The 72089-nt window shown below is 36.9% G+C and overlaps 2 pseudogenes; one reads left to right on the top strand and one right to left on the bottom strand.

Annotated features, from left to right (window-relative positions):
- Positions 1 to 17958: 17958 nt before the first annotated feature.
- LOC149250159 (uncharacterized) lies at positions 17959 to 19324 on the bottom strand (annotated as a pseudogene).
- Positions 19325 to 39023: 19699 nt separating this feature from the next.
- On the top strand, positions 39024 to 47467 carry LOC149250158 (ATP-dependent Clp protease adapter protein CLPS1, chloroplastic-like; annotated as a pseudogene).
- Positions 47468 to 72089: the final 24622 nt, after the last annotated feature.

The raw sequence follows: 72089 nt of genomic DNA, 5'->3' as shown, positions 1-72089 counted from the left end.
AAGATATGACAAGGATGGCTCATAATTTTAAAGGCTATATCCATCACCAACTACAAGATAGGAGTTAATGAGATCAGAAAAAGTTTGTCTTGATATAACATGTAAATCTCGTATTACTTATAACCCATGCATATTGTATCTTCTTGTGCATATGTTAATTTTATAACTTCAATCTCGGTAATATTTTACATTTAAATTGTCAAATATGTAGAAGTTACGTTACAGTAGCTTAAATCTGCACACAAATAAAATATCAGAAATATGGCAGGGGAATGTAGTGTTGAATAGGTGTTACAAGGTATCTCTATAACACTATTTATCTACATGATTCTAATTCCATGAGATGGTGTCTCAATAACACTATTGTCCAGTGACAGGTGCTATATGTAGATAGATTTCTCATATCATATAGATAAATTGTATCATTATATTTCTATGAAATACCGGAATGCATTCAAAATTTGTCTCAGGTAAAGAAATATGTATGTACTCTTGAATTTATATATGTTGTAATAAGATCAAGAATAAAATTGTCATTGAAAATAATTGGGATCTACCATGTAAGTTTTCTTTACTACATGAAATTCTTAATTTGTTAGATCCCAACTAGTTAGGGTTGAATTTATTTTTGTTGTAATGAGATTAAGAATAAAGTTGTCATTTTAATCACTGAAATCTACCATGTACGATTTATTCACTACATGAATTTTTTTATTTGTTAGAGCCCAAATTATTAGGATTATGAAGAGTCCTCTTTCATGACAATATTTATGAACGCTTTATTCTTGCTCAAAGAATTACATATTACGGAAAGGTGGAAAATAAATGAGATGCAACTAAATGGTTTTTGTTTTAAAATGTGTGGAGGGAATATAAAATAATTTTCAGTTGCATTCAAATACTTTGGAGCACCCACTAAAGTGCTTCATTTTCCTCCTATTTAATTCCATTTCTTGGAGCACCCACTAAAGTGCTTCATTTTCCTCCCTGTTAATTCCATTTCTACTATCCCAATGCTTTTAGAAGTCCTTCTCCAAAGTGATCTCTTAACCATCTTCGAGGGAAATTGATTACTTGATTGGAACCCACAGATTACAATTTGATTAGGAGCAAGGGATGAGAAAGCTTCATATTCTTCAATGTATTCTGCAAGTTAAAAGCATATCAAACGATAACTTTTTTGTTTAATTGATACAACAATCACCTGAGAATTTGTTAGGATTTTGAGACCTTTTTCAATGATTTTTTTTTCTTCTGAAATTTATGTTCTCAATTAAATAAATTAAAGAAAAGGTGAAAATGATGCAATGGAAGGATTTTATGTTTTAGTGGCTAAGAATGCCTTGCTAATGTGAAGGGCTTGGTATTTTCTTGGCTCAAGATTAGTCACATTTGACTTCCTAGTATTTCTTTTAATTTCATTTTTGTTGTGTTTATATTGCTATCCTTGAAGTTGGTGATCTATCATGTGTTTAAGAGGAAGTATTAAATACTAAGCACTCTCAAGGTGGTATTGATGGATGACTAACATTAAATGTCCCTTTGACACTTTAGTATTACATGATCATGCAAAGAAATTATTAATCAATATTAAAGGGAAGATGATTAACGTGCAACATTTCTTGGCTTATTGTATAATTACTGCATTTTGGCCCCCAATAATATATTTGAGGCTACTTTCTGGTTGTTACTTGTGGAGCTTCCCTTTGGCTCAGAAAAACATCGAGGATAAATTTCCATTGCATTGGAATTGGACATCGTCAAAGAGGAATTCACTAAAAGCTGTAGAGGACATGGGAGAAATTAGTACAATGAGAAGATAACGCTAGAGAAACACCGAGGAACCATAATTTGTTATGTATTTAGATTCATTCAAAATTAACTAGTCATAAAAGTACCTTTTTTCCGAATATTTTCATGTATACATAAATACTTAAAACACAGTTTCAGACTAATTATTCAAACTAATAATTAATTGATAGTCATAATTTATAATTAAATAGTATAATATGATTAATATTATAAGACACAACTATAGGGTCTGATTGTGAGGGGAATTATGACAATATATGTGCAATTCTCATTATATCAGACAATCATATCTCATAGTGTGATATACATCTAACGAAATGTACTTCCATAGGCCATTGTGGGATTGAAATTTTTTCTTTCAGTGGACAAGTGGTGATATATTTTCTTAGGCCTTAGTTTTCTGCTTCCCTAAGGTTTTGACACTACTCACAGCTAGCACCTTCATTCAACCTAGTGATGTACTCGTCTTGAAAAGTTGATTCATTTTGTCTCCACAATTCAATATGATGTTGGATCAATCACTAGTAGAAAATGGCTATTTAGCTACTAAAAAAATGACTAAAATTTGCATATAAATGACTATTTTTCGGTCGATGACTAGTAGTAGCTAATTTACAGTATCTTATAACGCAACCAACTTTTAGTCATTTTTAGCTTAGTCATTAATTGGTTGTCTCAATTTTATCATCTAGTAGTATATTTAGTCATAAATTTGGTCATTGATTTAGTCATTAATTGTTATAATTAAAGTCCAAATATACAATAAAATATATTACTATATGATCACCCAGGAAAACCAATTAATGACCAAAGAAATATGACCAAAATGTTAGTTGTGTTATAATATACTATAAATTAGCTACTAATAGTCATATATATACAAATTTTAGTCATAGTTTGAAATCAATTAATGACCAAAGAAATATGACTAAATTTTGGTCGTGTTATAAGATACTCTAAATTAGCTACTAATAGTCGTATATATGCAAAATTCAGTCATCATTTGTAATCATAAATTTATCATTTTCAATAGTCATTTATCTTTTTTTGGTAGTTTCATATTCATTATATAAACGACTAATTTAGTAGTTTTAGATTGATTTTATATATTCATTATTAATCAACATAAGTTAATTAGTATGATTTTGCGACTAAATTAACAAAAAAGAAAATCATATAATGTGCATATTCATCTAATATGAAAACGTAAAGTTGCATATGTTAATTACAATACTAAACAATATCAAGTGCAACTATAAATAATTTCAACCTCAAATTATATTATATGAAATGTTAAGTATTACAATATGAGTTTCCAACTTAATATTGGTTGGACTACAATTTACACATGAAATATTGTTTCATCACTTCAAAACATTATCATTGTGTTGCCAAAGCATTGCAAGTGAATTCAACAACTCTGAAGACTTGACCATCAATTTCTATGTGTGTGTCTTATGCGGGTTAATGGCTCTAAAGGTATCACTAGACCGAGTCTCTTCTCTCTCTCTCTTTTCATTTGTCGCTCAAACATTATTGTTCTCCTCTTTCTTCAATTCCTGCTTCTTACCATCAATATTGAGTTCCTTTTCTAAAAACAAAAGAAGATACAATGCATAGTATAAGACATGAAAGACGATGAACACTAGAATATAAATTAAAGTAGACTATAAAAGATTTATATGACATATACCTCAACATCAACAATGTCAAAGCCATTTTTCTCCATAAAAGCAAGAAACTCGAACAAGTTTTCTTCAGTTGGGCGATAGTGGCCACTATGTGGCCAGATGACTTGTATAAACAAAGAAAATAAAACATCACCATAGAAAATAACACTTTAGTAACTTAGTATTCAACCTTCAGGGAAAGCTTAGGTACAATCATGCCAACGAAGTTACATTTTAAAAAACTCAAGTTGCAGATAACTTGTGAAAACAAATAATCTGAGGTATGATGTCTAATCCTTGTCATTTTACTTGCAACAACATTTCATTCTCTAACGCATGAACTTGGTCAAATATATAAACAAAATGTGCTCAAATAACAACATGAAAGTAAATTTTTTTAATAGTCATGAAAATATTTTAACACAAAACAACTAAAAGGATTTCAATCAATATCGTGTAATACTAATTTCATCTTCAAACTTTGGTTGTTGTTTAAATGGAAATGATACTAAATATTTTCAATTTCATAGTTAAAAGACAACAAAATCAAAATAAACGTTCAAAATACAATCAAACAATAAAGAGAAGATATCATGGAATGGACATTGCAATTATAAAAAAATTGTTTGCATGTCCACCGATGTCTTGTCTGGCATTCCTAAAACATATGCTTGCCCAAAATAAACATGAGGTGAAAGAATCACAACATTAAAAACCATAGGAATCCCTACTAGAAACATTTCCAAAGTCGATGGCTCAAGTGCTCGAAGGATCTCCAACAACAAATGATTCATATCTAAGACATGCTCTGCATTGTCTCCCCATCCTTTTTCCAATCCCATTTCTTGTAACCTTCTGACACTAGAGTCAAGTGACAATCAAACGAAGGCATTGACATTTGTTTTTATCTTTATATCTATAAACTTTGAATATGATTTGTTTCAATAACATATTAATTCATATTTAAAGTCTTCCTATCATGAGAAAGTATCAATCAAGTAGGATATCAAAAAAATCGATCGCAATGACGTCCTCAAACAATTTCTACAATATCAATATTTTTCTTGTCGTGATATCTTGGGTAGAAAAAAGAACATATCTGCAAAAGAAAAAGCCATATATTACTTATGTTCAAACTCTATATATGGTGTATTCTTAGGAAGTTTTTTAAGATGTTCCTCTACCTTTACCAAAGAGGATTGTAGCTTGGTTAAACTATGTATCATTTCATTCAACATCAATTTCTGCAAGATAAATGTCACACATTTTCTTTCCCATTTCTCAACATGCTACAAATGATAAATTGAAAGTCACATAAGACCAAGAGAAAACCCTTTTCTAACCAAAACAAACAAATAAATAATGCCTCTAATAAAATTTCACACCTCAGAAATCACTTTGCCACATCCTTAAGCTAAAGGTGAGATTATTTGAATCATCTTTAAGTCATATTTAATGGGATATTCGTATGTTTATTGTGATGTCAATTTGGTGCTAAAAGCAATATATAAATCCAGGTTATTATCAGTGAAATTCAAGTATAATTCAGAAAACAATAACATCATTGCAAGGTAGTGGAGAGAGAAACATATTCATAATTAGGCTTCTCTATTTTAGTTTTATTTGAGTTTGTATTTGAATATATAGTTTTCTCTAAAGAAGTAAAATCAAAAGATAAGAATGAAAATAGCCTTGTAAAATTTTCATCAATTCATATTATATATCTTTAAAACAAGGAAAACACCCTTCTCTACTACTTCATAGATATTTATTGTACATAGAAGAGTAATGAATTAACTATCAAACACAATGATACAATATATTAATCAAGGAAAGAAGAATGACATGGTTGTGGTATTTGAGTGCTCGAAGGAAATCCAACAATGGTTGCATGTTTTCTTATCATGAAACAGCCTTGAAAACAAATGTCGATTCAAAAATTGAATTCCATTACCAATGGAAGATGGTCATGTTGGGCAAGCAAATGATGCATTGAAGGGCTCAAGGCTAGCTCCAATACATAGTTATCCTTGTCACTACAAAATACAAAGTTGTCATCATTTGCTTATCCAAGTAAAAGGAAGAGTGAGTTTGTATTTGTGAACCTGTGATAATATATGGAAAAGAGAGCACTAATGTACCTTATAGCACCATATCTCTCTCCTCCACAAATACTAGTGTACCCTCAACACTACTGTACAGACCACTGAAGGATGGCACTGTTTATTATACTTAACACTATTGTACAATGTTCTAACTACTACCCTCCTAAAGGAAGAGCACTGTGGTTGGAACACTATTCAAACCACATGAATAAAATAACTCTAAAGACATGGAAAAAACAACAACTTGAAAAGCCATGAATTTTTCTTAAGAGACATGAATAACACCATTTTGAGAAGCAATTTACCAAAGAAATCATTGTCCATAACCTTCTTCTTACTTCCCATAATCATCCTTTCTAAAAATGAACTAAATCCTACACCTAATGCTCTAAAACATAATTAAATTAGTTGTCATGGTTTTGGTAGCTCTTGTTGTGAAGAAAAATGAGTGATAGGAAGAGGTTTCTTACGGATAAATGTATATATAAAAAAAACAACAACAAAAAATGTTGATGTTAGTGATAGATTCAATTCAATTCATTTCTAGATGAATGATTGAACAACATAAAGGCATTTTAACCTTAGATTTATTAAACTTGGAGAGAGACAAAAAAACCAAAATACAATTTTTTTAATACTTAATAGATCTCGATATATATATATATATATATTTGTTTATTTTTGTGGGAGTATTGGCTTCAATTTTTTATTTTTTTTATAAGCTTTACCCAGCAACATATCTCAGCTATATTGGCCATAGCATGTACCTAGCCTCTTTAAATTCAATTATAGAACCCTCACCTAGTTACATCTTTCATCCATATTGAGCTGTAAAGAGGACCTGGCTACTCTAGGTGAAATTATAGATCCTTCATCAGACATAACTAGCATTTGACCATTTGACAAGGGAAAATGTTAAAATTGGAAACTACGACCAAATTCCACCTTAGGACAACTCATTTGATGGAGATGATGTTTGCATTAAATTCCTCTTTTCGAGATGACCAAAATTGATCTAAAAATCATCTCATTCAGACAAGAAGAAGTGTGATTTTGAATCTATGACCACACATGTGCAAATTGATCAGGTCGGCTTCATCATTATGTAGGCTCAAGAAGCCCAATGGATGTGTCTCTTCACCCACAATGAAGTGTATAAATACAAGAGACCTCACACCTCATTTGGACATCCATCACTCACACATTCTTCTCTCTCTTCATCAGATTCGTTCGTATAGCTTGGGCAACCTCTCTCTCTCACTCTCTCACTTAGGAGGGAAAAATTTCTAGGCAGAAATTATAGGCTGAATTTCAGACTTTTGGGACAATTTCACCACCGTTGACCGAGGAGATTTTGACAGTTTTGACTGTGGTTTTTGGGGCAGAATTTCAATTTTCTTAGGCCACATTGACTGGCACAAAAATAGAGGTTTTTTGGACTGTTTGACCTGTGTTGATCACAGGCATGTTTGACCGTAGGTTGACAGAGTTTGAAAAAAACATTTGTGGTTGTTTTGGGTTGAATTTGACCACTGTTGGAGGTCAATTTTGATTGCTTTTGACTAAGCTTCAAAGGAGGTGTTTGACTGTTGTTTTGACCAATGTTGACTTTCTGAATAGGGTTGAAGTTTCACTGCATAATTTGACAGGGTTGCTAAAGGAAAATTGAAGTAAATTGTGCTAAGCATAGAACATACCATTTTTATCTAAAATTAACATGGTATCAAAGCCCAGGTGAAAACAAATCCCAAGAAAGAGTGAGAAAATCAATCACTAAGGAAAGTTGTTGGACAAGAATTTTGAGCTAGCTTCAATGTCGACTACATCATACTTCAAATCCAAGGACAAGCTCAAGGAAAAATCTGACTATCATGCATGGAAGATGTCTCTAGATTTGACTTTGGAAGAGAATGATGCTATGGACTATGTAAAGGGAAGAGTGGTGGAGCCTCCTTCAAATGTACCTGCTGCTGCAAAAACAAAGTACAAGAAATGTGAGGTCAAAGCTAAGAAAATTATTGTAGATTCCATTCACAAGCCTTTGGTTTCCTATATTTCTGATTTGGAAACATCTAAGGATATGTATGACAACTTGGTTGGGATGTTCAAAGTAAACAATGAAAATCAAGTCCTCTTTCTCAAGAACAAGTTCAAAGACATCATGATGGATAGAGGAGAGTCCATTCAATCCTACTTCATGAGGATTACTGAAATTAAGAATGATATCCTATCTATTGGAGAAGTTGTTGGTGACAGGGAGCTCACTCTTATTGCATTTGGAGGTCTTACAAAAGAATGGGATGTGTTTAACACCACCATCCTCAACAATGACAGGATTCTAGGTTTTGATGAATTATTAGCTAGATGCACTCAAGAAGAAATAAGGATGATGGAAAGAGATAAGCCCTCAAATGGAAATAATCCTACTGCTTTCTCTACTCATGCTAAAAAGAAGAACAATGTTGGTCCAAGAAGACAAGGTCAAGGATTTAAGTCGAGATTCAAAGAAGGAAGAAAAGGAAGATGCTTCAATTGTAACAGGTTTGGCCACTATGCTAGAGAGTGTCCTCACAAGAAGGACACTCCAAGGGATAATGACAACAAAAATCACTACAAAGGCAATGGAAATCAAAGTAACAAGTTAAACAACAAAGGAAAGGGGAACTATCCTATTGCTCGATATGGAAATGGTTAACCTCCCAAAAGGTCAAGAAATTCCAGGTATGAGGAAATTAATGTTGTAGATAAGCAAAAAGAATTTTATCTTATTTCTACCCTCACCACTGACTCTCCTCCAGACATTTTGGATAATTGGTTGATTGAAAGTGGTGCCTCAAGGCACTTCATTGGGTATAAGGATTCCCTCTCAAATTTGTAGATCATACATGGGGACAATGCCACCTACACCATGAAAGGGATTGGGACTGTCACTCTTCACTTGAGTCAAGGTAAAATCCTTCATCTACAAGAAGTATTGTATGTACCTGATTTGAAAAAGAACATGGTATCTATTTCTGTGATGGAAAATAAAGGCTTCAAGGTAACATTTGTTGATGGGAAGGTATGTTTTTGGAAAAGGAACTCGAAAGATGCATTTACACTTTCATTTAGGGTTGAAGGTCTCTATCAGGTTGAAGGAAGTCCATTGGGAGCTATGACTTGTGATACTTCTCTTCAATCCAAATTATGGCACTGAATATTTTCTCACCTTCATTACAAAGCCTTACCTTATGTAAGGAAGATGGTCACAGGTATGCTCAAATTCAACATAGATCATGAAGGAGTTTGTCAAGGTTGTGCAATTGGAAAACATACAAGGGGACCATTCCCTTCAAGTGAAAGTCAAACTACCAACATTCTTTAATTGGTCCATTCTGATCTATCTGGTATGTTTCTTGTAACATCTTTGGGAGGATACTTGTACTATGCAATTTTTTGTGGATGACTTCTCTCACAAAACATGAATCTATTTCTTGAAGAAGAAGGATGAAGTGTTCAAATTTTCCACTCTTTCAAAGCCTTGGTCGAAAATCAAACAGGGAAGAAGATCAAAATATTGAGGACTGATAATGGAACCAAATATGAGTCGAATGAATTCAATGACTATTGTAGAGAAGTTAGAATTAAGAGGGAGACCACTACTGCATATACTCCTAAGAAAAATGGAGTTTCCGAAAGGAAGAATCAAACAATCATAGAAGCTAATCATGTTATGCTTCATGACCAAGACCTACTGAAGTTCTTATGGGGAGAAGCTTCCAAAACTGTTGTATATGTTCAAAATAGGTGTCTGCATCAAACATTGGACTTCAAGACACTTGAAGAAGTTTTCACCAGTAAGAAACTTGATTATGAGAATATTTTTCGGCGTAAATCACATTATGATCATAAACCTGATATGGATCATAGAAGCCTCAATTCAACAAAAGAAACTTGATGTTTCACATTTTAGAATATTTGGTTGTCCCATGTATTTTCATGTGCCAAAAGAGAAAAGAAACAAGCTAGAAGCATCTAGGAAGAAAGGAACATTTGTGGGCTATAGTGAAACTTCGAAGGCATATAGAATCTATGTGCCTGGTCAAAGATAAGTAGAGATAAGCCATGATGTCACCTTTGATGAAGATTCTTCCCTTGGGAAAGTTAGAGATCTTCCTATCCCAAGGACAATGATGATGATGCAGGAAAGAAGGATGAATCTCTGACATATGAACCAATTCCTGATATTGAAGGTCTAAGGGATCCCATTAATCCACCTCCTGGTGAGCACTCTACTTCAAGGAAAAGACCTTTGTGGCTCAAAGACACTCTCGAAGATGTTGAAAATCATGTTGCACCAAGGGGGACATTTCATGAAAGCAAGAAGCCGAACATGTACCAAGGGTACTTAGCTGCTATGAGTACCATTGTTCAATCTAAGCCGTGTACATTTGAAGAAGTTGTAAAGAACCAAGTATGGAAGGATCCAATGTATGAGGAATAGGAATCAATCATGAAGAAGGATGTCTGGGATGTAGTTCCTAAACCCAAGGACAAGTTAGTGGTCACTTCAAAATGGCTTTACAAAATCAAACATGGAGATGATGGGAGTGTTGAAAAGTTCAAGGCCGAGTTCGTTGCTTGAGGCTTCTCTCAAAAGAAAGGAGTGGACTATGATGAGATATTTGCATCCGTTTCTTGATACACTACTATTTAATCCATAATTTCTCTTGTTGGCTCTCAAGGATCGAGCCTACACCAAATGGATGCCAAAATTGATTTCTTGCATGGCTCGGTTAAGAAGGAAGTCGATGTAGAACAACCTGAGGGGTTCAAGGTTCAAGATCATAAGACACATGTATGCAGGTTGAAGAAAGCCTTTTATGGGTTGAAGTAATCCCATAGGGCTTGGTATGAGAGGATTGATAGCTATCTTATGAAGTTGGGTTTTCCAAGGAGTGAAGCTGACCTGAACCTATACTTCAAGGTTGAAAATGACAGGCCTCTCATTCTAGTCCTTTATATGGATGATCTTTTTCTGATAGGTGCAGACCCTCTCATTTATCAATGTAAGAGGGATTTGGTTTCCGAATTTGAGATGAAGGACCTAGGTTTGATGCACTAATTCCTAGGCTTGGAGGTCTGGCAAAATCCAAGTGAGAATTTCCTTTCTCAAGGAAAATAAATTGTGAAGCTACTCAAGAGATGTGGGATGGTGGAATGCAAGTCTATGTTTACTATGATGAAACTCAACTTCAAGAAACTATGTGGAAGTGTTGTTGGGACTAAATTGGAAAATATTTTCGAGTATCAACAACTTGTGGGGGCCTGATGTTCTTCATAAACTATCATTCGAACATATGCTTTTGTTAAAATTGGAAAGTAGGGCGAAACTCCATGTGGGTAATATTATTTGTGGAAGCTAATATTTTTCTTGGATTCCTCTCTCCAAGAGGTGTAGGATTGATCTAAAGATCATCCAATTCTGACATGTATTTATGGACATATGAATTTATTTGTATTATTGACAATTTGTCAAGGTCGGCCAACAACCAAATTACCCCTAGCTCAACCTCAACGTCGCATTATAAATAGAGGAGGCCTCAGGTCATTTGTTACACACACTTCTCTCATGATCTCTCTCCACTCATTTGGGTTTGGTGGCAAGAGAGGTCAAGAGGGAGAAGCCCTAGCTGCAGGTGAAGAGGAGACTAAGGGAGAAGCCCTAGCCGCAGTCCTAAAGGAAGGAGATCTAGCCATGCCCTAGCAACAATCATAAAGAAGCCATAGCCATGGTCTTGAAGGTGACCTAGTTCCCTAACTATACGCCTAATCCACAACAAAAGGAGGCTTAATCAACAGTGAATAACAAGCCCTAATCCATTGTTCAAAGATGCTCCTATCCACAGCTAGTCAAAGTCAAAGGCAGGCTTCTATGCATAGTCAAAGGAGGCTCCAATCCGCTGTCAAGAAGAAGGCTCCAACTTGTTGTCAAGAGGAGCACTAACCCACAGTCAAGGAAGGCTAAAAGATGCGGATAGAGAGGCCCTAGCTGCAGTCAAAGGGAGACTCTAGCCACTACAAGGAGCCATAAGACAACAAGAGAGAAGCCCTACAAGTAGTTTGTTTTGCTATAGGTACAACATGTGAAAGAGAGGTTGTTTGAGTGTCGTTATTAGAGGGAGAAAAACCAAAATTTGAATCCTACGGTCACAACAAGAAGACGCGTGCAGCGTGGGTGAAATGGAACTGTTATAAAGCTATTCCAGGAAGACTGAAGGGCTGAGAGAAGCTTGTCTATCTTGCTAGAAGGCAGAGGATAGAGGGAGTTGTTTGAGGGCTCATAAAGGATGGAACAGTCCTCCAAAAAGGCTGCCTCAGGCCTGTTCTAAGGCCTATATGATTTCATTGTAATGAGAGGTGGGCAGAGCCATTGTTAAGGGATAGAAGTATTGTTTTGAGGATTAGTCAGCTAGCAAGGAGCAGCATAGTGGTGTAATTACCTTGGAGAACCATAGCTCTAGAAATTAATTAAAGAATGAGGACTGATAAGTATGCCCTCACCAATATTTAGAACTGCATTCATTGGTGCCATAATTGAAACTTCATTACGACAATTTCATGGTGAATATTTTTTATGACAGATCTCCTATTTTGACAAGTCAAGTATTGACTTCAAATCAGTGTACTTTGTCTCTTTCTCTCTGCTAAAATATAGAATATGAAAGAAGTTTTGATCAAGAGTTTCCCCACATTGGGGATTGTCCCTGGTTTGTGCCACATCTTGTTTCCTCTTGTTTTGGCTTGTCTTCTACTGTTTATGTTTATGTTCTATCTGCATTTTACTATCATGCTAATGTGATTGCTAAATTGGACATTGATATTGGGCTAACAAGAAAATTGAAGTAGATTTCTCTTAAGCATAGAACATACCAAAAATTAACAACTTCACTACGAATACATTGAGTCAATTTATGGTCGAGGCTCATCACATACATTGGATTGTTGCCAAGAATCTCTTGAGATATCTACATGGCACAATCAACTATGGTTTGAGATACACCGCCAGAAATTTGAGGCTACATGGATATACTGATGCTAACTGGGTTGACAGTGTGGTGGATCATAAGAGCACATCTGGATGTTGCTTCTCATTGGCGTCTGCTTCAATATCTTGGATGAGTAGGAAGAAGAAATTGGTTGCTTTAAGCACCACCGAGATTGAATAGACGGTTGCTAGTATGGTATGTTGTGAAGTTGTTTGGTTGAGGAAGCTCTTTAGTGAGCTATTTGAGCATGTGATGGATACCACCGTGATGTACTGTGACAACCAAAGAGGGATTTGCCTTTCAAAGAAGCTCATGTTCCACAACCACTCCAAGCACATTGATATTATGTAACACTTTATCTGGGCTATGGTACAGTAGGGAGAAATAAGGTTCAATCACATTAGGATGGATGAGCAGGTCACAAACATTCTCACGAAGCCATTAGGGAAGGTCAAATTCTTAGCCTTCTGTGAGAGACTTGGAGTCGCGGAAATACCCTCCTCTGAGGGTCCCACATGAGTTGGACACTGAGCTCTAGGAGCTCCTGGGGACTTGGGGTACTTCTTGGAGCTATGATAGACGACAGGGTGAGTGTTTCACCTTCCAGTAGTGGCATGCTATGTACAGGGTGAGTGGTTCACCTTCCCCTCTGATACCCCATGATGGTTGACATGTGTGTAGGGTGAGTGGTTCACCTTCCCCTTCGATTATGGACACATGTATGTAGGGTGAGTGGTTCACCTTCCCCTATGATTGACATATGCATAGGATGAGTGGTTCACCTTCTCCTATGGCATATGATCAGGATGAGTGGTTCACCATCTTCTATTGATGCCCCAACATACATCCTACCCATGTAGTCTGGGACTCATGGGAAGTACCTCTCATCTGGCCAATGAGTTGGGGAACGTGGATAGGGACCATTGCACTACCGATGGACGCATCGTGTACTTCCGTGCTCCCTATGTATAGGATGCATGGTGTTCAACAACTTGATTTGGGATAAAATGAGGACTGGCCTTTATCAGTGGAGAGAGGTAAGGTCTTTTGACTCACTCTCAATCAATTATTCTTCATTATTACTTCATGGTTTAGCAAAGCAGGATAGAGAAGAGAAGAGATTGTAGAGATGGTACATGATGATAGATGGATTGGCAGGTGGAATTCTCCCTAGTTAAGAGGTAGTGTTAAAATTGGAAACTAGGGCCAAATTCCACCTTAGGACAACTCATTTGATGGAGATGATGTTTGCATTAAATTCCTCTTTTCGAGAGGATCAAAATTGATCTAAAAATCATCTCATTTGGATAAGAAGAAGTGTGATTTTGAATTTATGACCACACATGTGCAAATTGATCAAGTCGGCTTCATCATTATGTAGGCTCAAGAATCCCAATGGATGTGTCTCTTCAACCACATCGAAGTGTATAAATACAAGAGACTTCACACCTCATTTGGACATCCATCACTCACAAATTCTTCTCTCTCTCTTCATTAGCTTGGTTCATACAAATTGGGCAGCATCTCTCTCTCTCTCACATGTGCGACTAAGAGGACATAATTTCTAGGCAGAAATTAGAGGCCGAATTTCAGACTTTAGGGACAGTTTGACCAGCATTGAGTGAGGATATTTTAACCAGTTTTCACTGCAGTTTTCATGGTAGAATTTTTATTTTCATAGAACGCATTCACTGGAACATAAATTGAGGTTTTATGGGTTGTTTTACCTATGTTGACCACATGCTTGTTTGACCACAGAGTTGATCGCAAGTTGACCAAGTTTGACCAAAATTTTTTTTACTGTTTTGGGTTGAATTTTACCACTACTGGAGGCCGCATTTGATTTACTTTGATTGAGCTTCAAAGGAGGTGTTTGATTGTTGCTTTGACCAACGATGACTTTCTGGATGGGCTGAAGTTTGACTGCAGAATTTGACAAGGTTGCTAAAGGAACATTGAAGTAAATTGTGCTAAGCATAGAACATACCATTGTTATCTAAAATTAACAGCAAAGGATAACTTGTGTAAAGGAACCTCCTGTGTCACAAATGTAGTTGTACAACTCACCATTCTGTACTATATTCTTTTGTGAACATATCCATCAGAATTGACCATTCAGGTTCTACTCTTGGATAAGTCTATGCATTTTTTGAATTTCAACAACTTCTTCTCTATCTTTGTACTTTGATGGGTCAATATCACCATCAACCACAACAAGGTTAACTAGCTCCAGCTCTAGATAAAATCATGTATGGTGGCATTTCCAGCTCCAATGGGGCTTGGAGAAGACAAGAGGAACAAGGCTAAGGTTGTGGCTTCTAACTAAGGAATCATAGGGTAGCCACTTCTTGTAATGAACAATAAATCTCTACTTTAACCTACCTTGTAGTTATCACCTCTGTCAAAATCAGTTCCATCTCGTCTACTAGGGACATAAAACCAACAAATATATTTGTATATGATGATATGTTTTCTACATTGATAACATTTCATGTCAGAAGGTTTTTTATTCTTTTGTTTATTTTTCAATCGAGTTACAACACTGTACATGTTGAATTGCATTATTGCTGAAAAGGATATGTGCATACAAACTCAAGGCAGACAGAAAAAAAATTATACATTTCAATCTTGATACTTTAAAAATATCTCATTTTCCCACATTTATAGAGAACAAAACCATGTTGCATATTCCTTGTCCAAATAAGGGTGCTACTCAGAGCAGGGACAAATCAACTTCTCAGTGTTTCAAAATGGCATCTTCATGCAAACAGGTTTCTTCAAAACTTGATGGGATAATTTTCCAAGTTGACTAACAGGTCTTTTAAATGATCTACAACTTATATTTTAGTATTTTTCTTTTTTGGCCTTATCTGAGACTATATAGTTTTGAACTATAATTTTTAGCATGATGAAAAGAAAAAATTATTTTCAAAGGTAAATGATTGTATGCAGAGATAGAAAAGAGTTTACAATGCTATACCAAATGGGACAATGAGAAATTGTAACTTTTTGAAAGAGAATAGGACTCAGTAGGAGAAAGAAATATGTAAATGTAACTTACTTTGTTTTTAATGAAAGCAAGTTGTTTATTTCTCCTAAAATAAGGCATCCATTAAGAAGCCCAGTGAACCCACCTGATGACGATAGTGAAGAGGAGAATCCAGCACCATGATTCTAATCAACAACACTTCTAGATTCATCATGCAAAAAGTTGTTGTCCTCAGCTCCTAAACAACACAATCCAATCAAATAATTAACATTTTTTTAACTCAAATGAGATGTAAGTAGTAAGAAAAATTATCATCACTAATCAAGTACCAAGGAGCATGCATTAAAAATAGCTTTTACAAGTTAATATAATACATGCAAAACTCATTGGAATAAATTAAACAATCAAATATGATGCACTAGAACTCCATATGCAATATGCTCTACAGCAGAATATGTCTTGACAAAGCCCAAAGTTAGCAGCTATCTAAAGCATATGCTTGATAGGTAAAAACCTAAAACACATGCTTGTAAGCTACACTCCCTTAACATGCATGAGTAAGAATACTTTTTCTTGTAAGCTACACTCCCTTAACATGCATGAGTAAGAATATTTTTGCTATAGACAGAAGATATGCATTCACTTGCTCAGATGGAGAGATATTGAGTAGAAAGAATGGCTTTGCATATTTGAACCTCCACTAAATTTGGTACATAAAAGGGTACAATGATGAATTGTTGATGTTGTGTGACTTATGGAATATGTGCATATCAACATTTGTTTAATCGATAAAAATGTCACCACTTTGGAAAAATGTATTGTTTCTTTTTTCATCTATTTTGTTATCAATAGAATGTCATTTTAAATTTCCATCAATTAGTAATTAAATAACTATTGGCTTGATGTCACTATTAATGTGAACAAAGTGTTGACCTCAATTTGATGAAAAGAAATATTGCTACACCAGAAGTAGCATTGTTGGACTGAAATTACCTATGTTACTCCAAAAACAACGATGCTAAAATTCTTGGAAAACATGTGTAGAAAGGAATTTGAAAGGATATAAAGTACAAAGCTAAAGATGGTAAGGACTAGTCTTGCACATCCCTAGTGGATAAAAAATGTTCCATATTTCTAGTTGGGTGCTAAAAGGAAATTGTGGAAATTAGCCATTTTGTGGCTCTTATGGAATGGATCTGCATGTAAATGTGGAAATTGCGGAACAACAAGAGCCACATAGTAATTGTGGAATGGGTTTGCATGTAACATGATATTGTCCAAATAATGGCACACTACTAGGGCTACTTCCACCTGCACAGAGGAAATGTCTTGGGATGTGGAAATTTACATAGTTAACAAATTAGAAAGTTGAAATATTTTTGTAAGAACCATCAATACCTTTCCCAAAGAGACATATTCCCCATGTTGAAGCTTAACTATCTCTTTTCATAGTCAATAATCAAAACACAACCATCAGGATGAAATATCCCTATGTCACCAGTATAGAACCATCACATTCCTCTCTTGTCCACCTTCTCCAATAGAAACTATGTAGGAGTGTAAACCATCAATACAATTATTATTATTTTGAAATACATTATGTCCTAGCCTTCAATCACCTTGTAGGACTCATTAGTTTCTCTTTGTTCTTGAAAAATCCCAGATTTACATTGGACCACCAATAACTATCTCTGCTCGTAGCATTGGTGAATTTGAGGTCAAATACCCACCTCCTTCTCAATCAATCAGCTGCAAATGTAAAACAATACTATTCAGCACAAAATCAACCTGGAATAATATACGGTTCTAAGATAATTGGAACCGTCCTAAGTCAATTTTAAGACAACTATGAGTTTCAGAAGGAAAAAGAAACAAGAAAAATAGACAGAGAAAGTTAGAGCAACCTTAAAAACTTCATAGTGTATTTTAAAGGAATTACATGAGAAATAATTACTAACATGTCCATACCTCAAGGAGGAAACATTAAAAATTATAAGGATATTAGTAATTACAATCCTTGTGAGAAAATATCTGAGAATTATCAAGGAAATGAATAGATTTATTAAAGGAAATATTTGAGAATTTATTAAGGAAATGATCATCCAATTATGAGGATGGCAGTGAAGTTGATAGCTTGCAAGAACATTGTTTACAAAAAATTCCGATCTGACATATCAATTGACAATCGATTTCATGCAATAACTCATAAGCCAAAAATAATATTACTACTAAATAGATTTCTTATCCAGATCTATGCACATCCCAACCTTCTTTAGGTTATTTTCTCTTTGAAGATATACCTAAAGTTGATCCATCATATAATTCTTTCATCTACTTCAATGAAACAAGACAATTTAAGAGATGTCATGCATCTCAGGACCTGTATTTAAATCATTAAGATTTGGTGTAGGCCATGTGCATGTGCTACTGCTCTCTATCCCAGATGCCACCATGGGGCTTATTAAGTATGGTTTCACATGTGATGATGAGAGTGGCCCTGTAGGGACTACCTGAAAGGAAACTGTAGGAAAACATCCTATTCCTAATGATTCTGGATAGGAAGGTGAGTCTCTTGAAAAACAAGCAATGTTGAGCTGAAAACTTGACCCTAAAAGAAATCCAGTAAATGGGTAGGGTTTACTAGTAGCATTTGAAAAGGAAATAATAGGACCTGAAGAGAATGATGTATGCCCTTTATATATATATCACCACTGAGCAAAGTAAGACCAGGTAATGACCTCTGATTAGACTGAGATGCAGATGTAATTGTAGTGATAACTTGATGATCTGTCTTGTCATTAAAATGCAAAGGTATTGTAAATGACGGAAAGGCATCTCTAGTAGAAAAACAAGATAATGAATTGAATAGCTCACCCTTTGCTCTCAGGTCAGCTACAGGATGGGAATATGAGCTAAAATTCTGAGGCAGCAATTCATCTCCACCATCATCAAAAGTGGGCCCATCATTCAAGTCAAAATCTCTCAGAACACATGAATCTCCAATGGACAATGCACTGGTGTCAGTCTTCAAAGTCAATCCAAAATTTTTAGCACTGGTACCAAGAGGCATTTTGATCAATTCATTCTCCCCACTATCATCAACGTGATTCAATTTTAAATATGACTTCAAAGGACTACAAGGCCTGGTAGGAGCAAACAGTTCAGCAATTGAAGATATAAAATATTTTCCGCTCATATCTCTACATCCAAAGCTTGTTGATGGTTCACATATTTGAGAAGATAAATGCACTGTTATTACCCCATCTTCAGATGTTTTCTCATAATTCACATAAATATCAATATCTAATGATGCTCTATTTCATTTTCCAATTGAATTAAATGCATCAGAATCTGAAAATGTATTTTGGAGACAGGATGTTGCAGAGCAATTATTTCTCTAGGTTCTGCTAGTCGAAAGGCACTTGTTGCTCCAAATCCTTTCCAGCCTAGTTATCCTATGATTTGAATTGGATTTATTGGGGGAATGAAATTTCCCTTTGACCTAGAAACCACTACAATTGATGTTGCTAAGCCATTCAATGATACAATAAGGGGAATAGAACCACTTGTGTGAGGCACAATTGATAAACAAGATGTTGATGTGGATAACGCTGCGTCATATTGACCTACTTCCTCCAATTCAATAGATTCATTTAAGTCAAAAGAAAGTCTTTCTATTGAATCATTGATTCCATCATACCTTGTTGGAGGGACAGTCATTGCCATAATTTGGTCAGAAGAATACAGTTCATCTGCCCATGCACTCTATATTGCTTATGTTTTCAAACATAATTCTTGATGCTCTACAAATGTTGAAGATACAACTGTAATGCTTTGTGGAACTTCATAACCAATATTAGAAGATACCTCTAAAATATCATTACGTTTGATTTGAAATTTCCTTTCAATGTTGCAAATATCAAGAACAATACAAGATCCCATCTCTGTAGTAACATTTTTCAATCACACCGATTCGTTGATTTTCTACTTCTCCAGATGCCATAGTCTTCTCTGGTTCCATGCACTCTCTTTTTTCAGTCAAGTTTCCTAATATCATCCTTATATGTGATACTCCTGGCAACAAAAAGATGCTCGTTACCTCTGTGTTCACCCTTCCCTTGGTCTTCATGTTCAAGTCCATAGGTAGAATGATGTTCCTAAGCATCACACACATCAATATTTTTATTTTTTTTATAAGAAAAAAATATATCCTTTGCATCTTTATCAGGCAACTTATTATAGCCAGACTGCTTGTCATGGCCCTCTTCTTCTGCCAACCTTGTTTTCCACTTGACATGAAATTTGCACAAAATCATTGTCAAAAAATCCTGCATGACAATTATTTGGCTCCCTAACATTAGAATTGGAGGCCCCTGTGCATGGAACACATCCCTCACTTGGATTTTCTTGTTTTTCATTTCCAAATTCTATTTCCTTTTCCAAGCAGTGTTCACTACTTCCTTGGTTGTCTCCTTGTACACTAATGCCCCTAACATGTACTTTTTCTTGTTGTAAATTAACTACATCCTATATTTAGTGTCCACCAAGTCCCTCTTGTTTTTCACAGTCTGAAGCCAATCCATATTTTCTTCTAATGTAGAGTTCTTCAACATCATAACAGAACTCATCCCTTGGTTTTTCCCCACCCTTGTTTGAATAGGAGTTCTCTTGTATTCTGTCTTCAATAATTCCCTTTATACCATCCTCTACCACAACAAAATTTCTAGTTTCCAAAGTCCTCATAGAGGAATTCAAAGCATCTTGAGTAAATTCCTCATTTTAAAATGTATCCAAGTTGGTTCTAGAAGAATCTTGATGATCCATGGAATAGTGATCATTCTTGCCTTTCTTCATATTCAACACATTTTGACCTACTACATCGTCACTCTAAGGTGAATTGAGTTTGGAGCCATAACCTGATAAACCATCCTGGCCTAAATTATCTCATGCTCTCATCAAAGTTGTTATAGAATTGCCTACAACATTTGCATTCTCATCTTTTGAGATTTCAATCACAACTATGCTTGCCAGAAAATTCATCCCACGTTCATCCATGCTTACTGTTGTTACTTGAGAATGGATAGAGAAGCCTTCACTGGGTTCAAAATATTTTCTTATTTATATATCAAAATTCCCCTCTGCCATGTCTTCCTTTCGCTCTTCCCTTTCACCAAGGTATGAAGATAAAATTAGAGTTGTATTGCACATTTCCAACATTTTTTCACTATCTTCACCATTAATGCTACACCCCTCAATAGGTATAGCACTTACGGATTTGGTTCTATTTCTCTAGCAAGCCTCTGTATTAACCTCTAGAGAGGAATTACCATAAAAGAGAATATTCCATTATTTTATCTTCCCATAGTGCACATCCTATTTTTCTTTCTTTCCAGGAGAAAGCCCATGGTTCCCAGGAATTGTTTTATTTGCATTCGATCCACAATTTACACTTCTAGTAGATGGGATGGGTTAGGAAGTCTTACTATCAAGTATCAACCTCTGAATTTTATCCCCCCGAGCAATATTTTTTCCCTTGTCAGATAATTTTCCAGAGTGTGTCTTTCTCACCTGATGTATTTCTACTACATAACTATGTTTTCCCAACCATGGATTCTTTGTGGCTCTCCGATAGAAGTGAACTTTGGACACTTTTGATTGAAATATTATGTGGTGAACTAGAAAAGAGGACTTCTTATTAACTAAGCATACCATAGAACTCCAAGTATGTTCTTTTTGAACTGGAATAGAAACTTTTGCATCCTTGCTCAAACAAGTTTAATTGTTATTCTATAATTGACTAGAGCTATTACTTTTCTCTTCCTTACTTGCACGCACTGTAAGATAAGTGGTGTTGCTAAAGATTGGCATCTTACAATGGGACTCCTTAGAACTATTTGTTGGGGAGAGTGATACTAACACCTTGGTTGACCCAAGAGAAATTGAAGTTGATTTTCCTATATCCTTTTGGCATATCCTATTTGAAATTTCTTTTGAAGCATGAATCAATGGAGCCAAGCCTTTTGAAGTAATTTCAGTAGCATGTCCTAGAAAACATTTTGACTCACTATTATTCATGCCCTCATTAACACGTTTCTTCAATTCATCAATCAAATACTTTGCTTTCTTTTCAATCTGGAGTTCCTATGGGTGCGCATCTAATCCACTGACTTTCCAACATTACATGTCTTGAGAGCTTCAAGATCCACAGGAAATTTACCAAGGGCCTCTAATAACACAAAAAGAAAATCTTCGTAGGCTTTCTGAGCTTCCTTGAGACTACCACTATCCCCATATTTTCCTCTCTACATTTCTTCAAGCCATCCATCTAAAATAGATAGACCTCCCAACAAAACAAAAACAAGAAACCAAATTTTTAATAGGTAAGGAAAACAAGGCAAAGAGAGAAATGGAATAAAATAATAAATACCTCCTCTGGAGACATGAAAGGAAGCCCCACATCAGAGACATATTTTACCGTAATGACATCAAACCAATCTCTACCCTTGCATTGTAGCAATCCTCTTACCACTACTGACTGAGTAATCACATTTTCAACATATGGCTTATCCATTTCAATAACTGGCACACTTGTTAAATGATATTTCGAGAGAAGCAGCAACACAGTCAACATAGAATCATTTGGTTGCACAGGGAGGAATGGCATCCATCTAAAGGATTTAATGATTTTTCCTACCTACAGAAACAAGCCAAAAATGTTCTTAGCGAATGCATCAACATTTCAAAGTTTGTCACTTAATAAACCAGGTGATAAGAACTCCTGCAACCAGAAATTCATAACCTTGCAAATCCAAAGTTGGCATGGTATTAAAAATAACTAAAAAGTTAAAAAATTAGGAATTTTACAGGTGGTCATACACATACTCCTCCCGGTTAGACTAATCTTCTTATGTGGAGTACCTTGTAGAGAAGCCTCCCATAATTACAGGCTTAATCTGCTACTTTTACAAATTTCACACTACAAAGGTGAAAACTCACAAATCCATATGCAAAATTAAAATAACTAAAATTCAAATGTTGGGAATGTAATAGGCTTTTTCATATTCCTACTGGTTATAGTAAATTTATTATGTGGAAGCTTCCTACAACTTCAGCCTTAACCTGTTACTTATACAAATTACATTTTGAGTATTTGTACATGTTAGCATAGACAATCAAGAGCCACAATGACTGGGGCTATTGATTCCACCAGAATTGTGGAGGATTTGCACCTTGCTCTAACCCCAATAGCCTGCTTGCAAGGATGGGCCAGCCCACAAGGGGCAAACATGTCTCTAGGATATTTGAACCTTGGTGGGGGAATAACAATACCCCACTTCACCACCCATATCTCTAGGGGATTTGAAACTTGAACTTTGGTGGAGGAATAACAACACCCTGCTTCACCAATTGACCAGGCTGTCATTTACAAAACACATACCTTTGACATTGATAAATGACGTTGAGAAGTTTGAATACAAAACGAGCTTTTTCTATACATTTCTTCCTCTTTAATTATTTCTTATGTGATAAAGTACTTTTCAAATACATGTCTAGTTACATACAGTGAACCAGCTACCAGTAATTGCCATAATTTATATTTACAATTAAAAAACTTAAATCATGTTTTGGTGATAATTTATATTATTCTCGTTTGTTATCGTATTCACTTTTTATTTTGATCAAAGAGATGGTCTTTATAATATATACAAATATTTAGGCATAATTGCAAAATTTGGCCCTTCTTTATGGGAGTCATGCTGCCATATTTCTCTCCTCTTATTGTATTTGTCTTCTTTTTAATGTTGGAATCTATTAAGCTTTGGTGACATCGAGACCCACAAAATCTTCGTAGGATTTTTGAGCTTCCTTCAAACTATCACTATCCCCAGAATTTCCTCTCTGCAGTTCTTCAAGCCATCCATCTAAAATAGACAGACCTCCCAACAAAACAAATTAACTTGAGACAATCCATGTTATCAATGGTAGTAACCACTCCTACAAGCACAGTAAGATGCAAGACAAAATGGTTTTCCTTCTTTATGTTAACCTCACTATCCTACCACATAAGATGTACAAGTTGTTCAACACTTGCTGAACTAAAAGTACTTCCTTCCTTGTTCATTATATTCATAATTTCTTTTAGCCTTGAACAATATTCCCACTTAAGATGCCCAGATTCGTTATCATCTCCCTTCAAGAAAAAACTACATTTAACCATTTCATTATTGTTTTGATCCAAGCGGTCCCTTTTCTTGCTCTTAACCTGAGATGTAAATAAGCCATTCTAAATACTGTCTGAACCAAATGTAAGTTGTGTTGGATTGTTCACAGTTCTAGGGGACAACCCCCCTGAGTGCATGGTTGCCTGCATTTCATTTTTGGTCTTGTTCAATAACTGATCTACTTCCTCTTGATGCTCCTGTCAGCATACAAGCTATTTTCCTTTAAATTGTGTACATTAGCTAAAACTTCACATGACTAACTCAACATAGTAATGAAGGGCTATTGTTTAATCCCATTAAATTGTCATGTTCAAATAACCTGATCAAAGCATTTTCAATAATGCACATAATATTGCATCCGATTTCATCTAGTTTTGCTGGAAAGACATAAAAATTGGTCTGGGCACCTTTAAGGCAAGAGACACACTATCATCTTTAAGGGTGAGGGGGCTTCTTTATTTTCACAACTTGCAGATTTAACTTTGAGTATAAATGAACTGTCATGGTTTACTCTAATTAGGCTTATGCAGTTTACTTGCAACGAAAACAAACACTTAGTTGGAGTTTTAGGAACCTCAAACTAAGATTTATGTTTCCCTAGCCAACTGAATTATCCAAGTGAACAAGGCTTCCTATGCAATAGAAAAATTCACAACACTCCCATCCCACCAGGGGCTATACTGCACTTATTTCTAGGAGGAGATTCCATTTTCTATAGCTTAGTTGATAGAAGCAGCATTTTAATCAACTGTTGACCATTTTGAGAAGCACAACCTTGATTTAAGCAGGTGATGAGACCCTCCTATAATGTTGCTAAATATATAATACAGTTGTAAGAAAACCACAAATCAACAAATCTTATATTTCAGCCTGCAATCTTCATTGATAAACCAAAACTGAAAATAGGAGTGAAATTATTATTCTGAAACAGTGGTAACTTCTAGGTAACTATGTTCGTGTTTGGGTTAAAATTCAAGGGAAATTAAATTTAAAAATAGTTTACTAGTGAAAAAATTCACCATTATGTCAAGCAAAGATAAGTCAAAATTAGGTATAGGTTCAAATATCAACAAAACCAGGTATAAATAACGTTTTCACTTCAAAAATTGACCCAAAAATATGCTAATTTAAAAGTTGACCCACGAAACATCATTACATTTTTCATTATAAAAATTTAAAACTAATCTCATTTTTTTAACAAGTCTTACCTGAAAAGAGATCCACGAGACCAATTAATTGTGCCATTAAATTAGTCGCTGCTTGATATTGGACAGAATCCAATTTTTTTCTAGAAAATCTTGTGAAATGTGGTGCCTAAGGATCACATTAATGGCCTTCATTTTCAAAGAGCTGATATAGACCAAAGAAAAATGGGACAATTAAGAAGGATCATATGTTAGAAGAGTTAAATTTAGTTTTACCCTGTCTAAACATGCTATGAGTTGGTCCTTTTTAGGTTACTCAAGACCGAAAGGAAATTAGTATTTTTGGCTAGAAATCTAGAAAATTGATTTTAGGTTAATGGAGTTGCTAGTATTTGATGTTAATATTACACAATCTGGTTGTGCTAGAAGTATTGTAGGGTGTTGAATCCCATTTTTCACTAAAAATAACAATTTGAGAAAATCCATAATTTAAATTTTGATAAAGATTGCAGGGCTGAAATCTAATGACAAGAAACCAAAATAAGGTTAGACACATATAATATTTTTCTTTATTCATTTCATTCATATCTTAATTTTATCCAATTTATATATTGAAGTTAAATTCGACTGATAACTATAATATAGTATTCAATAGAAGTGGAGAATTGAATACCAGTTTTATCTGGCACTTGCATGGAATCAAAATCTGGAAACTTCATGTTTGTTTTTGGAGGTGCAAGTAAGGAGAATCTTGCGAGGTCATTGGAAAAGAAGAGGAATGAAATTCCTAAGCGTTGCAAGATCCTTGTCAAGTTTCAATTGGATGGACATTTTCTTTCTCTGTGCTTTGCAATAACCGAAGGATGGTATTCTTCTGGAAGTTCTTGGTATGAGGTACAACATTAACCTAGCTCAAATGGATAGCAATGATATATTAGAATGTATTTTGTTGGCATTTTTTGTTTTTGGCGCTATTCTAATCTTACACCTCATGATTAGAGATTTATATAAATCTGTGAAAAATCGAGTTGTATAAGTGGAAAATCCAAGTTGTTATCTGGTCATAAAGATCATTAAGATTGTAGGTTCGGGTCTGGAAATGGTGAGGGTTTTGATAGGAGATATAATGTGGCCTTTGGTGGAGTTAAGCTTGATACTGGGGGCAGTTTCCAAATAACTTATTAAGGCCTATACAAGGACAACATAAAGGGTCTCATTGTGTTATTATTCATAGATCAGTGAGACATGCAACATACCAAAACATTAAAACATTTTTTGCAAGAAAACCCTGAGAGTGAGAAGATTGAAGAGTAGAGGTTCCGTTACTTCAAATACAAAATTGTAATTAAGTGGTTTATATGCAGTCTTTGGTAGTGTAACATTTGGTGTTGTTGGTTACAAGATTTATGTTCTTAAATAAAAAGTTCTCTCTGGTTATATTTTATCTAAGGCTTCTCACTGGAGTAATCACTGTAATTTGGACCCTAAAAACTATTTTGGACCTATGGCCACAATTGTTGAAGCTCGAAACATAATTGTTGTAGGTTACTAGGTTCCATGGCTTCTATCAGCATTTAAGTGGGTGGGTGGTGGTATATAAATTTGAACTCATGAAGCAGAGGTCTTTTAAGTCTGGTCAGTGGCTTTGGCATCGTCATTAGATATTTACTTGTTGTTGAAATGACATACAAATATGCACAAATTAGGAGAATAAGACAATATTAAAGTCTGTATTGGCTTTCCTACTTTCCCTTGCGCCTTAAGCAAATAAAACACAAAAGAATATCTGTGTTGGATCTGACTCCCATTTTTTCCTATACTTTCTCGAATCCTACCATCTTATTAGTAGGGGTGGCATGCAATTGTCAGTTTGCAGGTTGGGTGATATCTTTCCAAATGGACTTCATTTTAGGATTGATGTTGGTGGGGAATAACACATAATCAGCCATTCATAATAAGATGGTTACATCCCAAGTCCCTGATTGGAGTATGTTGGGATTTTCGAGGGGCCTGTGAGACGTTAGTCTTAAACCATCTGGAGTGTTAGTTGTACCAATTGGCTAGTGAATATTATCCTCCCAATGTTTTTCCTCCCACTTGGTTGACGTTGACAGTCCTAAGGGGTCTATTTTGTCTGCTTGTTGGTATACTTTGTCTCTGTTGGTAGGCGATTGCTATATTTCGGTGTAGTTAATTAGATATTCCCATGCAAAATGCCAATCAAATAACATTTTGATCTAGATTTAAATAGGAATGCAACAAATTACATATATAACCATAAAAACAAAGATGCAGTGGAAATAATACTTTATTTCATGAATGTAAAATACTAAAATATGCTTACAAACAACAATGGAAATAGACCATCTAGGGCGATGATAGCTTATCTTTGAGAAGAGATGTGGCGGCTACATGCCTCTAAACTGTGTTACAATGAGGCTTGAAGGCCTATTTATTGTTGATAAACAATGGAGAACCCTAAACATTCAAAAAACCTAAACCTAGAAGATGAAATGCCAAACTGTGGGCCCCGTTTGGGTAAATTAGTACATCAACTTCCCGGGGTCGTAACTTTGGCATACGATCTCCATTTGCTGTCAGTTTTCCCAAAAAACCTCGTTTAGGGCCTCAAAACGGCTCCAGAAGTTCAAGACCCAAAAAAATAAAAATAGTAAACTATGCTACAATTAAGGAAACTGAAAAGCTGAAAGAAACAATGGTGGGGGTCCAAGTGGACTTGGTAGGTGGCCACCAATATCCACTTGGATCATTCCCACCACCCCCCTAGGAACAAATGGTCCCCATTGTGTTGAGTTCCTCCATGAGATGAGGAAAATTCTACTGAACTTGGTCCCTGGTGAGCCACTTGCCCTAGTGAAGGAGTTGGCCTGCTTTGACAACTCGATACAGTTGGATATTCTACTGGCATGTGTGCTTGATCTGTGTGTCCATGATCCAATCAGTTGCAGCCTGTTCTATGCAATCTGGATTTCACTTTGTTAGTGTGAGCTGTTCTGTAATGTCAGATGTGTCTAGTAATGGTGGAAAGTATGGCTAAAGGCAGTCCACATTGAACACTGGGTGCAGGCCAAGGAATGGGGGAATGCTAATCTCAAATGCATTGTCTCCCACAACCTTGGTAATGGTGTAAGGACCATATTAGAGTAGTCGAAGTTTCCGATAGGCTCCGGTAAGGTGTTCCTTTTGCAAATGCAACCAGACTTTGTCGCCCACCTAAAACTTGTGTGGCACCTGATGGTGATCATGTCGCTGCTTGTACTTGGCATTTGATTTCTCCAAAATGTCATGGACCTGCTGACAAATATGTTGTATGTTCTCAATGAAGCTGGTTTCCTTATCTGTTTCAGACTGAACATGAGCCGAATCTGCGTGAGTAGCTGCAAATGGATGGCCACATCAATGGGACATAATGGTTGGAATCCCAAACCAACCTGAAAAGGGCCGTCGCCAATCAAGTTGTGAAGAGCCTGGTTGTAGCTGTGCTGAACATAGGGGAGGTTCTTGTCCCATGTGCATGGATGCTTTGAGTTGTACATGCACAGAATGTGTACAATCATCTTGTTGACAACCTTTGTCTGGCCATTAGTTTGAGTATGGAAGGCTATGGACTTAGTGAGTTTGGTGTCCAGCATCGACTAGAGACTGGACTAAAATGTACTAAGGAACCTTCTATCCCGATCTGAGATGATAGACTGTGGGATCCCAAAGTGTACCCACACTCGTTCAAAGAATAGTTTAGTATTGGCTTCTACTGTGATGTTCTTCTTGTAGGTCGCCATAATGGCCATCTTCAAGAACCTATCGAAAACCACAAAAACACAATCGTTTCCATGCTTAGTGGAAGGAAGGCCTGACATGTAGTCCATGGAGATGGATTCCCAAGGTCGACTAGGGGTAGGAAGTGGGGTATAGAGGCCTTGCTTCTTGATGGTCAGTTTGGCAATGCACAGGCAGTGCATGATCTGATGTACTTCACGACATCCTGTTGAAGATTCAGCCAATAGAAATACTTTTGCGGTACTGCCACCATTTTCTCGACCTTGAAATGCCCAGCAGCTCGACTGTAGTGTGCTTCCCAAATCATCTTGGCACGCTCGCTTGAAGGAACACAAAGGTGACCCAGGTGGCATAACAGAGCATCCTGGAGGTGAAAATCTGGAACATGCTGACCCTCCAAGAGTGTTTGGTATGTGTGGCCAAATTCTGGGTCGCTTTTGTAGATAAGTGGCCAATCAAATGTCCCGTGCCCACAAGAGTTGAGCACGATGGTTAACGCCATGATCGATGGTCGACTGAGGCAATCTGCAACATTATTGGTGCTGCCCTTATTATACTTGATATTCAAATGGAACTATTGCAGGTATGTGTACCACTTCTGATGGCGATCATTCTGCAATTTCCCTTGGGTCTATATGAACTATAGGGATCGGTGGTCTGTGTGGATGACTGTTTTCTTCCCAAAAATCTAATGTTTCCATTTTCGGCAGGCCTGCACAATGGAATACATATCTTTGTCATAAGTGGGATACTTCGGGACTGTGTCTGAAAGTGTCTCACTTTGATATGCCACTGGATGCTTGTGTTGAGTAAGGACTGCCCTAATAGCATGGTCAGAGGCATCTGTCTCGACCTCAAATGGTTGTTGCAAGTCTGGTAAAGTGAGCACTGGTGCCGTGCAGGGGTGATCTTTCAACTCTGTGAATGCCTTCTGTTGAGATTTATACCAAAAGAATTTTGCTTTCACTCCTCCCTTGGTGAGTTGACTCAAGGGCCAAGTGATATGAGAAAATCACGATAGAAGTTGGCAAGACCTAGAAAGATGCAGAGTTTTGTTAGAGTGGTTGGAGATGGCCAATCCTAAATGATTTGGATCTTGGCTGGATCCACATGCACCCCCTGTTCATCAATAATGTATCCCAGATACTGAACGTGGGTCATGCCAAAAGTGCATTTCTCCAAATTGGCACATAACTTGTGTTGCTACAATGTCTAGAGAACCTCTCGGATGTGGTGGAGGTGCTCTTCCCAACTCTGGCTGAAGATCGGGGTGTCATCCAAGTATACCACTACAAATGAGTTGGTGAATGGTCGCAAGATGTCATCCATTAGCATCATGAAGGTTGCAGGAGCATTCGTCAATTCGAAAGGCATAATCAACCATTCAAAAAGGTCGTCCTTGTCTTTGAAGGTAGTCTTCCACACATCGGAGGGTTCGATTGGTACCTGGTGATATTCTGACTTCAAACCGATCTTGCTGAAATATTTTTCCCCCTTCAGTTGGTCCAGGAGGTCATCAATCCATGGGATCAGGTACCTATTATGGATAGTGATCTTGTTGAGCGCCTGATAGTTAATACAGAGTCTCCAAGTCCCATCCTTCTTTTGTACCAACACGATCGGGCTCCCACAGGGTGATGAACTCGGACAGATGTGACCTTTTTGCAGCAAATCTTGAATCTGCCTCTTGATTTCATCATTCTCTAGAACAAAGCACCGATAGATTGGTACATTGGGTAGCAACACGCCTAGGGTCAGATCAATGGAGTGCTTGACTTGACAGTGCGGAGGAACCCCCGTGGGGGAGGTGATGATGCCCTCGTACTCCTCCATGACCTTGTCCATCTGTAGTTGTCGTGTGCACGGGCCCTATTTGGAGGTCGTGTCCACCATCTTCTTCTTTCCTTGAGGGCATATCATCAGGAAAAAAAAAATCCCGGTTTTGGAAATGAGCTTACTGCATTGTTTTGCAGTAACCAAAGAGATGGCGGTAGGTGGTTCTACCTCCGGTATCTTGTACAACTTATTTCCCAAAGTAACAATAAAAACACGAGGCCTTGATTCATACACAGTATGTTGCTTCCACAAGTATGGATGTCCTAATAATACATCACAAAATTCAAGGGGAGTAATGTCACACAATACCTCATCCGTGAAGGGCTTGATGTTGTATGGAAGGTGACACTGCTGGCTCACGCAAAGATCCCGTCCTTGGTGAAGCCACCCAATGGTGTATGGTTGTGGATATGCTGTGGTCGGTAAGCCTAGTCGCTTCATGACCTCTACCGAAATGAGGTTCTTTTGGCTCCCGCTGTTGATAATGAACTGTAGCAGGGAGCCCTTTACCCACATCTCGGAGTGGAAGAGGTGCTCCTCCTCCTCTAGATCTTTGGGTTCCACCTTCTGGATCTTCATAGTGGCAATGGTGGCGCTGGACTTCACATCGATAATCTAATTCCCTTTGTCATTCCCCTTAGAGTCGGAACATGCATCTGATTCTGAAACCTTTAGCTCGGCCACCAGTGACTGCTTAGCCCGACACTCACTTGTGTTGTGAGTGGAGCTCTTATGGAACTTACACCACTTTCTCGTGTCCTTTTTTGGCTTCACGATGTTGTTCTTTGCTTGCAGCTTTGGCGGGTTGTCTTAGGCTGCCTCGCCTTGGATTTTTCCTTTGTTCTATAGTTTGGGGGCACCTTTCCATTGCTTCAGATTCACAGATCCAAAGTCTCACTTCTTCTGTTTAAACTTTTGCTCGACCTTGACAGCATATCGGTATGCTGTGCCAAGTGAGGGGATGTTCAAGAATTCTATTTCTTCATAGATGTACTTGTATAGGTAGCCGCGGTATTTGAGTACCAAATGCTGCTCTGAATTCTTGATACCTAACTTTGTGTGAAGGGTATGGAAAATATTGGTAAGCTCCAGGACGTCTTGGTCCCTCCCCTGCCACAGCATGGTCCACTTTATGTATTGATCCTGATAGCTTCCGACAGGGTAGTACTGCTCTTTGATGGCATCCTGGAATTAATCCCAAGTGGGTGCGGCTAAAAATAGTGAGCATGTACTTTCATCCTTCAGCTCGCAATAGGTTTCCCACCAGTCCTTCATGTGGGGGGCTGCTTTGAGAAGAGCGAAAATAATATTTTCCCGACTAGAAAAAACATGAACAGAAAAATAACCCTCTAGTAGATTTAACCATTTATCGACGGCATCTGCATCTATCTGACCCTCGAATATGGGGATTTCAAAATTAACTTGTACCTTAAATGGTGTGGCGTTTCCAGAGTAGCTGTTGGAAGTCGATGTGTCGCCCTTGGGTAGCCACTGAAGGAGCTGGGCAAAGTTGTCCATCATCGCGTTCCTTTGTCACTCGAGGGCTTCTTCGAGCAAGATTTTGATAGGATCACTTGCCCCCTCGACTTTCTTTTCATCTGCCATGGGAGGCTGTCGGGATTTGTGAGGTTGGTCATGTAAAGGTTCGACTAGTTCAAGCCCTAACTCCTTATATCCTAGCCTCATTGGGGACATGTAAATAAAAACAGAGAAAAAGCAGACCTCTCTGATACCACTGATCTAGATTTAAATAGGAAGGCAACAAATTACAGAGACAACCATAAACACAAGGATGTAGGAGAAATAATACTTCATTTCTTAATGTAAAATACTGAAATATGCTTGCCAACAACAATGGAAATAAACTGGCTAGGGCGATGGTAGCTTATCTCTGAGAAGAGATGTGGCAACTACATGCCTCTGAACTGTGTTACAATGAGGCTCAAAGGCCTATTTATTGTTGAGAAACAATGGAAAACCCTCAACATCCAAAAACCTAACCCTAGAATATGAAACGCCAAATTGTGGGACCCATTTTGGTAAATTGGTACATCAACTTCCCGGGACCATAACTTTGGCATACGATCTTCGTTTGATGCATACAATATCTTATTAGAAAGATCTATGTGAGAACTACAACTTTGGGAAGAGCAACATCAATCCATGGACTCATGTTGCTCTCAGTTTTCCCAAAAAATGTCGTTTAGGGCCTCAAAATGGCTCTAGAAGTTCAGGACCTGAAAAAATGTTAAAAATAGTAAACTGTGCTACAATTAAAGAAACATAAAAGCTGAAAGAAACAATGGTGGGGGTCCAAGTGGACTTGGTAGGTGGCCACCAATATCTGCCTAAATCACATTTTTCCTTCAAAACTGACAAACACAGTTGCTGAACAAGATTAGCCTATATTTATCTGCATGGAGAGTTAGTCACCTAACGATGATCTAGATTTGGATGTCGATAGACTAATCGAGGTTACAATGGTAGCAAAGAATGAATCGGCTTTAAGAAGCAGAAATAAGAAGTCAAAGAAAGTGAACAATGGGGATCGAGGGGATTACTTTCAAGACCTAGACATAACAGGTGATAGCAGGCCATGAAACTTCAATCCTACAACTAGAATCACATCGGAGTTCAAAATCCCTTCCTTCGAAAATGTACAGGTTGGGTCAGAGTTTCCATAGCATAATCAACATATGCAAAAGAGAAAAATCAGGGACAAAGGCAAGAAACCTATCAAAGTTGTGGAAGAGGTGCAAAAATTGATATTAGGGGTTGATTTATACTAGGAAAACATGGTCAGACTAAGGAAAAGGATGTTGGTGGGATGATGGGAGTTTATCAGAATGAACGGGGTTCAGATAAAAGAATGGATTCAAAAGAGTTGGTCTTCACTTCTTGGATATAGACCAAAGGTCAGTGTGATGGTAAATGGTTGGTTTGGGTTTCATTTCCTAAAGGAGGAAGATGCAATTAAAATTGCGGCATTGCCTTGGGTTACAGAGTGAGGCTTTCTGGTACTACAAAATTGGAAAGTAGGTTTTGATCCTGTGATGTAGGTCCCCAAGAGAAAAATTATTTGGGTGAAATTTCTTGGACTCCCTATAGAACTATGGATGAAGGGAGCGATCCGAGAAATTTCTAGTAAAATTGGAAAATTATATTATGTGGATGAAGGATGTATGGGTCTGCTCAACAATAAAGGCTACATGGTTTCTTGTGGAGGTGGACCTATCGAGTGGGTTACCTACTGTAATCGACATTTATTGGGCTACATTCTCTATCCGTCAACAAGTTGATTACTGGGGAATCCCCTTTAGGTTCCTGGAATGTCATAAAACTGGGAATTTGTTGGTTGACTGTCCCAACCACTATGGGCGAAGAATAGGGGTGATTTTAGGGGCGAATGTTCGCCCTTTGGCGAAATTAAGGGGTTGGCGAAATTAAGGGGTTTTAAATTTTTAGTGGGTGAATATTTTGTATCATAGTACATTTTTACAAATCACCTCAAATAGCCCACCTTATTTTAAGGGAGAGGGTAAAAAAGGTAAATTTAGCCCTTGAAATTAGGAGTTACAACCTTCCATTCGCCCATTTTCAAGAATAGGTTTTATTTAAGTGAATCCATTCGCCCATTTTCAAGAATAGGTTTTATTTAAGTGAATGGGCCAAAGGCCCAAATACCATATTTATAAAAGAGGTATGGTAAATTAATAAAAATATAAATAAATGAAAGGTATGGTAAATAAATAAAGAATTTTTTATATTTACTCCATAAGTCACTTTATATACATGCAAGGGTGTAAACAAATAAAAATATAAGTAAAGTGGAGGTATGGTAAATAAATAAAACGTCTTTTTATACTTACTCAAAAGGTATGGTAAATAAATAAAAATATAAATAAACTAGATGCATGGTAAATAAATAAAACCTCTTTTTATATTTAGTCCATAACCCTCATTCTATTTATGAAGGCTCAAGAAAGAGGTTTTATTTAAGTGAATCCTATGGGCCAAATACCATATTTGTAAAAGAGATATGGTAAATTAATAAAAATATAAATAATATTTAGTCCATAACCCTCATTCTATTTATGAAGGCTCAAGAAAGAGGTTTTATTTAAGTGAATCCTATGGGCCAAATACCATATTTGTAAAAGAGATATGGTAAATTAATAAAAATATAAATAAGTGAGAGGTATGGTAAACAAATAAAACATTTTTTTATATTTACTCCATAAGTCACCTTGTATTTATGAATGGTATGGTAAATTAACAAAAATATAAATAAACAAGAGGTATGGTAAACAAATAAAACATTTTTTTAATATTTACTCCACAAGTCACCTTATATTTATACTATGGGACAAATACCATGGACTACATTGTTATTAATACCATGCAAAAAAACATTATTAACCCTAATATTAGTATTAATAAAAATAAAAATGGCACATGGTATTGACCCATGGTATTCACCAAAATGGCACATGCTATTGACCCATGGTATTCACAAAAATGGCACATGGTATTGACCCATGGTATTCACTTGGAATGTAGCCTATTTAAATGGGGGAATTAAACCAGCATAGATCCATAACCCCCGAGAGGTATCAAATATCGTGATATGCAAACTAGCATAGAGTGAAAAAATATTTGATCCGATCAAGAGTAAAAATGGATGTTGTAATTTAATGTATGTTAAACATTTTAGCTTGGTTAAAATAAAAAATAAAATAAAAATCAACTATTAATTTTATTAATTTTTATAAATTACTAATAATAATTTTTAAGCTCTAGGTTTATGATAACCCATGGTATTCATGTGAGCATAGACTATTTAAAGGGGAAATTCTTTCTGTAATTTTGATTTCAAAAGATATTTTAAAGAAATGCAATGATTTCATTTGTGTATTCACTAAACACAAGATTTTATAATTGAGTAAAATATTCGCCATGCCTGGTGAGAGATTCGCCAAAAAATTATATATACATATCATATTATTGATAAAATCGCCTTCCATTTTTCCTATATACCATGGAGATTCGCCCATTTATTATACATGTAAATTTAGGGGGGGTTCTTAAAATTTTCCCTGGCGAAGAAGATGGATGAAAAATAGGCTTAATCTGGAACAAAGGCTTCCTGCTAGACAAAATACTAAAAGTTCACAAGGTGGATCCCCTCAAACTATGGTGGAGTTGACAATGGAATGTGACCCATCTGATGAGAATCATTTTGGTCCAGGTACAGGGGCAGCCCCTGAAGCATATTTGGAGATAGATACTAGTAACACAACCAATCAGGCCTGTGGAAAATACTCTACCCTTCCAACTCGAACTCCCACAAAGAGGAAGGGCAAAGATATTGAAAAATTGGTAAACGAGTCCAACTGACTCTTTTTACTATATCTAATTTGCAACAGGAAAGACCATGAAGTAAATATATCGCCAATTTCTATAGATGTGAAATTAATGGATTTAGCTAAAAATCCTGGACTTGGCCTGGAACCTATATCAATAAAGAAAAACTTATTCCAAAATGTGGATTCATTGGATGGCAGGGGATTGAAAAATTATCCAAGTCGAAGGAAGAAAAAAATCAACCAAATATAAGAAGCTAATGCCTAGTGTTGAGATCAAATGGATCACTTGATAACACATCTCTCCACGACTTTAGAGCATTCTATCCCGCTTCAAACTCTTCTCCATGAGGATTATGTCCTTGAATATTAGAGGTTGGGATCTTCCCAATAATCAAATCTCTAAAACATTGTATAAAATAAAAAAACCCATCCATAATATTGTTGTAGGAAATAATGATATCTAAAGAGATGGCCCTTGAGACACTGCTTAAAATTTGTCCTTCTTGGTGTGTATGCGTCACAATTTCAAATGCAAGGAAGTTTGTTGGGCTCGCTACAATCTGGGATCTGATATTTTACACCTTCCATGCATTCCGGTTCTGTGCAAGGATTAAATTAATCGGTTACAGTTTAGGAACAATCCATAGATTTTGTATCATGAGCATGTATGGCCCTTACAACAACTGATTTATTTTTTTGGAATTGGTGGATTCCATTGGCATCCTGTACATCCACCTGATGATTGTTTTGGGGACATGAATTTCTCTTTTGGTGTTGGGGAGTGTTCGGGTCATATAGAAGTCTTGAATCCTTTGGCGGGTTTTTTCAAAGATCTCTTTGAACAAAAGGTACTCAAAGATATAGCTCTTGTACCTATATGCCTTACATGGCATAGAGGGTGTACTGGGGAGGAGGGTATAGCGAAGAGGATTGATATATTTTTATTGGATTCAATATGGTATCATAGGATGAATCAAATACAATCTTGGACCCTCTTTTTAGATGTTTCAGATCATGATGCCATAATTTTAGAATGGCATGACGAGCTGGAGAAACTTAAAATACCTTTCAAATTCAACCCTATATGGTTAAGCGACCCAGATTTCCAGGAGTTGGTCCATCACTCTTGGAACTCCCTAATCTCTTTGACCATTGTAAATCCATTATTGCAGATTCGGTTAAAACTCAAGAGACTGAAAAAAATATGTCAAAGCTTGGTTATACAATCGCAAAAAAGAGATCATATGGGAACTGTTATCCACTGAGAATGAAATTGCTCTATTATTTGACCCAATTTCCTCGGGCTACTTTTCTAAGCACCAACAAAAGACCATTCTAAATCTAGTGATGAGGAAGGACAAAATAATCAAGCTACAGGAAGAGGAATGGCATCAAAAAATTCGGTTGTTTTGGATCAAAAGTGGAGATAGGAATACAAATGTTTTTCACAGGGTTGCATCAAAGAGGAAACACCATAACTCCATATGGGCTATAAAAGATGAAGTTGGGAACATCCACAACTCTATCAAAGATTTAGAAAAGGAGGCTCTTAGATATTTCAGAAATCAGTTCAAGGAAGTGGAAGGTGATAATATGGCAGAAAAATTGGAGATGGTCAATAAAGAGGGTGTTGCTTTAATGGATGCTCCAATATTGGATGAGGATTTGTTGCAAACACTTAAGGAAATGGCCAAGGACAAGAGTCCAGGACCCAATGGCTGGCTTGTTGATCTATTCATGTTCTTCTTTAAGTTGATGGGTCCTTATCTTGTCAGCATGGTGTAAGCTACTAGAATTTTTGGGCATTTTCCAAGTGTAATAAACTCCACTTTTGTCAAATTAATTCCCAAAAAAGAAAACTCTCTTTCTTTTGCAGACTATATACCCATATCCTTATGTAATTTGGTTTATAAAATGATTTCTAAGCTCCTTGCTAACATAATAAAAAAGATATTATCTCCACACATTACGTTGGAGCAATTTGGCTTTTTTTCTAATAGGAGAATATAGGATGATGTAGCAATAGTCCAAGAGTGCATACACTCTATCAAAACCAGAAAGTTAAAATCATGCCTTATGAAAATTGATCTCAATCAAGCATATGATTGTGTGGACTGGGAGTTTCTCATCATGATTTTATACAAAGTTGGGTTTACACATAGACATGTCCAATGGATTAAGGCCCTCATATCTATGACATATATGGTGGTACTTATCAATGGTGAACCCACACAATTATTCAAGATCCACCAGGGGCTTCATCAAGGCTATGTGTTGTCACCCCTTCTTTTTATCCTTGTAATGGATGCTTTCAGTAGAGGGATCAAAGCCATGATGAAGGTGGGCTCAACTTCTGGTTGTAATATCTCTAGAAATTGCATATTGTCTCACATCTTTTTTGTGGACGATGTCCTCTACATTGGGGAGGAAAAATATTCTGAATGGGTGTCCTTCCACAAGTTTTTTGAGAAATTTGGCAAAAATGTTGGTTTGTTCATCAACAAAAACAAGAATGAGATTATTTCCAATGAAGTAGACACGGAGGCGATTTTGGAGATTGCTTCATTATTTGGGGTGAAAATACGTCCTATGTCTTTCAGCTTCAAGTAGTTAGGATGCTTCTTAAAACCATGCAAATATAAAATCTAAGATTGGACATGGATTGTAACTAAATTTGAAAAAAAGATGACTTGTTGGGACCATAAATGGCTCTCGCTTAGTGGAAGGGTTATTATGATTAAGGTTGTATTGCAAGGCATTCCAATTTTTTGGATGCACCTTTTCCATATCCCCCATGTATTATCCACAAGGTTAATTCTCTCATTTCAAAGGTTGAAATTCAACCACAGTTTACTACCAGCCAGACCTTCAATCACTAGGCACGCACAAAGTACTCTCCAATTGTAAATCAATGGAAAGGAGTAAATGATACAAAAGGTCATGGAAACAAACAACAATGAATGAGGAATAATGGAAAGAGGCTGACAATTCTAGAGTTGTCCTCTCGTTATGTATAGCATGAGCTTATACTCTCAAGTAGGGCTCAAAAATGATGGCCAGTTTGATATCTTCGAGATTAATTCTTCCCCATCCCCAATCATATCAACATAAGTCAGCTTTCCCTTATGGGTAAATGAGCAATTAAGCATGTGTGAGCTACTACATGTACAAATATGGAAATGTGAGGAGAACAACCACAAGACAACAAAGTTGCAAAGTCTCCAAGGTGATAAAATATAACAATCAAAAGGGACATGCATGACCCGTGTGTTTTCTGCAATTAGATCAACCATACAATGGGGAAAAGATAGTGGATTGATAGAGACACAAACAATTCAGAAAACTACACCTGGTCGAGAACCAAAGTTTGACCTACGGTAAATAGAATGATGACTTATGAATAGACTCATGTTTCATTGTATTGTCTTATTGTTATAGACTATTTGGGCACTGCAACCCCAATCACATATGTCCATAAACCAAGGGCTTCTAAGTCCCTAAAAGTGTTTTTTCATACCCTAAAGGAGAAGGGTCAGCTGATTACATCATCTCCCAGAAGTTTTCCATGAAAAACTAGTCAAAACTGGTCAAAGCAGGACCATACAGACTACCCAGTGCTAAAGGTGCAATGCATCTCACCTGCCACATGAAAAAAAGCATGATCCGTACTGGAAGGCCCTTCTATAGGGTGCGATGAGTGAGAGCAGACAAATGGCACAAGCAGTTTGCTAGGTGGAAACCCATAGAATCTTCTAGAAACTGCTCATTTCACACTTGCCTCTCTGAGTTCGCCCAGGGATGAGTAAGAGATCTAAAATATCCAAGTGGAAATAAGAACTATCAGAGAGATGACACTAATCAAAATCCCAGAAGCTGACTCACCCCTCTGCAAATATCTATAAATGGATCCTTCATCCAAGAGATCCATAGGTGGGAATTTGGTAATTTGCAAAGAGGTGTTGCTGGTTTATCTTTGAAGACATTGTTGGGTGATCTTGCTTTGTGTGAGGTGAAGAGGGCTTTCAAGCTAGGAGGATGGCATTATGAAAGATATCTATGCTTTGATGGCATTATGCTGCTATGAATCTACAGGTGCTCTTTGAAGCTGGACAAGTAAGGAAGCGGTGGCGAGATTCTGTCAAAGGGGAAAGGAAACAAGCAAGGAGCCAAGCGGAAGACTAAGGTTGGTACTCTCTGCTTCTTTCTCATCTCTCTCTCGTGAAGGAAAAAACAAGTAACTTTAATCTGTTTGTTTCTAAGATAGCTACCCATCTTAGTGGGACTAGCAGCTCTTAATAGACACTAGATTTCCCAATAAGAAAATGGCGACTGCGCTGGGGAGCGATTAGTTTGATTTATTGTCTCTATTTGTTTGATTCATAAACCACAGATGGAGCCTGAAGTCAAGCCAGCTAGCCTTCAAGCTGCATTTGCTATGCAAGTAAAAAGTATATCAACACTGCTTCAGTCAATCTCCAGGTTTGTTTATGAACTGAAAAATTGACTTGCAAACATCCTAAGTGCCCTAGAGGTAGCTTGAGTAACCTCATTAGATTAGCCCTATATTTTGTAGTTACTAACTATCATTTGCTCGGCCTAAATCCCTGGACTAAACTGCAAACAGTGACCAAGAACCAAGTTGAAGTCTTGTCCCTGGACCATCACACCCTGTCTTCTTGGCAATCTAGATGCATCGCGCCTCCCGTGTGTAGTAGGTGGGATGCATCCCTGTTTCCCTGTGTTACAGGTGCGATGATCAGACAAGACTAAATCTGCCTCCAGATTTTGGTTTTTTCTTCACCTTCTTCAGTTTTATTTAGGAGTTTTGCTATCTGTGATCAGTAGACCATTGTTGAAACGCCCTTCTTTGCATCATCCAACCTCTATTGTACAAAGAATTGTGAATTCTTTTATGTATTGTGCGCCATTTACAGTTCTCTTTTACAAAGAAGTAGCTTAATCGAACTGTCGTCTTTTGATTTGGAAGTGTCGCAGGTGCCGGTTTTAGTCAAAGAAAAGAATACTTCTCTGTTTGATAGTCAATTACACTATTACTCTTGTATTTGATCTGAATTTATAAGTATTTCAAGTGTCGAAAGAATTTTTCAATTCAAAATCGCAAAGTGTTGTCTTGACTTCCTGTCGTTTTTTGAAAAGAAAATCATTAGTACCATCACTTTGAAAGAAGAAATAATTTAGATTTGTATTTAGCATTCTTTTTGTCATTCACACATTAAGAAAGCGGAAAACAAATAAATTCATGTGAATTTTCATTAGACTACTTGTTGGATCTGATTTAGGATAATGCATCCAGTGTGTGCTCTCTGCTCTATGTTGAAAAGATTTCATTTCTCTTTTCCTTAGTAGCTAGGATTTTCATTGCAAAAAGAAGATTTAACGACTGTTTATCATCTTAGATTGCATTTTAGGAATTGTATATCTACATCACGTGGTGAACCTAAAAGGAAAACCTCTTAAGAAAGATCAACTGTAAAATAAATTTAATGAACATAAAAACACTTTGGAACCTAATGCACAACATTTAGAAGTCTAGGCTAGAGATGTATTCCGGTGTCGTAAAGATTGGTAACTGTTGCTTTCATCGTAGGTTGGGTGATTCCTCCTCTTTGAGACAATAAGTGCCAGTACGGACTTGTGCTCCCACGTACTGTCCAGTATATATTGGGAGATCACAATAGGCTATATCCTTTATCCTTAGGAAGCTGTGTCTGTCGCCCTATCGATCACAATGCACTAAACACAACATTCGGGAAGATTGACTGTCGTACCATAAAAAGTATTCTGCAGTTTTGCGATTGGTTTGGTAATCCCTCTGTCTAGATTTCCAGAGTAGTCTCTTTCATTTCTTTTTAGACTCCTTAAAGGAAAAGGTCCATCTGAGCACTGGTCACTTCAGGCTCATTAAAAATCAAAGGCGACTAGAGCCATCTTTAACTTTTTCTCGACTCTTAAAAATTGAAAAAGAAAGTTGTGTCAAAGTGTCTAAAATTTATTTTAATCGGAATAATGTCACTGTTCCCTCGTTGGTCTTAGGTTGAGAAAATGGAGTCCACCAACCAAGGATTTCCCCTTGGGGGAATTCCTAGTCCTTTCTCCTCTTTCGGAGATGTTCGTGCACCTCATATGGCCACATTATCCCTTCCAGGACTGACAATTGGCCTGCCGGTATGGCTTTTCTCGACCTTTGTCGTCCAAAGCACCGTAATTCCTGAACAATTGAATCATTAACTAGATGATACCAGAATTTCCCCCCAACCTTCTACTTCATTTGTCTCTCCCTCTCCTTCTTCCTCTTCGGTTGGTAAAGATACTAAAAACCAAGTAACCGAGAAGAAGAAGAAGGGGAAGGAGAAGAAGAAGAAGGAGCCAATGGCAAAAAGGGGCAACCGTACATCGTCTAGTAAAAATCCACACATTGCACCATCCAAACCTAAATCTTCATGTGGCATTTGCAAAGGAGACCACTATCACCGAGATTGTCCTTGCATCCCATGGATCCTAAGGGACTAGTCTCCCCGCTTGGACAATCTGGTGTCATCAACCTCTGATGATCATGTTGAAAGTGCACTGTCAACTAGTGAAAGTGAAGTCACCGAACAAAAAGGAAAATATAAATTTCCCTGCAGACTGTGTGAAGGCGATCATGCCCTCCACTGTTGTCCTTTCCTGGACAAAGCTAAAAGAGTCTTGGATAATCGTCCTGTATCACCACAGCGACTCCCTCCTGGGTACAAGAAACTCTTGCCGAATCCATTGCTAGTTGAAAATCTGACTGACCCACCTTTGGAGTCGGTCGAAGCACCTATCATTGATGATAGACCCTTTGAGTCCACATCGGACCAAAGTCAACAAGTCAAAACAACAGTTGGTCCCATCTTGACTTCAGAAGATTTACCTTCAAATGATACAGTCACCGAAGAGAATAAGAACGACACCGTTCAAATTCTTTTCGTAAACACAGACTCCGATGAGAATGGCGCAATTTTCCCATTCCTTTACCGCAAGAAGGAAATTTTTCGGAGTTGTATCTGGCCGTTTATTGAGTCCCACCTCCAAGCAACCTAGTCGTTTCCTTCGATTGGAATCTACTAGGCAGACCTTGTTTACCATCTAATGTACCATTTTGAATCATAGTGCAAACTTACAAAATGGTCATGGTTGGTACGATCATAGATGAAAGGGCTTCTGTGAGTATCCTTTCCTCAACTGCTTGGAAAGTGCTTGGTTCGCCATTGCTTTTGCCTGAGATGCGATACCTAACAAGCGTCGATAAAGGAACCAGTCGGCCATTAGGGATCCTTCCAAGTTTGCCTATAACTTTGAGAAGCAAAACCATTTATCTAAATGTGATGGTAGTCCAAGGACCTTTAGATTACAGTCTACTCCTTGGGTGCGACTACATTTATAGCATGGGAGCCATTGTCTCCTCACTCTTTCGAGTAATGTGTTTTCCACATGAAGGCAGAGTGGTCTAGCTTGTAGACTAGCTTTCATTCCCCGGTTCACACATAGCTAATATTCAAATGCCATCCCTAATAGGTCTTTTTGCACAAATAATGTCTCATCAATCTCCAGTCTGTCCACCTGATGAGCGTGAGTGATTCGGTGGTCAAGACTGAAAACCAGGGGGCATGCACCCTGGCCTTCTTCGATGGGAAAACTTCAGGTATAGGGTAGGTTTCCGTAGAGGATATATGACTGGTCTGACACACCCGTCCATTTAGGAAAATGGGATTAGACCAGAATAAGATACCTATGTTAGAAGGTAGGCCTTTCTTGATAGAACAAATGTTTTGTCTGCAAATTGAAGGGTAACTTTGAAAAGGTAGGTCTTTCCTGATAGAACACATGTTTTGTCTGCAAATTGAAGGGTAACTTTGAAAAGGTAGGCCTTTCCCGATAGAATAAATGTTTTTTCTGCAAATTGAGGGGTAACCTTGGAAACTCTACTTTGCTATATCTGGGGGCGTGCAAATTTTTTGTGTGAAAGTGAAAAGCGACCATTTATTTTCTTAGTTTATAGGTTCTTAACCCTTTAAACTCATAGGATTGGTTGTTCCTAGCTTACATAATAAAAGGAGTCAGAGCATAATTTCGAATGGTGCAAGCTCCCTAAAAAATGAACCTATCGATGAGATATCCTTATTATACGACTGGCACGAGCAGTTTTACGTGAAGTTCAAGCTCATTAAAAATTAAACCTAGCAATGAGCATATGTTCCACCAGAGTTTATGCTCATTAAAAAATGAACCCACCTCTGGTAAATAAACATTGTGAATGCATTATCATCAGCTTTTGAGCCTTAGTCGTGTTCTTACTGTCACCTCCACTCTGTTGTTTCCGATCATTTGCCTCCATTTGATTATTTACCCCTTCTAAGGAACAACTGTGATGAGTGATCCTATTAGCCACCTTTTTACATTGCCATGATTAGAAAGTTTCAAACCTTACCTGGAACCAGCTGCTATCTGAAAACATCACTCATTCCTCAAAAAATGAGTCTCCTTTAAGCTCTTTTCATCTGACTCATAAAATATGAAAATATTGCCGAGCGATTGGCCTCTCTAGCTCATTAAAGTGATTGGAAGTGCTATCCCTCCTCTAGATTTTAATCTTTTTGGACCTGAGGGATTATTACACAAAAAGATCGAGCACTTGTATTGTTCGGCTTGTTAAAACTATCGAAAAGTCATCTCTTTCGCATTGTTTTATACTTTTCAGACTTAAGGGATTATATTACGAAAAAGGAATATTGGAGTCTTCTTTCTGTCTCTTTTCAGACTTTCTAAAATTGAAAAGGACCGAGTTATCCTTGTCGTTAAACTCATTAAAACAATAGTGACAAACTTGTGCATTCAGACAAGAGCGAGTTTCACTGTTGCTAGGCTCGTTAAAACATAGCGACGGGTTTGCCCAAAGGGAAAATTATAGAACAAGAATATGTTATCCTCCTCAAGCTTGACAAAAATAAAGAGGTACTAGTCAGAAATGACTGGGGAAAATTGGGAAGAAAACTTGAAGAAACTTTATTGGTAGCAGGTCGCTCTTGAACATGACACTTTCACTCCATCACCATGATTGAGTCGGGTTGGGTTATTCCGTTCACCGGTCATATCACCATTGGTCCGCCGTACCATCCACTTTTCGGGTTAATGCTACCAATCCATTTCAGTGTCGCCAATTGTTCAAGAGAAGTCCCTTAGAGAATTCACCTACGTAGCTTGTGTCTCATTCGCTACAATACCTTCGCACTTCATTCTCTCATGACCAGCATCCTAAACCTTGTATAATCAGATCATTTTCACCTCTACAAAATCATTTTCTCCGTTCTGTGTCATAGATGTGGGATCCATTAATGCCTTTCTATGACGGGTCACTTCTTGTCAACATTAGCTCATTACCCAAGAAGCTGACCTAGGGACAACCCTTACAGTACTTTGAAGCTTGCATGCCTCAATGGCAAGTTTCTCACTTTCGTTGACAAGTTTACACTAATGGCCTTCGACCAAAATACTTTGCGTGGTGTTCGACATCAACTCATGTATTCACACCACGTGAATTGTACTGCAGTAACTTGAGGGTCATCATCATCATTGGTGATTCCTCTCACAGCTGTTAACAGTTTACATCATTGACTAGTAATCAGGCGATGTCTTTCCATGTTCGACATCAGAACATCTTTTCACATGGATCGACTTATACTTTCGGGCGAAGATTGCATGAGTTTTGAAGACCCCGGATCTAGTTTCATCCATCTGGGTTGTGATATATTCAGGAAAATAAAGACATCAAGTGTACATAATTACTTCACAAATAATCATCCAAACTAAGGGATGATGACTCTACTAGAATCATCAGTCTGCACACAGACGGTTGTCTGTCTTATGTACATGAAAATGAATTTATAAAGCTGAGCATGAGAATTCCTGCCTCAACTAGATCATGAAAATATTATGAAGATAATGTATTGTATTGTATCTTATTACAGGTCACCTTCCAGTGCGAAAAACCTCGAATCCTCATTATAAAGCATCTCACCCGACATCAAAAGATTTACAACCTCATGCTTTAGGGGGCAACTGTTATAGACATATTTGGGCACTGCAACCCCAATCACATATGTCCATAAAACAAGGGCTTCTAAGCCCCTAAAAGTGTTGTTTCATACCCTAAAGGAGCAAGGTCAGCTGATTACATCATCTCCCAAAAGTTTTCCATGAAAAGCTACTCAAAACTGGTCAAAGCAGGACCATACAGACTGCCCAGTGCTAAAGATGCCATGCATCTCACCTGCCACATGAAAAAAGTGTGATGCATACTGGGAAGACCTTCTATAGGGTGCAATGAGCGAGAGTAGACAAATGGCACAAGCAGTTTGCTAGGTGGAAACCCGGAGAATCTTCTAGAAACTGCTCATTTGACACTTGCCTCTCTGAGTTCGCCCAGGATGAGTAAGAGATCTGAAATCTCTAAGTGGAACTGAGAACTATTAGAGAGATGACACTAATCAAAATCCCAGAAGCTGACTCACGCCCCGGCAAATATCTATAAATGGATCCCTCATCCAAGAGATCCATAGGTGGGAATTTGGTAATTTGCAAAGAGGTGTTGTTGGCTTCTCTTTGAAGACATTGTTGGGTGATCTTGCTTTGTGTGAGGTGAAGAGGGCTTTCAAGCTGGAAGGATGGCGCTGGGTCAGACCAAGTGGTTGTAATCCTCTCTTCTACTACTTTTACTAATAAAGCTATTTGCGTTTTCCTCCATATTCTTGTGTATATCTGAATATTGTGTTGTTATATGCATTTGTATGGTCAATATATATCTTATCCTATATTGTTTACAGTGAAATATCTCTATGCTTTGATGGTATTATGCTGCTGTGAATCTAAGGTTGGTACTCTCTGCTTCTTTCTCATCTCTCTCTTGTAAAGGAAAAAAAATGTAATTTTAATCTGTTTGTTTCTAAGATAGCTACCCATCTTAGTGGGACTAGCAGCTCTGCATAGACACTAGATTTCCCGATAACACTTATGTAGAAATTTTGTCAAATAAATATATCTACTCTGAAGGACATGAATATTAGAGTGTATGTGACTAGAATTTTACTTGATTTTTATTTTAATTGTCAATGAAATAGATATGATGTCTTCAAAATTTCCAATTCCTTTGATGCATCTTCTAAGTCTCTTTCTATTTGCTTGTCACTACAATAAAATAATATCAAGGAAGACATCTCCACCATATCGTATATTATTGCACAATGAAAATTATAACAAACTGGAGTATGATGTGCAATTTTTGATGGGGGTTATGCCAGGAAAGACCCTTGATACTGTTGTTAATATCTTGCCAAAATCCCACTATAATGGCCTCGCATTCATAGTTATTTGTGCTCAGGTTGATGCTAAAGAACACTGTACACAACTTCAAGGAAATGACTTAGTTCCATTGAGCCTGCCAATGATGGTTGTTGAAGATTTCAGTGATATTGACTAGTCAAGAGAAATGCATACTATGATTAGGGTAGAGTTATAGGTATGCACATCAATGTTAGTCATATAAGTACAATATGTAAAATTAACTATAGGAATCTTAGAATGCAGTCCCTTGAAAATGGAATGCTAATACCTCTATAATTCTGAATGCACATCTATAGCTCTCTGTAAACGGAATGAACCAAAGCAAAGGGATCATGGTACTTGTGGTAGTTCGGGAACTTGTATTATGAAGGAAATGATAGAGAGAATTTTCTGTCTTCTTTTAGTTTGCATGGCTAAATTTTTTGTAGTGCATATCCTTGTCTGCAATTCATGGAAACTTGTCTTTAGTTGTATTTTCTAAATTGCAAGATAATTCTTTTCCCTTGCAGATCATTTTGGTGACTTGGTCAAGTGCCTGTGAAAAAATCTTACTTCTATGATTTTATCTAGTCAATCATTCCACACTTTTATGTTGCTTTGCACCTTTAATGAGGTTGAAGGGGAAAACATAATCTAAAAAGCTTTGTAGGTAAAAGAGACATATATTTTGTATGTATTTCTCTTGTTTTGATGATTTGATATGTAGGTTTCTCTTGTTGTAGATTATGTTATCTATAGCCTGAAGAGTAATTATGTTAACATCACATGATTTTGAGGGGTTAAATGTCTTAACACATTTCACATATTTGTCAAAGTGGATATGCCCACTGTGGTAATAGTTGCAATTATCTTGGACATCACAAAGATGACAACTATGAGCCAAAGAAGGCCACAAGGAACAACACAAGGTATGGCACTAAAGCCGCTAAGGATGTTAATTCTACACTGAGGAAAGATACGATCACATCCACCTGGGGTTATGCACTCTGAAGCCAACTTATAAATTGGAAAGGCTCTAGCAAAACACATTCATGTATGGTTGTAACACCCCCTTACTGATATCTAAGTATCTCGGAACCTATTGCTTGCAATGCTCGAACCTCAAACATAGAAAACATTCATGAGTACTGCGTGAGTTAGACAATGAGGATAAATGAATAACTTTTGCAAACATTTAAGGCATATGTCATAAAATGTTTCTAACAAGGAACTATTGATAAGCATCCACAACCATCCACAACCTAGTACATCTAAACAGAGTTTTTGCTCGAAACTAGTATAATTGTGTTATGAAACCAGCCCACAAAAAGATAGAAAAGATAGATCAATGCCTTATAATTCAGCCTCTTCGAGGAGGTAACCTCCTTTACATTAAACAAATGAAAAATTCTTTGATGATACAAATGACAAAACCTCCTTTCTATATATAGGAGTCTAAGGGGTCATAACATAACCCAACCGACCTAACAATAACAATATAAAGGCACAAAAATAACAATAGTGGGATTCTATGGGGCACAATAATAACAATAAGGGATACAATGACAATAGTAATGGGGGAATCACTAGTATTATAGGGACCTAACGTTCCCCTGTCCTTCAAAAAAGTGTTGTCCTCAATGCTTGAGTAGCTTTGGGTGATTTTGTATAAAATTCTCATCCTCCCAGGTGGAATCTTCAACGGGTAAGTTCTTCCACTTGATGAGATACTCTGAAATTGATCGATTTCGTAGCTGTCGAGTTCTTATTTCATTGACTGCTTCAGGTTCCAATATGATTTTTCCTTCCTCATAAAGTTTTGGAAATACTATTTGAACTAGAATCTTGTCACCTATAACCTTCTTTAAGCATGAAACATGGAAAACTGGGTGCACTCGAGAAGCTGCAGGAAGATTCAAATTGTATGCCATAGTACCTAGTTTTTGCAACACCTTGTACAGACCATAATACTTTGGTTATAATTTATTATCCTTCTTAGCTTGCTTGAGGGACATTTGTTTATATGGTTGTAGCTGTAGGAATACCCAATCACCTACATCAAAAATTGTTTCGCTGCGATGTTGATCTGCCTACTGTTTCATTTTATTTTGCACCAAGGTGAGGTTATCCTTTAAGAGCTAGAGAACTTATTGTTGATGCTTGATGTGATCTTCCACTGCTTGAACCTTAGAATTTTCTCTTAAATATGATGTGATGGATGGTGGATGATATCCATAAAGTGCCATAAATAGGGTCATTTTTGTTGCAGTATGGAAGGAAGTGTTATACCACCATTCAGCTAGAGCCAACCATTTGGCCCATTGTGTATGTTTATCAGATACAAAGCAATGAAGATATCCTTCCAAACATTTGTTTACAATCTCAGTTTTCCCATTAGATTAAGGATGATAAGATGAGCTATGAACTAACTGAGTACCAAGACAAGAAAATAATTTTGTCCAAAAATTTCCAGTGAAAATGGTATCTCTGTCGCTTACAATAATCTTTGGATTTCCATGTAGCTTTTGAATTGTTTCCATAAATGCAGTAGAAAATCTACTTGCTTTAAATGGATGAGATAATGCACAAAAGTGTGCATACTTGGTAAGTCTGTCAACTACCACCATGATAACACTCTTTCCTTCGAACTTGGGTAAACCTGTGATAAAATCCATTGAAACCTCCTCCCAACATTGGCTTGGAATTGATAAAGTTTGTAATAGTCCTGGGTCTTAATTGTTTCAACTTTATTTTGTTGGAAAGCCAAACATTCTGCCACAAACTTTCGAATATCTGATTTAAGGCCATCCCAAAAAAAATCCTTCTTAACCCTATGGTAAGTTTTTAAAAATCCTGAGTGTCCTGCTAAGGGAGAGGTATGCAATTCCCTAAGAATCTTTTGTTTGAGTTGGGAATTCTTACATAGGTATAACCCATCCTTGTACCATAACGAATCATTTTTCCAGCTAAATGTATCAAATGTACTAGGATCTTGTTGTATCTTTTGAATGAGTGCCCACACTTCCTCGTCATTCTTCCATTCATCCCTTGCTTCGTTTATCCAATTTGGTTGGATTATAGAAATGGCACAAAGAAATGCTTCCACATCCTCATCCTTTCTTGAGAGTGCATCTGCCACAACATTTTGCTTCCCTTTTTTGTAGATGATTTCAAAGTCATAGCCCAACATCTTTTTGACCCATTTTTGCTACTCTTCTAAAGATAATATTTGCTCTAAAAAGTATTTAAGACTATCATGATTTTTTTTTACCTTGAAGTGTCTTCCCATTAGGTAGGGTCACCATTTCTTAACTGCATGTAGTATTTCCAACATTTCCTTCTCATAAATAGCTTTGTGTAAATACTTTGCTTTGATTGGATGACTTTCGAGAGTAATGGGTCTTTCTTCTTGCATTAAAACAATACCATTTCCATTTCTCCAGATCTCCAAAAAGCGTTGGACAATCATTCCAACGTATTTAAGACTCCCAAAGGCCTCCCACCTATTCTTGATCATGATCATGCTATCAATTTGATTCCAGGAAGTGTTCCTCCGAACATCAGGCCTTACAGATATCCCTATGTCCAAAAGAGTGAAATTGAACGTATGGTTGTAGAAATGTTAGACGCTGGTATAATTCAACCTAGTCAAAGTTCTTTCTCTGCTCTAGTAGTATTGGTTCACAAGAAGGATGGATCATGGTGCATGTGTCCAGATTATAGGGAGCTCAACAAGCTCACTATTAAAGATAAATTTCCCATGCCTGTCATTGATGAATTATTGGATGAATTGCATGGATCAATTTACTTCACCAAGTTGGATCTTTGTTCAGGATATCATCAAATCAGAATGAAGACCCATTCACTAGATGGGTGATACCTCACCCATCTGTCAATATCCAATCAAAAAGTAATAATATGTTTAATGAAACTGGTCCCAATAATGAGTTGCATGCCACACTATTTGACTCGGCTAGGATAGTTCAGTTTGGACCAATTGGCTAAAATAAGTAATTCACGCAAATTCGAGAATTAATTTTGGTAAAGTTCGAAATCGAGTTTACCTGGAATCAATAGATTCCACAACATCTTAAGTAGTAGGTCGAGCACTAGGTGCAATTGATCTAGAACCAGTGAATGGTCCAACGGCTTAATCACAAAGATAGCAGATCCAAATCCAAGCAGCCCTAAGCCATATATAAGTTAAACGATTGAGTTTTGGGTTTGTAGAGATCATATAGCCCCCTAGTCCCCTGGAAGTAGAGATCTCGCCAACTATGATCGGGTTGTAATTCTAGTTTGATAGCCATGGAAATGAGTTTCAGTTGATCCAGTCAAAAGAGGGGCACCACCACCCATAGCACCCAATAGCATAGGCCACCATAATAAGCACCCGATGTTTGAGCTTCCATTTGGCTAGCTCAGTCCCACATGAAAAAATATGAGCCTAAGATATTTCCTGAAGGCGTGAATAACAAACAACTAAAACAAAAAAAAATGATACAAAAATAAAAGAAGACACTAGAGGAGGGAAAAAAATGTGACCGTGGAGAATGTGAAGGGGAATTAAATTCCATTAAATAAAATGTTGAGTATTTTCTTTTGTTTAATGGGAGGTATTTCAGATTATAAATCATTTTTAATTGTATGAAAATTTTTAGGTCTTTGTTATCAAATGGGAGGTATTTATTATAAATAATTATTAATTGTGTGAAAATTTTTAGGTCTTTGTGTTATCAAATGGGAGGTATTTATTATAAATAATTATTAATTGTGTCAAAATTGTTAGGTTTTTGTGTTACTAAATATTATTTGAGGGGATTTTTGTTGATTTATTAAAAGTGAATTATGGTGATATCAAAATAAGTTTTGTGTGATTAAAAAGTGTAGAAAAGTAGTAATGTCATAGTAATGATCAATCATCATTTCCAATTAAAAGTTTGGTTTAATAAGGATAACTAATTTATGGAGATTTTTTATGATGTTTAATTGAGGGAGTGAACATGGGAAAGGTAATACTTTGGCTCTCACATGTTTTAGAAAATTGATATCTCTTTGACCATAAACATTTGAGGTGGAAAAATGGCATAGGTTCTAGAGCTAAGTTTGTTCCAATTTAGTTATATCTTGAACCACAAATTGGTGTTGACCTCATCGATATGATAGAAAGTTGGTGGCCTATAGGTTAGTCTTTTCATGAAATAAGAAGGGTAGACATCAAAATAAGCTCTGTGTGGTCAAAACGTATAGTGAAGTAGTAATGTCATAGGATTAATGATCATTTCCAATGAAATGTTTGTTTTAGTAAGGATAACTAATCTATGGAGATTTTCCATGATGTTCAATAGAGGGAGTCAACATGGGAAATGTGATGGATTGGCTCCCACATGCTTTAGAAATTGATCTCTTTGTCCATAAACATTAGAGGTGGAAACAAATCCTAGGCTCTAGAGCTAAGTTTGTTCCAAATTAGCTATATCTTGAACCACAAATTGTTGTTGGCCTCATGGATATGATAGAAATTTGATGGCTTGTAGGGTAGTCTCGTCATGAAATAATTTTTTCACTTATTATCTAGTCATATTTTTTAATCCTAGACTAAATTAGTCATTTAAGTTAGTCGCTTTTAGTTTAGTCACTTATTATCTAGTCGTATATTTTATCCCTAGACTAAATTAGTCGTTTAAGTTAGTCATTTTTAGTTTGGTCACTTAAAATTGCTCAAATTTAGTAGTAATTCACTTGAAATAATTGCGGTGACTAACTTTTTTAGTCACCTAGTCATTAATTTCATCATTTTCTACTAGTGAATCTCATGATGCTAAAAGCATAAGTCATAATAATGAGGAAATTTTACTGTGGGCAAAAGAATATCCAAATTTAAGGAACGTGACTCTTTTAGAACAAGCAATAAGGATATTTTTTACACTGATCCTTTTTTTCATTTGTTTTAACGAGTTATCTATTGCCTGATATTTTTAACATGTAACTTATTTGTTATTATTGCGCCTAAGGCTTTTTTGAAAGTTGAATATTAAGTTCCTAAGGTGTTATTTTCTATGGTGATGTTTTATTTTCTTTGTTTATACAGGTCATCTAGCTGCATAGTGGTTGCTATCGAATGTTGAGGTATATGTTGTATAAATATTTTATAGTCAACTTTATTTTATATTAAAGTATTCATCGTCTTTCATGTCTCATACTCTACATTGTATCTTCTTTCAATTTTAGGGGAGAAACTCAATATTGACAGTAAGAAGCGGCAATTGAAGAAAGAGGAGAACAATAATGCTGGAGCGACAAATGTAAAATGAGAGAGAGAAGATAATCTGGCTTGTGATACCCTTAGAGCCAATATCTTGCATAAGACACACTCATAGAGACTCATGGTGAAGCCTTCAGAGTTGGTGAATTCACTTGCAATTCTTTGGAAACACAGAGATAATGTTTTGAAATGACGAAACAATATTTCATGTGTAAATTGTAGTCCAACCGATATGAAGTTGGAAACTCATATTGTAATACTTAATATTTTATATAATAAAATTTATGTGGTTGAAATTATTCTTATTTGCACTTGATATTATTTAGTCTTGTAATTAGCATATGTAACTTTGTGTTATCATATTAGATAGACATGCACATTGTATGGCATTTTTTTAAAATTTAGTCACAAAATCATACTACTTAATTTATGTTGATTAATAGTGAACACATAAAATCAATCTAAAACTACTAAATTAGTAGTTTATATTAATCAATGATGAACATGAATAAAATGAATATATGACTAAATTAGTTGTTTATAGTGACTATGAATGAAATTAAATGAAATGAATAGAAACTACTAAATTAGTTGTTTATATAATGAATATTAAAATACCAAAAAAAGAGAAATGACTACTACAAATGATAATTTTTTTATTAAAATGATGACTAAATTTCTCATATATATGACTATTAGTAGCTAATTTACAGTATCTTATAATACGACAAAAATTTAGTCATATTTATTTGGACATTAATTGGTTTCAAATGATGACTAAAATTTGCATATATATGACTCTTAGTAGCTAATTTATAGTATCTTATAACACAACCAACATTTTGGTCATATTTCTTTGGTCATTAATTGGTTTTATCGATAATTCATATAGTAATATATTTTGTTGTATATTTGATCATTAATTGCTACAATTAATGACTAAGCCAATGAAAAGTTAATGACCCAATTTATGACTAAATATACTACTATAGGGAAAAATTGAGGAAACCAATTAATGACTAAGCTAAAAATGACTAAAAGTTGGTCACATTATAAGATACTATAAATTAGCTACTATTGGTCACCAACTAAAAAATGGTCATTTATATGCAAATTTCAGTTGTTTTTTAGCAACTATTAGCCATTTTGTACTAGTGTATTTGTCATGGGAAAAGGAAGAATCAAGATTATAATAAAGAAGGGGGAGAAGAAGTACATTTCATATCATGTTTATTTTTTCCTTGGTTTGAAGCATAGCCTCATAAGCATTGAACAACTCATTCAAAAGTGCTAAAATATCTTTTTCAAAAATGGAGAGTGCACAATTTTGGATAAGTCTCCAAGCAAACAGTTGATTGCAAAAGTTTAGATGAAAAGAAATAGAATATTTCCCCTAAAGATAAAACCATATTTTGAGGAAGACAGTGTGCAAGAACAACTTTCAATGAATTCACAAGAGAATGAAAGAAAAGTTACAATTGTCACACAAATAAACTTTCAAGAAGAGGTCAAAGATGAAAACTAGTTATGGCATTTGAGGTTTGGTCATATTAATTGTGGAGGTTTTAATTTGCTGCATAGGAAAGGCATGGTGAAGGGATTACCACTCATATAAAAACCATACAGCCTATGTGAAGGATGCATATCGAGAAAACAACATAGAGAATCATTTCAAGTAGGAAAGTCAGTAAGGTCAAAGGCAGTCTTGGAGATTGTCCATTCAAACTTATGTGGACCAATGTAGATATCATCAATTGGTGGAAACTATTATTTCTTGACATTCATAGATGACTACACAACAAAGACATAGGTTTGCTTCCTAAAAAATAAAAGTGAACTGTTTGAGTGCTTCCACCAATGCAAAGCTCTTGTTGAGAAGAAAAGTGGACTCTAAAAAGTTTTGAGGACTGAAAAATGTGGCGAATACATCTCAAAGTACTTCCTTCATTTTTGTAGGGAGCAGAAAATTCATAAGAAATTTACAACAAGGTATAAACCTTAGCAAAATGGTGTCATAGAAATGAAAAATAAGACCATTATGGAAATTAAAAGGAGCTTGTTGAAGGAAAATCATTTTCCAAATGACTATTAGGCTAATGCTATCACTTGTGCATCATATAGCATTAATAGGTTTCCAAAAAAAGTGTCATGAATATGGTTTTGTTGATTATTCTAGAAATTTGTCAACCAAGGGGTCTCCTCGATGTGAAGTCCCAATTATACCCCAGACTGTTTGGAATAGGAACCCCATCCAGAGTATCAACCTAGTTTCCATGTATTCTTATAGATTTTCCTTGGCTCTAACTATTAGAAAGAGAGATGAATGTGTGTGTGACTTAGAAAAGCAAGTAAGTGTGCCTAGTGAATGTTCGGGTGTAAGTGTGCCAAATTTATTCTACTACAGAGGAAAAGAGTAAAGTGAGCCTCTAAGAGATAGGTAATAATATCACCCAAGTAAAAACATATGAAAAAAAAATTGATCCATCTAACATCCAATGGAATAGTCCACAAAGGATGTGATAGTCATTACAACAAATGAATGAGAAAGATATTTCTAGTATCCTGCAGAATATTCCGTAAGGATGGGACAACAATAACAACCATTATTGCAGGTTCTCAATACGATAGGTACTAAAAGAATCGAAATAGTTCAACTACTTTAGCATAGATGAAAGAAAAAATAAAATAAAAACATCCATAGAATAGTCTCACAAAGATTCATAATCCATTCATCAAGAACGTGTTGGCCATGAAGGCTTCTGTTATTAAGTAAAAGTTCCAAGACAAATGTATACAATGAACAAATCTAGCTCTAAAAGTCGAGCATTGGAGCCACTCCTTGCTCCTCAAAAGAACTATCTTATCTCTCTAATGCCTTGCGTCAGGAGCCGAGGTGAAAAGTCATTTTCTCATACAATGAGGGTGTATATATAACTGAAAGGTGATGCTTCACCTTCCTTGTGACTCTTTGACTACACTCATGACTATTTGATTTCCTATGACTTTTTGACTTTACATGAGCCTTCATATTTTAAATGTATCCTTTGGACTTCCACTTTAAAATACATTTTCCAATCTAGAATTACATAATCCACAAATTATTTGGCACATGATGAATTGTGATAGGACATGACATGACATTGATGACATGGACTACATGATGATGTGGAAGTGCGAAGCTATCCTTCTTGATATTTCTTCCTTTCTTTCTTCAATAGGAGATGTGTCCAATGCTTCATCTTGATGAGAAATATTCTTTGTTCTTCATATCTACTCTCCAAAGGGTTTTAAATCAGATGCAGCCTTCATGTGGTCCTGATATTTGGTCTTCCATTATAGCCCAATGTTCCTTCATCTTCTTGTCTAATGATATTCTTATCTCTTTAGCTCCATATGTGTCTTCTAGCATGTCCTCCTTATCCATCTACTTCTTCATCATCTTTCCATAGCATGATATAGTTCTTACATCTGAAATCCACCCATGAAAAGATGCCATCAGTTTGATAAACCCCTAGTCTAAGATGATGCTTGTTAATCCAATGACTAAGAAAAAAATGCGTGGCAGACTAAGGGAGAGGCTTAGTGACTATGTTATTGCACAACTCAGGAAGTTAAGGGTTAGGCTTGAGCATTTATATTGCACAATGCATAGTTCAGGCTTGGACTGAACAAAAGGTTTGCGCAGTGGGGAGCTCAGGGAGCTAGGCTGAAGGATTGACCACTGATTTTAACCATTGTGCATTTCTAAAACACCAAGGAGCCCAGGTGCTTTTTCAATTATGTAGTTCAAGAGCTCAAGGCTGAGGCTTGGGCCTTGCGACTATGCAATGTGTAGTTAAGGCTGAAATTTATAGTTAAATTGCATATTGATGAGGCTCCATGAGTTAGGATGCAGGGTCTTTCACTATTTTTTTCAATTGCATAGTTTTGGGAGATAGAGAAAACTTGGTGATTCCACAGTTGCATAGTTTAGGAACTCAAGGTTTGGGCTTGATCTTAGATACTACGTAATGCACAGTTTGGGCAAGAATGGAGGGCTAAGATATGAAATTTTGGAGGCCAAGTCTTGGGCTTGAGCACTAAAACTATGTCGTGCATAGTCCTGGAAGGTAGGAACTATGCATTGCATAATATCAATAGGCAGGGTTGTAGCTTGAGGACTGGGGCTACATAATTCATATTTCAAGAAGGCCGTATGAGGCTAAGTTGTTGGGAATGTTCCAAAATTTAGACAAGTGTGGGATCAGTGAAATTGATGCGAATAGTGATAGGAATTTACTATGATCACACACTTAAAGTGCTTGAAGACATAACATAGATCATCTGAAACACATTAACAACATACTTCCCTCAATGCGACCACCTTCATGAAAACTTATGACAAGTGCGACACTAAAGATACACTTTGCGACAACCGTGACGACAGTTGTGCAACAATGCTTAAAACATTGGAAATGAGTGCAATGGAGGTTTACATGGTAATATCAACTCATTTCCAAAAGGAAAACCTCTTGAAACCACCAAAATAATCTTATGTACATTGTGCGACACTTAACATGTGAGAAGATGACAAGTGCTAAAGTGCGAATGACAGTGAAAGAAACACATGTTAGAGCAAAGATAACATGGAAATGACACTAATTAGAGTGAAATAAAGCAAAAGAGACAACCTAAAACATTAAAAGGACACTCGTGAAAACAAAGGTGCGCAAACGCGATAGTTTTCAAAACTCACCGAAATAGAAGTACAAACGCAGCTAAAAGTGAGAAATTGTCGATGTCAATGTGCACTGACTATCGATATGGATTGGAAATCACATAGACATAGTATTAATTGAACGTGCTATGCTTCTCCAATATTGCATAAAATAATGTGCTCATGTACTTGTTAGAGAGTAAGATTGTGTGAGAAATTGACTTCGACACTTCCAATCCAAGAAGGGAGCTCAAAAAGCATCAGCTGACTAAGAAATGACTACCAAATGACTGATCGCAAGATCTATAGTAGGCTCCAAAATTCTAGTGTACACAAAATTTTGGAGGGTGTTTGTGATAGCGACAACACTTGGTGACACACTGGTAGAACTCTAATTTTGTATCTTGGTCAATTCTTTCATGTAGGGTGTAGTCCTTTAGGAATTATTGGTTCATCGTTGATATTACCATGGCTTCCCCACTTACCTCATGCATAAACATAGTCGCGTTCATTCATTTACTTGATTAAAAAAAAACATAATATCATCAATCACACAATGATTCAAATCAGGATAGGGTAATGAAGTTCACTAGCTTTAGATTTTCAAAGTATAGTTTTTCATCTTTGTTGTTGCTCCACTTCTAGCACGCATGTACATTACCTCAATGGAGTCACTTCAGGAACAAAAGAATTTCTTTGTTGCTAGCAAGACTCGACAATACCTTGACAAACAAAATTTCTTCACCTCTCTGCTCAGGAATCATTTCTCTTTTTTCACCTTTATTTATTTATTTAAAGAGGATTGTGCATTGGCACTTATTTAATTATGGGTGGAAAAGGGACCTTGAATTATTGAGAGCAGGTTAGGTTGTTCCTTCAGAGAGGCATATAGAGACCTCTGATTTATGTTTGCTCGTTTAAATTTTTTTGTTGTCCTTCTCTACTTTATTGGATCGGCTTGAAACCACCAAAACGTAAAAGCCTGAGTGTAGGCATGAGGTTTACAAAATAGGCGTGGAGGTCATGGTTCGAAACAAGGCTTTCTTAACACAAGGATCATGTTTTCCTTCAGAACATCATCAACCAGAATATGTAACCAAGATAAGGAAGAAGGATAGAGACTTAGCCAAGTTTTGTAGTGTCACAAAGTCCTTTTCTATTTTTTCACATTCCCTTTTGAGCCAATAGGGCATCCTCATGCAAGGTCTCACAAAACGAAAGGAAAGACAACACACAACAAGGGAACAAAACCAAAAGAAAAGACATAAAGTGGCTAAACTAAAACACGGTGTGAAACCAAAACCAAAAAACACAAGACAAACTATAGGAAAGGAATGTAGGACAAATGTGTAGGTAAACTAAAATGAAATTAGACCTACTCCTAACCTAACTAGCTAGAAGGTTAGGGTCACGTATAATGGAATTTCCAATGTAGCCACCATAATTATTGTTGACCTGCAATCAAAAAGATGTGATCAATTAAAACAAATATAAAATTATCTGCAATGGAAAAGATAAGAACTTGAATAGATTACACAAAAATTTGAAGGTCTTTCTTGTCAGTAGCAATATAGGCCATAGCCAACGTTTCTAATTATTTTATATTCTTACCTTTTTTATGAAAACCATCATTCAACATACCTCTGAAGCTTCCCATGAATGTGTCTCCATCTGCACCGAGCTGCTTAGCAAGCATGAGGAAAGATAGAAACTTGTTATTTGCAATGGAGCTTGTAGGTAAGATTGTTCCAATCTTTCAGCGATTAGATCATAAAAGTCATGATAATAATCTTGAAAACCCCAAAATATTTGAAAAAATGAATTTTCAATTAGAGGCACGGGATTACAATGAGAATGTTGTGAGGGAAAACAAATCATAACATATTCATTAGTCATGTTGAGACAATGAGGACCTGACACAATGAACAACAAAGGATGAAGTGCCTCAAATGCTCGACAAATATCCAAATAGTGAAATGTTGAACCATAAAGATCAAAGGATGTAAAACAATTTTCATTGGATGTGTTGGTGGGAAAATGATAGCTTGAATGATAGTCATCAAAGATAAAATAATGTTCATATGGGCTAATTAAAGCATCAGATTCCGAATTTGTAATTAACATAGATCAAACAATTTGAACAGTTTTGCAATTGCTATGCATTAATAGAATCATCTTGCTTATGTGATGAATGTAACAAACTATTTATTTGTAAATGGTAACATAGTACACTAGCATCATAATCATCGAAAGAAGTGAAAAGGAATAATAGTACAACAAACACATGAAACTAGTCATGATACAGTGAATGAGGAAGAATTTGATCCACATAATAACTCATGCATTCAGTTTCACTAAAGGGGATTTCAGGTGTGATGAAGAATAATATTTGCGATATGATTTTCACAATAAAAACCAAGAGTTTCTCATCATGATATAAATTTGATATATATGACTTCTTCCGCCAAAGATGAATTTTGAGGTGATCGACTTCGCAGTTCCATGACTTTGTGAGAGATACACATTCCAAACCCAAATTTGAGGCAAGAGATTTGCATGAATATGAATGAACTGAAGAAGATTTTTGAATCCGATCAGAAGTAAATTATTGAAAGTTTAAAAGATTACATCTGAAATACCAAACATATTTCAAAAAGAATTTCTCTTCGAGTGAAACCATGAAAAGAGAAGGATTATACGAGAGAAACTAGATCTAGCTTATTTCGAGGGGCTTACCAGAGTCACGAGATCCTAACATAAATATCAATGGAAGTTGAAGTCCCTTGACTCCCTGGCAGGTCCCGAAACTTCTAAGGATTGTAAAATTGCATTTTGAATATTTAAACAAATTGTGCATGGTGTGGGGATAGCTGCTACTGCTAGTTTCAATAAGACCATTTCTCACTGGATGGAATCCATCTCTATCATTTATTTAATTATATTTCTAAACTTTAAAAACCATATTACTCAATTTGGAATATTCTTCTGATCACAGATCTCAAGATGTATGAATTGGAGAAATTTCATGAGAAAGATTATTTGGAGAGTTTTATTCATGCAAGAGAAGAGATGATGAGGGATGGAAAGAGTACTCAATGATTTTATTTTTTTCATTTTCATCATGGATAATATCACTTCCTTGTTTCAATTGAGAAGATAACTCATCAGATGAAGAACCTGGAGAATAAGGAGTATCTCCGTCACAAGTAGATGCATCGCAAACAACAGAACACATGGGATAGTGATATGAAGAGGAATTTTGATAATAAAATATTCTTTGATTGAAGAAGAATTTAGATCTAAATTAAAATATTCATGAGAAACCAAAAAATTAGATGATGCACTTGGAATTCATCATCACATGCATCAAAAAAATCATCATCATAATCAAAAAGATTGTTGCCTAAGAATGCAGATCTAAACAAATTTATTTCATTAGATTCACTACCAAGATTAACATATTTGATATTAGCCAAGAATGAGGAGACACGATCTTCACATGGAGGATTTTAAAAAAGATTGAAAGCATCCTCACCTTCTTGCTCCTCTTCCCGTGTAATATGAATACCTTGAACCTGATTGTAATTTGGACCAACAACTTGAAATTCAAAAGAGTGTGAGCAACTAGCTGGTGGAACAAATTGCTCAAGAAGATCGTGGTACAAATAGTCATGGCATGTAGATGATATGGGGTAACATAAATCCAAATCATATTCAAGACTAGAGTTATGAATAGTAACATCATCTTACATAATGGAGGAGTCAGTCTTCATCGTAGTCTTCACGAGCCATTCTAGAATTTCCTCCATTGAATTTGAATAATGAAAAGAGAAAGAAGAATGAGAAGATGGATCATGAATTTGATTTTTGCAGCTTTTCCCAACTTTAAAATCATCGCAAGGAGGCACCCACATTAGGATTGGAAAAGGAGGAGGACAAGTAAAGAAAAGAGTACTAGGTTCCTCCTCTAAAATTAAAGATGTCTCATGGTTTACAAGGGTTGGGGAAGTAAAACCATCACAAGGTTTAGATTCAAACTGATTCAAAGAAATCCGAACCAACTGTTCAAAAATTTTCTTACAAATTTTTTTATCCATATCTTCTTTAGAAAAATCATAACATAAATCCTAGAATATATTAGTAAAACCCTCAATTGATTCATCAGGCTCCATTCTAAGTTTATTGATTATTTTTTGAACATCTCGGTACTCATAACTATCGAAAGCTTGGTGAATCTCCTTAGTAAGTTGACAAAAAGAGTGAATGGAAGCAGATGGTAAGGTATGACACCATTGATCAACATAGCCTTCAAGAATGAGGTTAAATAAAATACAAATAACATGTTCATCATCGATTTCAAGATATTTACAAAACCCAAGAAAATCATTTATGTGTCTTCAGAAAAAATTACTACCCTCACCATTAAACTTGAATTGAGACAAGGCATGAAAAAGTTTCAAGCAGATTGAAAGTTTAATTGGAGGTAAGTTAGAAAAACACTATGGGATTATGATTTGGGATAGATCCATTTAAGATAGGAGATTCAAAGCAGACTAAATATGCATAACTTGTCATTTGGCCCTCCTTATAGCACCATTTTCAATGGTGCTGGAAATCTGTCCACCAAGTGGTCTCTTGAATGTGAAGTCCCAATTAGACCTCACACCATTTGGAATAGGAGGCCCATCTAGAGTATCGGCCTAGTTTCCATGTATTCGTATATATTTTCCTTGGCTCTAACTATTAGCAAGAGAGAGGAATGTGTTTCTAACTTCTAAAAGCAAGTAAGTGTGAATGGTGATTGTTTGGTCGGAAGTGCGTCAAAGTTCTTCTACTATGGAGGAAAAGGGTAAAGTGACGCTCTAAGAGAGAGTTAATAGTAGCATCCAAGTAGAGAAACACACAAACAAGAAGGATATGTCTGACATCCAATGGAATATACCACAAAAGATATCATAGTAATTACAACCATTGAATGAGAAATATTTGTGTAGTATCCTATGGAATAGTCCATAAGGATGGGACAACAATAACAACCATTACAACACATTCTCAATATGATAAGTACTAAAACAACCGAAATAATTCAACTACATTAGCACAGATGAAAGAAACATGAAATAAAAAAAATCCATACATTTCACAAATATTCATAATCCATGCATGAAGAACATGCTAGCCATGAAGGATTTTTTTATTAAATAAAAGTTCCAAGACATATGTATACAATGAACATCACTAGCTCCAATAGTGGAGAATTGGAGCCACTCCTTGCTCCTCGAAAGGACTATATTATCTATCTAATGCCTTGCAGGGAGGAGCCAAGGTGAAAATTCCTTTGCTCATACAATGACGTTGTATATATAACCAAGCGGTGATGCTTCACCTTCCTTGTCACTCATTGACTACCCTCATCATTGTTTGAATTATGAATTTTCGACTTTATATGGCTCTTCAAATTCTAAATGTGTCCTTTGGACTGCCACTTTACAATACATTTTCAAATATAGATTTACATAATCCACAAATGATGTGGCACATGATGACTCGTGACAGGACATGACATGACACTGATGACATGGAATGCATGATGATGTGGCAGTGCCAAGCTATCCTTCTTGCTACTTATTTATTTATATCTTCAATAAGAGATGTGTCCAATGCTTCATATTCATGAGAGATATGATTTGTTCTTCATATCTACCCTCCAAAGGGTTGTAAATCAGATGGAGTCTTCATGTGGTCCTGATCTTTGGTCTTCTGTTGTAGCCCAGTGTTCCTTCATCTTCTTATCTGATGATCTTCTTATCTCTTCAGCTCCATATGTGTCTTCTAGCATGTCCTTCTTCTCCATATCCTTGTTCATCATATTTCCATAGAATGATAGAGTTCATGCATCTGCAATCCACTTATGACAAGATGACATTAGTCTGATAAACCCCTAGTCCAAGATGTTGCATGATAATCCACTAACTGAGAAAGAAATGAGTGGCAGTCTAAGGGAGAGGTTTAATGCCTACACAATTGAACAGCTCAAGTAGTCAAGGGTTAGGCTTGAGCCTTGTTACTACATAATGCACAGTTCAGGCTTGGATTGAGAAAAAAGATTGCATAGTTAGGGAGCTCAGGGAATTAGGTTGAGGGCTTCACACTAATTTTTCCCATTACGCAATTCTGGAAGACAAAGAAGTTGAGGAGATTTCTAAATTGTGCAGTTAAAGAGCTCAGGGCTGAGGATTGAGCCTTGAGATTGCACAATCCACAGTTCAAGATAGACTGTGTAGGAAAATTACGTAGTTTTGAGGCTCGGTGAGTAAGGTTGTAGGTTTTTGCACTATTTTTGTCAACTACATAGTTCTTGGAGACAAAGAAATCTTAGTGATTGCAAATTTTCATAGTTTAGGGGATCGGGGTTGGCGGTTGAGCTTAGATACTGTGAAATGTGCAATTGGGGCCATGCTAGAGTGTTGAATTGTGCAATTTTGGAGGCAAAGGCTTGGAATTGAGCACTAAAATCATGCAATGCACAGTATTGGAAGGAAAGAACTACACATTTCATAGTGTCAAGAGGTAGGCTTGCACAATACGTAGTTCAAGAAGACTGGATGAGGCTAAGTTGCTATGATTTTTTTGAAATTTGGCTAAGTGTGGGATCGGTGAAACTGATGTGAATGGTGATAGTACTTAACTATGATTGCATAGTTAGAGTACTTGATGACACAACATAGATCATCTGAAACACATTAACAACATACTTCCCTAAGTGCGACAACCTTCATGAAAACTTATGACAAGTGTGACACTAAAGATACACTTTGTGACAACTGTGACAACACTTGTGCAACAGTTCTTAAAACATTGGAAATGAGTGCAATGGAGGTTTACATGGTAAGATCGTCTCATTTACACAAGCATAACCTCTTGAAACCACCAAAACAAGATTATGTATATTATGTGACACTTAACATGCCAAAAGACAACAAGTGCTAAAGTGAGAATGACACTTGCGATATGGGAACAACAGTGAAAGAAACACATGTCAAAGTGAAGATAACATGAAAATGACACTAATTAGAGTGAAAGCAATCAAATGCGATAAAAGAAAAAATGAAAATGAAACTTGTGATAACAAAGGTGCGTGAAAGAGACAGTTTTTAAAACTCACCGAAATAGAAGTATAAACACAAATAGAAGTGAGAAACTATATATTTCAGTGTGCATTGAGTGTCGACATGGATTGGACATCGCATAAGCATAGTCTTAATGGAACATACTATTCTTTTCCAATCTTGAGTAAAATAATATGCTCATGCACTTGTTATGGATTGATCATGTGTGAGCAAGTGACTTCGACACTTGCAACCCAAGAAGGGAGCCAAAAAAGCATCAGTTGACCAAGAAGTGACCATGGAATGACTGATCGTAAGACCTACAGAAGGCTCTAAAATTTGAGTGTACGCAAATATTTGTAGGGTATTTGTTGTAGTTACAACAGGTTCATGAAGAGGCATGAAGTGGAAGAAAGCATAGCATCACTCACATGAGAGTGTTTCGATGTGTGGCTTATGCACATGCCCTCGATGAATTAAGGAAGAAGTTGGAAAACAAGGGAAAGAAATGCATATTTGTTGGATATAGTGATAAATCCAAGGCATACAATGATCTAGATTTTTGCAGAAGTGAAATGAAATATAGGCATTAAAAAACATAGAGAAAGAATGAAAACATAACTCTAGTTCATTAATAATAAAATTTTGAAAAGTGTTACATGTAGAATGGAATTAAACTAGTTTGGGTGATGGTAGCTTATCTTTGAGAAGAGATATGGTGGCTACATGCATTCTAAAATGTGTTAAAATGATGGTCAAAAGCCTATTTATTATTGAGAAACAATGGAAAAGCCTAAACATCCAAAAAAGTAACCCTGGGAGATGAAGCACCAAAAGTCTGTGGGCCTCGTTGCGGTAAATTGGTACATCAACTTCCCGAGGTCGTAACTTTGGCATATGATCTTCTTTTGATGCGTACGATACCTTGTTAGAAATATCTATCTGAGGAATATAAATTTTGACTACAAATATTTGATAATGACACATGTTCTCCTATTTTCTAAAAAAAAACATCGTTTAGGGCCCCAAAATGGCTCCGTAAGTTCAGGACCCAAAAAACTGCCAAAAATAGTAAACTATGCTACAATTAAGGAAACTGAAAGAACGCAGGTGGGGGTCCAAGTGCAATAGGTAGGTGGCCACCAATATCCACCTGGACTAGTCCCACCCCTTAGGAGGTAATGTTCCCCATTGCGTTGAGTGCCTCCATGAGATGGGGAAACTTTTGTTGAACTTTGTCCCTATTGAGCCACTTGCCTTGGTGCTAGAGTTGGCCAGCTTTGACAACCTGATATAGTTGGATCTTCTTATCCATGATCCTATCAATTGTGGTATGTTCCATGCAGTTTTGGTTTAGCTCTTTTGGTGTGAATTGTTCTGCAATGTTTGATGTGTCCAGTAATGGTGGAAACTATGGCCAAAGGTGGTCCACATTGAACACTAGGTGCAAGCCAAGCAATGGGGGAATTCTAAGCTCAAAAGAATTGTCTCCCAAAACCTTGGTGATGGTGTAAGGGCCATATCAGAGTGGTTTTATTTTTTGATGCGCTCCATTAAGGCATTATTTATGTAAATTAAACCAAACTTTGTCACAAACCTTAAACTTGTGTGACACCTGATGTTGATCATGTCATTGCTTGTACTTGGAATTGGACTTCTCCGAGATGTCGTGAACCTGCTGGTGGATGCGCTGGATGAGTTAAATAAACTTGGTTGCTTTGTAAACCTCAAACTGTACATGTGTATATTATGTCTATGTATTTGCATGATGCAGGACAACATCAATTGGATATAATGCTTGAAATCCTAGACCTACCTGAAAGGGATTGTGACCAGTTGAGATATGGAAAGCTTTGTTATAGTTGTGCTACACATAGGAAAGGTTCTCATCCCAGGTTTGTGGATTCTTGGAGTTGTACATGCGAAGTATATGCACTATTATCTTATTAACGACTTTTGTATGTCCATCAGTCAAGGGATGGAATGTAGTCGACTTGGGGAACTTGGTGTCCAATAGTGTCCAGAGGCTCGACTAGAATTTGCTTAGGAACCTACTATCTTGATCTAATATAATGGTTTATGGGATCCAAAAATGTAACCACACTCGTTCAAATAAGAGTTTGGTAGTTTCCTCTATCGTGATACTCTTCTTGCAAGCTACCAATATAGCCATATTAGAAAATCTATCCATGACCACAAATACACAGTCATTACCATGCTTAGTAGAAGGGAGACAAGATAAATATTCCATGGAGATGGATTGGTAGGGTTGGTTGGGAGTAGGCAAAGGAGTGTACATGCCTTGCTTCTTGATGGTTGGCTTGGTGATGGGACATGTAGTGCATGATCTGATATATTTTCTATCATCCAGTTGAAGTTTTGGTTAGTAAAAGTACTTTTGGAGTATGACCATAGTTTTCTCCACAATAAAGTGTCCTGTGACCTGACTGTAGTGCACCTACCAAATTAGCTTGGTACGCTTGCTTGAAGGAACACAAACGTGGACTAGGTAGCATAATAATGCGTCGTTGAGGTAGAAATTGGGAACTTTCTTGCCATCCACTAGCATATGTTATGTGGTAGTGAAGTCTGGATCATTTTTGTACCATTCTAACCATCAAGGGGTCATGGGCCACAAGAATTGGGAACAGTGGTCAGTGTTACAACTAGGGGCCGAATAAGGAAATATACAACACTATTGTTGCTTCCTTTTTTGTATTCAATGTTCAAGTGGAATTATTGCAGAATGTAGACCACTTCTGATGGCGACCGTTATGCAACTTCTCTTGTGTCTTTATAAACTAAATAGATCGGTGATCAGTGTCAATGACCATATCCTTCCCAGAATGTAATGTTTCCATTACCGACAAGCATGCATGATAGAGTTCATCTCTTTATCATAGGTGGGGTAATTCTGAATTGTATCTAAAGGTGTCTCACTATGACAGGCTATTGGATGTCTGTGTTGGGTGAGGATGACACTAATAACATACTTAGAGGTGTATGTCTTAATTTCAAATGGTTGTTGCAAGTTTGTCAATGTGAGTACAAGTTTAGAGAAGAGGCATTACTTTAGTTCAATAAACACCTTCTGTTGGGACTCGAACCAAGAACACTTTGTTTTTCCTTGTAATATCCCTTATCAGGAATATTCCTCAATTACAAGCAAATTCCGACCAGAGATGGACTAGGAAGGCATTTACCAGATATGTCGCCTCTGAAAAGAGGAAGGGATTCGGAGGCTACCTGGCCCTTTCCAGACTCTGTCTAAGAGTATAGGAGAAACACACAAGTGGTATAATAGCCAAGAATGCTCAAAGAGATACAAATAACAATGGTACAACATATAACAATATAACCATAAGTAGACACTCAAGAAATGTAGAGAGAAATGCTAAGTTTATTATACTAAGTAATAGAATGAGTACAGGAGATGATCAGAAAGATGGCACCTCGACTTGCACAAGGCCAGTGAAGAAATACACTCAGAATAGCAAAGGAATGGGCCCTTTCTGAATTGCATCCAAGCTGCTGGAGAACTGCTATGCTGCTTCTGCTGCTAGAAATCAAATGAGGATTTGGGGCTGCTCCCCTCCTCAGAAAAGGCTGAAATTCTGGAATCAGACTCTACTCAAGAAACCCAGAAAAGCCCAGAAACCTTTCCTAAAATGGTTGACCCTAAAAAATCAGCCCCTCGGGGTTCTGTGCAGTCCCTCAATGCTCTATGCTGCCACTGAATGAAACCCTCCAGAAATCTGCCTGAAACCCCTGCCAAAACTCTCCAATATGCAAGGGTTGATCCCCTACTCTATCTCTCAGCAAAAATCCTATTGCAAACTCTCAACCTAGAACTCCTGCTAAAAAGTACTATGTCCCTCTCTGAGTGTTGCACAATCCTCCAAAACGCTAATGAAATTGCTGCTGAAATGCTGATGAAACCAATGCTGAAATGCCAATGGAAATACCTTTCTCGAGCAGGCACTTGAAGTCCCCCAAGGCTAAGGGTGAGATCTCCGAACGGAGACACTCAATGCACTAAACAATGTTGTAGACTAGCTAAACAGCCAGTGTGCTCTAAGTCAAAATGACTATCACAAATGCTCATAACTAAATGATCAAAATGAGGGGATCCTCTCTGCTTTATAGCCTTTGCCTCTCTCAATCCTAAGGCTCACCTCCTCCTGCGTGATTCCTCTCTTGCCACATTTTTCTTCCCTCCTGCACAGTCCATCCACGTGTCTGTGTGGGCTCCATTTCTATGTCCCCCTTTGGCCCCCTTGGCTCCCCTCTAAGTCACAACATTGTGCTACTAGGAAGTGAATTTTTATTCTAAAAGTGATTTATGTCCCTCATATTCACTTTTTTTATTTAAAAATAACTATAGAAGGTGAAAATTGAACAAAATTGAATATTCCAATTAGCCATGGCTAATTAGGAATATTATAGTCTCCCCCAGCAAAATGTTGCTTGTCCTCAAGCAACCGAAGTGATGGATGCCAGGAGATCTTCTCACTCTCCCAAGTGGCATCATCATCTGGCAAATTCTTCCACCTCACCAAGAATTCCTGGACAGTCCTATTGCAAAGCTACCTCTCCCTGGTATAAATGATAGCCTCTGGTTGCAATACCAAATGCCCCTCGTCATCCATGGGTGGTAGCTCATCTGTCACTATCACCCAATGCCTTTTTCAAGCATGATACGTGAAAAATGTTATGAACCTTGCTGCATTGGGGCAGCTCCAACTCCTATGCAACCTGTCCAATCCTGCGTATCACCCTGTATGGCCCATAAAAGCAGGGCTTGAGCTTCTCAGCCCCCTTCTGCTTCAGTGACAACTATCGGTATGGTTGTAATCGTAGGTAGACCATGTCCCCTACCTCGAAATGTCTCTCCACCCGACCCCTGTCGTCATACAACTTCTGCTGGTTCTGTGTCATATCCATGTTATCCTTGAGAGCTCAGAGGATATCCCGACTCTCTTGGATCCAAAATCTTGGCTCTAGGAGCCTTGCTATCACCAAACATCACGTCAGAAAAAGATAAAGGATGATACCCATATAAGACATAGAATGGTGACATACCAATGGACATGTGATGTGAAGTATTGTAGCAGTACTCCCCCAAATGCAGCCACTTCAGCCATGCTCGCTACTGCCCACTGACATAGTTACGTAAGTAGCCCTCCAACCACTTGTTAACTATCTATGTCTGCCCATCCATTTGTGGGTGATAACTGGTACTCGGTGTCAACTCCATCCCCACCAACCGAAAAAGCTCCTACCAAAACCCTCCCGTGAAACAACTATCCCTATCACTGACGATGGTGTTAGGAAGACCATGTATCATGAATATCTCTCTGAAGAGCAACTTGGCCACCCGTGCTGCTATATAGTGTGTGGATATGGCAAAAAAATGTGCATACTTCATCAGTCGATCAACGACGACAAAGATACAATCCTTGCCCTGTACCATGGGTAACCCTGTGATGAAGTCCATCGAAATACTCTCCCATTTCCCCTTTGGAATGGGAAGTGGCTGCAATAAACCCGCGGGATGACTCATCTCTCCCTTGTTCCTCTGGCAAACATCGCACTCTCGGATGTGCTAGAGTACATCTTCCTTGAGGCCCTTCCATGAGAACCTCTCTCTAATGGGCTTGTAGGTTTTGGTAAACCCCTGATGTCTTGCCAATGGTGAATCATGTGATGCCTAGAGTATCTTCTTCCTAAGTTGAGATCCCTCAGTCAAGAAGATCCAGTCCTTGTAATAGATGATCTCATTGACCACCCTGTACCTGTCATCTACAACCTGCCCATCCAGAACCTCACATGCAAACCTGTCCTTGGAGTACTCTATTAAGAGTCGAGCCCTCCAGTCTATATCCAAGCTCATAAGAGACAACATGGCTGGTCTACGTGAAAGGGCATTTGCTAGCACATTGTTCTTACCCTTGAGATACTCAATGTCAAAGTCATATGCTTGGATCTTATTGATCCACTTCTGCTGCCTCTCCTATAACTGCTTCTTCTCCAAAAAGAATTTGAGGCTATTGTGATCAGTCCTCACCCTAAACCTGTTACCCGCCAAATATTGTTGGTACCTAGCTAATACATGCATGATGGCCAGCATCTCCTTATCGTATATAGAATACAACCTCTAGTGTAGAAGGAGCTTCTAGCTCTCAAAGGCTATAGGGTGACCTCCCTGCATCAACACTATGCCAATCAACTCTCGCGATGCATCACACTCCAAAACAAATGGTTACTTAAAATCTAGCAACGCAAGCACTAGGAAGCTGCTCATAACCTCCTTGAGCCTGTCAAAGGCTTGTTGTGCTATATCTAACCAACTAAATGCCCCCTTCCTCATCAAATCTGTCAGGGGCACAACAAGCTGTGAGAAACCTTTAACAAACTTCTTATAGTAAGTATAAATGCCAATGAATCCTTGAAGTTCTGTCACGTTTCTCAGCTCCGGCCATTCTCTGATGGCCCTGATCTTCTCCTCATGAACTCTCACTCTATACACCCCTATGATGTGTCCCAGATACAACATCTCCATCAACCCAAACTCACACTTAGAGAGTTTGGCATAGAACTGCTGCTCCTGTATGATACGCAATACTGTCTCAATGTGCTAGAGAGGCTCCTCGCAAGTCCTGTTGTAAATGAGAATATCATCAAAGA

This window comes from Pinus tabuliformis, chromosome 7 (assembly GCF_031772625.1).
Source record: "Pinus tabuliformis cultivar Carrire ecotype Pingquan chromosome 7, CPIR1, whole genome shotgun sequence".
NCBI lineage: Eukaryota > Viridiplantae > Streptophyta > Pinopsida > Pinales > Pinaceae > Pinus > Pinus tabuliformis.
Note: the sequence above shows the minus strand (reverse complement) of the source record. Positions and strands in the feature narration are given on the sequence as shown.